Here is a 72,089-nt window from a genome sequence, read left to right on the forward strand (position 1 = left end):
TCCTGTGTTCAAACACAATTTCTGTCATCGTCTCAGAGACTGGTAGGAATAGTCCACTTGCTTGTGCTAATGACAAGCTGTTGATGGATGTGTCTATGTAATCTGTGGTGCTGTGTTGGCATGAAGGAAGGCTTAAGGCCAGTTGAGTAATTTATGAGTGTAAAATCCATGGCACTACAATGCTGGTTACTGTCAATAGCCACTCACAGGCATGCTGCTGTTTGGGTGTGATGCAAACTGAATAAACCTACCAAATGCTGTCCTGCTCATCCCCATGGTAATGTTGTATCACAAATTTCCTGTGGGCACCAAGAAAGGGGAGCCCCAGATATTCCCAGGTGTGTGTGTTGTGTAGCTTTAACACAAGCTTGTAGAAGATGAATTTTTCCTTTCAGGACAGTGTTTTCCAAGGGCACAGCATATCCTGTGGACATTTGCTGAGAGCCAGAGCCAAGTCTCAGCACTTTGTGCTGCTGTTAGATGTTGAGCTGCTCTGTTCTATTCATGCCTAAAGTCAAAGCTTTATGGAGCAGTTTAGTGTTCAAGTACCTGTGACTAGTTTGCAGTCTCACTTCATATCATTCTGCATCCAAGACAAGAATAAGTGCTTAACTCACAGCAGAATCTTGCCTCCTCCTTGGAATCCTACAGGATCTAATTTTGTTGCTCCATTATCAATAATTTTTGTCTCTCAGCTGTTACCCCAGCGCTCATTGCACTGTTTGGTCAATGAAACCTCTATCCCATTAGAGGGATAACACCGCGTGGCGAGGGGGAAGGACAAGGGAATGCAGGAATGGGACAAAAGACCACGGGAGGGAGGGGGAATGGGGGGAAGAAGGGAAAATTACAAACCCCCACAGGTCACTCTTTTGTATTAATATAAAGGAAAGGGAGTTCTGAGGTAAAAACAAATTAGCAATGTTGCAAAGAGACATCAGAAAGTGATGCACCAATCATAGTTACAATGAATGGGGCAAAATCTTTTTACATTGCAACTGAAGATAAAGGGTACAAAATTATCATAAACACATTCTGTATTGAGGATGAAAGCAGGATTCATGATGCGATGCTTGTGGTTTTCAAATTCTAGCAGAGCAGAAACAGGCAGCGAACAGCGATGCGGGTTCTCCAATTTGATTATTTGGTTGCGAAGTTGGCATAGCATTGTGAGCAGTAATTACAGAGGATGATCTTTCCTTCTATAAGATATAACTCAACAAACAGATTATTCCAAAAATAATCAAAAGCAATAAGAAGTATTTGTAGCAAAATAAAAGGGAACATTGGGTAGGGTACATTAAGGAATAGGATAGGAACATCAGACAATCACTTAATTAGTGATTGTCATGAATAATAAGGGAAATCGGTAAGAGGTGGACCAGGATGCCACCATTTTAGGGGGAAAACAAAATGATGGATTCCCGGTCCAGGGTTTCGACTCCATTTCCTCAGAAGAAGGTCCCTCCCGATCCTTCCCCCCGGAGGAAGAGCCAGAAGAAGGATTGGGGAATATCCAACGCCATCTCCCCACAACAGGGACTAGCCTCATGCAGGGATGGTGCAGGGCCCTTGGGGGAGGGATGGGGTTGGCGGGAAACCAGGGGCGGAAAAGAAGGGTCAAGGCAGGAAAATGGGTCCCGAGCAGCGTGGCCAGCGCCATCTTGGAAAGAGGTGCCGGGTACACTGCACTTGGCCTGAACTGTGTCCAGCAGGGCACTTGGGGCGGCTCGGCCACAGCAATCCCCAAGGGAGGATAGGAAAAGGTTTAGGAAAGTCCGAGGGGATGAGGGTATGGGGAGCTTCACAGAAGCCAAGGGGGAAATCTACAGGAGAGGAGCGCGACACGGCTGGAAGCCGACAAAATGCGTGGATGTGAAGGGCCTCTCTTAGGATGTTAACAATTCTCCCATAGCTGACGTGTCGCCGTTTACAATTCTGTCCCATTGGTGTCCTTTGGACCCGCCCTGCCCCCATAGCCCAGAATAGGGAGGAGAGGGTGCAAAAGGCAGCTTTCCGAGAAAGAGAAGGAGCTTTCCAGTATGAGTTACCCCAAAAAGACCGAGCAAGGTTGCGTCCTCCTCGGAAAAGAAAAAGCCTCCCGGCCGCCAGAGACATGCAAGCCTACAGTCCCCGTCTGGATACGGACAGTGGTTAAAACTCAGAAAAGAGAAAAAGGTAGCCCAGCCACCCGCCCCGGTCCCACACCCTGTTCTGACCCAACTTACCCTCCGGGCTCAGGTGGTGAAATCTCTGTCTCTCTCCTCGGTGGTGGAAAATCGCGCTGAACTGAGGACATATTCTTTCATAGTTTGGCTCTCCCAGAAGCCTGGGTGTTCCTGTTAACCAGAGCTCACCCTTGAAACCCTGGGTTCAGCCACTGTCAGCCTCTGGTCTCCATTCAGATGCCGTCCCCTGATGGGCCACTCTTTGAGCTCAGTCCATCGAGCCACTGCCAAACTCTCCTCTTTCTCCTCGGGTAAGTCTACCTGGCTCCTGGCCCCTGCAGTCCGGCTGCCCCTGCAGTGCAGCTGCTCCCAGGCGGGTAGAAAGCACGCCGGCGAGGACGAAAGAGGGTCCCGGAGCTTCGGATTTGTTTTCCGCCCAGCGTGTCAACTCCTCTTAGCGTCTGCAGAGCTCTTGTGGCGGCAGAGTTCCTTTCTCTCTCCCCCTTTCACAAATCAATGGGAATAACCATCCTCTGCTACCATTTGTTGCTGTGCGACTGACTCCGGGCGAGCGCCGGTGGGACACAGCGGGAGGGGGAGAGAGGCAGCAGCCGCTTTTCCCCTTTGTCTCTGCGAGGCTCAGTTCTAGCGCAGGCACAGACAACAGGGTGACACGGGGCTCGGGTGCAGACACGTGTTTATTGTGGAAGCATGTTCCCGAGACCCTGGGACACTGACTGGGGGTCGGTTATACCTCGTGCCGGGGGCGGGGGGAACCTGAGCCACAGCTAATGGGACGGGAGGCAGGGGACAGGGGCAGGGAAACCCTGGGGACAGCGATGGGAAAGGTGGGGGGGGCAGGGACTGGACTGTGTGTGAGGGGGAAGGCAGGGGAATGCACAAATGGGACAAAGGACTGCGGGAGGGAGGGGGAATGTGCAGGAAGGGGGGAGGGGGAATGGGGGGAAGAAGGGAAAATTACAAACCCCCGCAGGATAGATTTCTACTGCAATCTCTGGAATTCTCATTCCTGGATCATGTCCTTTTGCCAAACCCCCAAAATCCAAACTGATGTCTCTTCTCTTTGAGCAGCAGCTACATGCAGCACAGGTCTAGCATCAGATCTGGGAGCATGATAAATTCCTTCTCCTACTTTTGGAACGAAACAGCTCTTGCATGTTTGCATTTAAACTTGTTGCTGTTCTCAGATTCAGTTTGAATCTGTAAGTGGAAGTGACAATTGTCATGCTTCTCATTAACAGGTCTCTGACCACTTTAACAATGATGATTATAACACTGTTTCCACTTTGCAGTAGCAAAAACAGATGCAAAGCAAGATGACGAGGCTTTACTTCATCTTACAAATGTACCCCATGGAATCATGCTTCAGTGAATTTGGGAAAACATGGAACAGGGGCCCAGAGCAGCTGGGCAGCAGTGAACCCTCCATCCTTGGATGTAGTCACAGCTCAGCTGGACCAGCCCCAGCAATCTCTTCTGCCTTAGGCTCATGGTTAGAGCAGGCTAACTGCAACCAGTATCATGGTATGCTAGCAATTCCAGAGACAGGAATTACTCAGGTTTACAGAATTCCAGAGCTTTGTTTGGCATCTACCATATCATGCAAGGTAAATGGTGTATTCTCCATGAGAGAGTGAAAAACTAAACTCCTTTTGGCACATTTTATTGCTTGGAATGATATTACAGAGTCACAGTTTCAGCTAGCTCAGTGCCAATCCTTTTTTTGGGAGTCACGGCAGAGCTGGTGTGGTCAGAGAAGTCAGAGTGGAAGCAGTGTCACCACTGAGCAGAGCAAGAGTTCATTGAGGCATCTCCATGCAGGCAGAGCAAACACCAACTACCTCCTGCATCTGTGAAATCCAATTGTATCACATTTTATAGACACACAGCTGACATAATTGAGTAATTCTGTGTATACAGAAGTCATTCCTACAGCAGTTTGCTCATCCAGGGATCTAATGTCTCTAGTAACCATGGCACCATGCTCTGTGCATTTATCAGCCTCCTCACGCTTCATTTTGTGCTGGTCTATAAAAATAAAACCAGAATCAGATCTGTATCTTGGTCTCTCTGAAGGCTGAGGGGTACATGTAGCAATTGGTTTTGCATCAAGAAGTGTTTGTGATGGAGGCAGAGGTTCTTTGATGATCAGCCCAAGTGCTGCCCAACACAGCAAAGCTCCTGCTGTGTCCTCGGGGCATGGAGCTCTGCTGGGAGCTGGGGGAGCTCCTACAGGCCCTGTGTGTGTGCTGTGCCACCTGGCAGGAAACATTGACTTCTCAGTGCCATCTCCAGGGACCAGTTTATTTTATCCAGCCATGGCTTTCTATAAAAGACACATAAATCCTTCTCCTAGGAGAATGCCCTGATCACTGGGTTAGCAAGTTTTACATATTCTCTGCTCTTCATAGATTCTGAGGATGCTGTGTTTGGTTTTTACAGGGTGGAATGGAATTCTCAGCTCTGAGTTCCCCTTTCCCCTTTTCTTATGCAGATGCCATTCAGGCATTTTCCTTAGAGGTGAAAAAATGGAGTTGAAACATTTTAGATGGGTTAGGGAGTTGCAAAATCTTTCATGTCTTCGTGTCAGCCTCATGGCAGATTTATCACAGAGCTGTCATGTAACAAGGGAGGTGCTGGTGGCTGTGTTTGAAATAAATGCTTAGTTCCAAAAAAGAGGGGGGAAAGGGTGTAAGGGAGGCTCTGACAGACCTGACTGTAACAGTGTGCAAGGGGGGAGACAGCTCTGCCCAGCCCCAGGGAATGTGCAAACTGCTGAATGGCAACAGAGGTTCCTGCACTTCCTTGAGTTTTCCAGTGTGGATGCGTTCCCAGGGCCCCTGCTCTGCTTGGCCTCAAGTGACACCCTGTGCATCCCAGGGACCATCTCAGAGCCATCCTGGCACTGTGCAAAATTCTCCTCAGGCTTCTTTGGTTGGTGCCTAGGTGAGAGCTGTGGGCTTTGCTGTGCTGCCCACCCACTTGAAAATAGGAGATGGCATAAAATCAGGCCAGCCTTACCATTAATGAAACGAGAAGGGTTTTTTGGGGAAAAAATAATTGGCAGTGACCAATTACAGGGTCAGATGCAAGTTTTCCATTCTGTTTCTCAGTGAAGAGCTTTAATGAAGATTAGTTGTTAGTGTTGCTCCTCCAGTAGAGACATTCTGTTTTGTTGTTGAAGTGAGATGTCTGTCAGGAATATGAATTTTTCACAGGTGACTGGTGAAGGCCTGGTTTAAGGCTGAAACTCAATAGATTTTTAGCTGAAAACTCCAGCAGCTTTTAACTGAACAGAGGCCAGGGGGTTTAGCAGAAAGAAAGCAAATAGCACATGGAAGGAGCCCTTTGAGGACTTGCAGTGAGATAAGAAGGTGTTCATTTCTCTTTCTGGTTTTTTTTTCTGGTTTTTTTTTTTTCTGGGTCTTTTTTATGGTTTTGCTCAAGTTTATTTTGCACCTCAATACATCTCCACTTGCATTTTTTAATGAAACTGAATTGCTACAGCAAAATAAAATATAAAGCCACAGTCTAATGCTTGCAAAAATGCTTTGATTTTTGTTAAAGAGCAGCTGTTTTCTCTGAGCCTGTATTCCTGCCAATGGCTGACAGAAATCAGATTTTCCCTGAGAATTTCCTTAATTAAGTTGAACATTTGACCTAACAAGAAATAATTAATTATATTGGTGGATGGTGTTATGCTGAAAAATAGAGCTTTTTGTCATTTAATAATAAAAATATTTCCTCAAGCTTTGCCTTAATCTAAATAAGTATAAATGAGTCAAAAACCTCTGGAAGACAGACAGTGGTGTGGAATGGGACAGATTTTTGGAAACCTTTAGCTATGCCATCCTGAATCCTGGAGTGCAGTACATTTCTGATGGAATTACACATGCTTCTCCTCTAAGAGTACCAGAAATATTTCTGGTAACTATGGCCTTTCAGTGAATAAGAAGTGAATTAATAGTGATTAAATTGCATTACAGAAATAGAACATTTTCATAGCACTGGAAGCTGCTTTGCCAACAATGCTGTGGTGGGTACTGGGAACTGTTTCAAGTGACTTAGCATTAATGAATGGGGATTACTAAGTATAAACATTTTAATTTTTTTTTTTTTTATTTAAGAGGATGGTTCTGCCAGTCTTGCTGATGCTGAGCTACAACAAGGTATGTATGAGCAATTTTGATGTTAATTATATAACATCACATTTCTCATTTGTTCCCCCCTCACTTTTTTTTTTTTTTTTTTTTTTTTTTTTTTTTTTTTTAAGCATTTTACTCATCTTTAAGTTAATGAGTTGTGGAATTCCACAGTGATGGATACCTGTTTAGGCTCATAATTCAGCATGACTACCATGTGAGATCACTTGGTATGAGGTAAAGGAGAATTGTGCTTGTTCTTAGCTGGTACGAAGAATGCAGAAAGGTTCATGTAACATTGACCAGTGACAGTAATAAATAATTTTCATATCTCTGTTTATATAGAACATTTTCTTGGCTTGCACTGTAAAACATGGATATCAAAAGTATTTATGTTATAACTACACCTGAAGTCATATAACTGACATGAGGTAACTTAACTTTTTTAGCATAACTAAGTCCTACAATAGGGAGTTACCACTAAAATATTTATTACTGTTATATTAAAAAGGTATTCTACATTTCACCCACTGCACATTGTTGTGAGAGACTGGAAATAAGAGGTTTTCTACAAAAGTCCTGAAGTAGAAGAATATACACATCAGACTGTGTTCTTTCTCTTTTAAATACCCTGTGTTTTAAGGACTAAGAAATTAGGAAGAATAGTATACTTTCAGGATTAGTGTGTAATACTGACAATTATTTCCATTGGAAACAGTCTCAGAGAAGCTTGAAATAATCAGAAGGAAAGGATGAACATGTAGCTGGAGTGAATGAGGTGTGCTGGTGTGGGGACATTATTGTGCCTAGAGGGTTTAAGTCAGAGATGGACACGGGCACGTATTGGAGAGTCAGCATGAATCAGGCAGTGCAGCTGGGCAGTTCTGTCAGCCTTGGCAGATCCTTTGTGAGAAGAGTGTGGGGCTGGAGCCATTAGCTCCCAATATCCTCTGAGCCTGAGGAGTGTGAGGGAAGCTCCCAATGTTTGCACCTGAGCCATGGATCAATAACCTCACTTACAATTTGTGACAGCAGCAGATGTTTCCTTAGCATAGGTGGAAGTCTTGAATCAGATGAAAACACCAATATCATTAATATCTGGTGTTCCACTGGCAGCTATTCTAGTATCCAAAACAGCAGGTAACTTCTGACCTTTGTTTTCTCCAAACTGTCAGAAGTGAAAGGAATCACATTTACTGCAGAACTTTGTAACCTGCTGGAGGCTGACACCCAAACACATCATTCAAACTTGTTTCCTCCCAGTCTTGTTCCCACATCACCGAGCTTTCATCTCACAATGGCTGTGTCCATCAATTTCTGTGCCTGCTCTACCCATCTTTGTATATTCCATCAGTTTGGAGCAAGAAAAATGAAACTTCACACAAAACCTCAGAGTTCATTCAGGTGACCTGAAGTCATCCACAGATTTGAAAAACAACCTTAGGGTAAAACAAATGTGTTTTCTGTAGATTGTGGATTGGCAGCAAGAGCATTATTCTTCAGGGAGAGAACTGGCAGGATGGAAAATCTCCCAGACTCTCGTGGTTCCAAGGATGTTTTCAGACCAAATTCACAAACCAAAAATTTCCAGATGCTGTGGTTTGATAGGTTTGCTTGAGGGTGTGTGGGCACTCTGAAGGTGACCTCTGGCATTGCCTGCCAGGGTACCCTTGGGGATCTCCTCATTCTCCCAGGAACTCCAGAACTTTGCTTTCCTTCCCTGGCAGCACAGCAACACTAACAAGCACATTTGCATCTTGATTCATGTGCAGGATTTTTGGTCTTTATTGCCCCAAAGAATCCACATCAAATTTCCCTGGAAGGAAAAAGCAGAACAGGGCAAAGAAGAGATGGATTTCTCCTTCCTTTTGCTCATCTCAGTCTCCTGTCTGTAATTACTGTGCATCACCTCTTGCTACTTTGTAGCAACATACAGAAAGAAATCTTTTCCTTTTGATGACACACCAACAAATCCACAAGACGGCACAGCACATAAAGAGCAGCTGACAGTCCTTTTATATTCCTATACAGACACACAAACAGGGCCATGAATCTTCATAAGAATGGCTGCAAGGTTTTCACAATATAAATCATTTGAGAACAGAACTAAACTCATGCTACTGAGGCTTCACTAATTATATTAAAAATAATAATTTAATTATCAACAAAAATTAATGAGTGGAACAACCTAGTGCCACCTGCCATGTGAAATTAGTTTCAGGAGGGCTCAGGCATTCAGAAAAATGCTGCTCAGGAGATTGAGAGTGGTATTTTCTGTGTGTCCTGAGCTTCCAGTGTTGTACTGCTGACCTGTAGCTGAAGTGGAGGAGAGGACAGAAAGCTGCAGGGTTTGCAGTTTGGTACTGAACACTATGAATTAATTATTTACTTACTCTGCACTGGTTAAAGTGCAGATTTCTGGTGAAAGTAGCATCAGATTTCAAAATGAAGTTATTCCACTTTGCATGTTTTATAATGACTTCACCAACTCCTAAACTCACTACTTTTAGGGAAAATGTAGTTTTTATTTTTGTATGGATGTTTGGAGTGAAAAAGAAATCCCACAGGAGGTAATGAAGCAAGTAGGAAAGAAAGGAAAGGAAAAGGTGCAAGAAGAAAGCAAAAACGTTGCATAGAGAGCAAATGCCTGCGTTTGGGGCAGCACTGAATGTACAGCAAACAGCCTTCCTGGATCTTTTCCTCCTTGATTGCCCGTGTCCCATGGAAAAGCTCCAGCTCTGCCACCACTAGAGGACACCCTCGCATTTAACATATGGATCTTGCCTTACATCATCCCAGCCAGAGTAAAACAGGTGCTCTTTAGGGAGGGCTGAGAGAGCCGTGTCCAAAAGGGACTCAAAACACACGAGGAATATTTTAAAAAGTGGATTCGTACTTAAAGCTGAAGCCAATTACTAGGAAAACTTCACAACATGTCGGGGCCTCACATAAATGAAGTCTTCCTTATCCTAATCCAAGTAGTTGGTAGGGGTTTTCTGTTGATTTTTAGAGGGTTGGGATTTTTTTTCCCTTCAAAATATTAATCACTGTATGAAATATTTCTTGTTTACTCAAGGGTTACACAATGAAATTGTTTGGAAATAACTCTATATCCAGTTATACTTGTTGTAGGGATAATGAAGAAAATCCAGGGAGGTTTTCCAAATGTTGAGCATTGGCCTGCTGCTGCAGCAGCTGGTCAACTCCTGAGGAGGAGCAGAGCTGAGCACCACTAATTGCAAAATCATCCTCTCTCTCCCTCCTCCCCTGGTGCTGAACCAAGAGCAATTCAAGTCAGTGCTTGCATTCCTGCAGAATAAAAATGTTAACACATGGTTACAGGGAATTTGTTACTGTAGCCCAGCATTTGTAGAAAGGAAAATGTAAAGGTTTGCAGAGGGTACCAGGCACCAATAAACATGACTGATTCAGATATTATGTGATGGGCAGAATAATAGCTAGAGAGCAAGAACACTTCTTGAGTTAGGAAAGGTGGGGGTGCAGCCAAAGACAGGTGAGGAAGACAAGTGCCCAGCTGGGCAGGAAGGCCCTGGGCAGGTGCCACAGGGAAGGTGGTGGGAATTGTTAGTGGGTCTGCAGCCAGAGCTGTTAACAGATCATAGAGAGCTGGGCACAAAGGTTCACTGAAATACAGTAGGAATTGCCAAAGTGAGAAATTAAGTACTCTGTGAAGGAGTTCAGAGGATAATTGGATGCTGTCAAGTGAACAAAGGGACTGGCAAATTATGTCTGTGTAAATACACAGCTTGATAAAATAGCAGTTTATAAAGACAAACTCTCCAAATGCTTATTGCTGAGAAATAAAAATATGGAGGATAAATTTGTATAAGAAGCACCCTATCAAAGATGACAGTGCTTATCGTCTACTTTTGAGTAAGAAAAATACCATTTCCTGGAGGGACTGTACAGCAGATTTCCAATGGACTTCACTGGGATAGGGATCTTTCTGTACCTTTTTAAGGAAAATAACAATGTAATGCATGTTTGTGGTTCATTAGATAAAATGTCTGAAACAAGCAACAGGTCGTGGGTCAGAAGTTGTCTTTGGAGAAAAAATTCAGTTTTCTTCTTGATAGTTCATCACCCTACACAGCCAAAAATGTGTCAGATACCTGCTGTCTGGGGTACAGGGATTGACTATCAACATCTAAAACTCTGGCTCTTGGAACAATCCTGCTGGTATTCCCCTTACAGAAATACAGGACAAGCTGTCCAGGTATAGACAAAAAAAAAAAAAAAATTCCTACAACCTGAGCACCTTTAGCTCTTTTTTAGCTCTTTTTTCAGGACAGTGTTACATTGTCAGTGCCCAAAGTGCAGCACAGTTGCTGTTTCTTGTATGGATTGTCACGTTCCGAGATCCCTGAGTGACTGAGCTTTCTTCGGTTGAAAAATTGTGAAATGCACATTTTTGCAGACCAACTATCTGTCACTGAGAAAAGCCATGAATAATTCTGAGTGAGAAACAGACCTGAGGACTTTGCAGTCTGCTCACAAGCAGAAGTTTCTCTGAATAAATAATTGGCTGGGAATCAGCTAGTCCATTCCACTTGTTAGGAAATCCTTCTCAAAAGAGGAGTTGGCCTACAGGGAAAATACTCACAGGTATGCGGCTTAGATGGAATATTTGATTTTAAGTTCATGAAGAAAAATATTATTATTTATTGAGCAATGAACAAGAAAAAGATCCAAATACATCCCTTTGGTGAAAGACCATGAAGATGCACAGTCGTGCTATCAAAGCAGGGTATTAACAGGGAATGCTGAATGCAGATATAACTCTGGTGGCACCATTATTTCTTTTCCCTGTTCCAGAGGTATAAAGACATTGCTGCTGGCAGGAATGCCTGGCACTGCTCTATTGGCTGCTGTCTCACCACTGTGTCCAGGCTATGGCACGCCCAGGAAGGAAAAGAGGGGGCTTGAAGAACCTTTGCATTGCAGAGATTCATGGCTGGTGCCTCAGCTTTCTTCCAGCTTTTAAAGAGACTGGAGACATTCCCTGGGGCTGCTCTACAGAAGTAGAACAGAGAAGGAGAAGAGTGGCAGGATGTAATTTTTTCCTTGTATCTGAGTTTCACCAACTCTTTTAGTGTCAGGCAAAGAAGAATCTCACAAGCTACAGAAGGGCTCAGATGTGCTTTGTCCCTAATATAGAGGGGTTGGTCCTTTGCTGCAGTTCAGAGCCTTTGTAAACAGATGGGAAATCTTACCCTGGTTTCTACCAGGAATGTGCTCAGGGAAAATCATACAGACACAGGGAAATGGGGCCATGCTGTGGTCCTGCACCACAAGACAGCCCGAGAGCAAAGCTGAACCAGGATTCTTTAAAATATGATAAAGTGAGGGAGCCAATGTTTTGTGTATTAAACCCTTCAGTGAGTCTAACATGAGGAAAACAGTGGTGAATTCCCCAGGAATGCCTGTGAGGAGCTGCCTGTGGGACAGGGCTCAAACAGAGCACAGGAGATAGTACCAAAAATAAGAGATAGAGAATCCCAGAGTGTGAAAGAGTTGGAATGGCCCTTAAAGATCACCCAGTCCCAACTGCCCCTCCCACTAAACCAGGTTGCTCAAGGCCTTATCCAACTGGTTTCACAAAGCCTGAATTCCTCCTTGGAAAAGCCCTGCTCCCTCTGCAGATGTCCAAGCACCCTCTCCTAGTAGAGGGCACCTCCCAGGTCCAAGGGTAGCAGTCTCCTGAGGCTAAAGTTCTCTGTGGCTCTCCAGCAGGGTTTAAGAATCTGTGTTTTAGTTGCTATCAGAGATACAAGAGCCAGAAATATCCCAGCTTTTCTTTTAGGTGTCAAAGTGAGTTTTCAGAGCTGATGGTGGGAGAAATCACCTTTTCTTTTCCAGACCAGACATAAAAATACTTTTGTCAGCTGTGTTACTTTTCAGAGAGGAAAAAAAAAAATAAACACAAAAAACCCCAAAAAACCCAAAAACAAAAGAAAAAAAAAAAAAAAAAAAAAAAACACCTTAAAACTAGTTGTGCTACAAAAGACCTCTGTCTGTGATAGAAACTGGGGTAAGTTCTGTGCCTGCTGTGAAATGTCACAAAGGTAATGCCAGTTTGGGTGTGGCACTGTCACTCTCAAGCACCTCTGTCTGGTGAGATCACACCATTTACAAGTTTGGGCACTTACTCTTTGTAGAGGAGGATGAGTCCTGCCCACCTTTGCTCTTCACAGCAGTGGTTCAGTCAAGCAGTTGGAGCCCTGACAACCCAGTGTTTAAGTCATTTTTTCTACTTTAATCCTGCATTCTGACCAAATGACCACAGGCTGATGGCTCTGGCTTTGCCTACCAAGTTGCACTCTATTAATCTTAATTTCTAAAAGAAATGTGCTGCTGCAGCACAGGAAGATGAGGCATCCCATAACACATCCTAATTGATGCTCCATGCAGATTTTTCTAACTGAAGATAAAAAAAAAAGGTTTTGTTTTTCTAAGAAAGCAAGGAGTAAAATGATTTATGATTTATGCTTCTTGTTAGGTGCTCAGTGATAGGATCAGTTAAATAGGTTGCAGGATCCAATTATTACAGAGAACCCATTCATTTGGATCACATGTATCAAAAGATATCCAAGAGATAAAAAAACAATGTACCAATAGTCTTGAGGTCCTTTCATCTGCGGTTGGACACAGCTCCTCCAGAGCTGCTGCCAGAGACTACAGCAACAACCCAATTTTCTGTCCCTGCTGGTGCCACTGTGCCAGGCTCTGCTTCCTGCAGGTGCCACCACCTGCCAGCACCCAGATTGCCAAGGAGACAATTCCTGGAGCTGGAAGCAGAAGCCATTCTGATGTGAGAAGAGCTTGTCAGGCAGCAGTGGCTGGAGCAACAGGTAGTAACTGCACCTCCTGTGCTGGACTGATGGATGCAGACTGCCAAAGATTTCCAAAACATAAATAATTCAGCTCAATCCTTTCTGGGTGGGGGGGATGAATTGCTGAAGGCCCAGCTCCCTGGAGGAGAGGTTAACCTAGGGTGTTAACCCAGCTCCATTTGGTCTGTTTCTGTGAAATTACGGCAAAAGATGCTCTTCAGATGGCTTTATATTTGCATTTCTATTAAATATTTATTGTTCCTCTTCTCTTGTAAGGAACTATTAAGTGGCAGACATCCTATATATTTTTATATTCCCATTTTCTTCTGGCTTACATGTACTATTGCCTGAGATAAACATTATCAATTATGAAAGAAAATCTAATTTTCAAGCTTATTTGAGAATTTTCTTTCCGAAGGTTTCATACAATTAGCATTTGTTTTTTTCCAGAATATGATAATTTAATTGGAAATGAAGGAAAAGTAAAGAGAAGTAGGACAGATATTTACAAGCCAGTGCAGAAGCATGCCAGTAATAGTAATGCTGTGCCCCTAGGATGCCTTTCCTCTGAGTACCTTAAAATGCAGGACATAAGTTAACTACGAATGTACCTTCCATGGTCTCTCTGAAGTAGGTACTGCTAATTGAATTTCATAGGCAAAGTAACCACATGGCAAAGGTATACATTTCAAAATCCGTCTTCCTTAATAAGGCCCTTAATGCATTTATTAGCTGTGTCAGCAAGCACAGTTTAAAACAAGAATTTTCAAATGCAGTCTTGAGACAGGGCCCATTGCTGCCTCACTTGAGAGAAGGCAGAGCTTATCTGACACTGCTCCCATCTTTCTGTGCTGCTCCATCCATTCTCTTTCCTGGAGGGATTGAGGCCGTGAGCACTTTTAGAGTATTTTTTGTCCGGCCCTTGTTTGCTCAGCTCCGTTGCAAAGCAGAGAGAATGTTTGGCTGCACCCTTGCACACAGAGAAGCTGCAGGACGAGGCCCAGAAGCAGCCCCCAGGATCAAAAAAATGGGCATTGAAGCCACCACAAAGCAGAAAAAAAGCTAGGAGTTGATCCAGAGCTGTGATTACTGGAGATGGGTCAAAAAGGAAGAATACTATAAAAAAACAAAAGTAAGAGGGAGCTGGAGAGGGAGACAGAGCCAGGGTAGGTTTTGCACGGTTGGATTGCTGATTAAAGCTCATCCTCAGTGGGACAACTCCTGGTAATGACTCTGGTGAGCGAGAGCATTCCGGCTGTGCCAAGTACAGGAGCTTCAGGGGCTGATTTTCACTGAATGTCTACAATGACTACAAGCTGATGAAGTGCTCCTGGGTTTTCTGCATTTCCATTTTCTAATTCACATCAAAAATCAGGGGTTTGAGATTCAGTTGGGTTGCAACTTTATTGCAAATGTAATTACAAATATAAAGTAAGCAAGTATATCTCCCAGGTAATGAACTCAAAACCTGGCACTGTGTTGTCTTGATGGAATATTTCTTGCCCATATTTATCCCATGTACCATTAAATGGATCTAAGTGTTCTTTTAGAACCCATAGATTTTTTTACTGCCCTATTAAATCTAAATTAAATGCTTTTTGAGGCATTTATAGTGCTATCATTTGCTCCAGCAGGGAATATGCAAAAGAAATGCTGTAAAAGAAATCAGGATATATTCTCAGGAACTCCAAAACAAAGGCAGGGAGAAGCCAGTACCATGCTGAGTGTCACTGCAGGTGTCCTTGATGTTTGCTATCTGATTTTGGAGTTGCTGGTAAAAAGCTATGCTGAATTTGGGTGGCAGCCATGAGCAGTTCCATCCATGTGGGGTATTGAGAAATGGGATGTGGCTCTTTGGGGCATTCAGATGTGTCTCTTTGGGGCATGGATGATCTCCCAGAGCTGCTCCTGTGGGGTCACTGGTGCCACTGGCGAAGCTGCAAAGTGGCTCTGTGCCTCTGTCCCTCACCAGCTTGTGCTTCCCTTCCCTATGGTAACATTCAGACGCTGCTGTTGGCCTTGCTGCCTAATCAGAGCTTTCCACCAGAAGTACCTGAGTTCAGGGCTGCTGTGGGAAATTGTGTGGATAATGGACTTTCTCATATGTGGGCCTCTCTTCTGCATCTCCTCTTTAAGGCATGATGGTGTGGGAAATGGGTGGAGGAGGACTTATCCAATAAAGGCCTAATGCTGCTGTCACTCCGAAATAGGGATTTACTGCTGTTAAGACCTCAGTGATGAGGTGAGAAAACACAGTCAGTTCACTGAAATGCCAAGTGCACAGACTTTGCTTTCCAAAAGGATCCCATGCAGGGAGACAAGTATTACTGCGGTCTTCACCCATGCTGTTATTACCAGGTGATTTTGAAAGGTTCTCTTACAACAAATTTAGGATGGTAGGATTTAGGATCATGTCTTGGTTTGAAAAGACAAGAAGGAAGGCAGGAGCCTCCTCTGAAATGGAAAATATAAATACCCTCCCTCTGAATTGTTATCATTTTGAAATTAAGGGGCTCTCAGGCAAAGATATGGGAGCAGGAATAACAGTTCTTTATTAGGGAAAAAAATTAAAATAAAATAAATAATGCATTAATACAAAACAACACTGACAGAGTCAGAATACAACCTGATACCCTGTGGGTTAGGGTATAGGTAGCAGTTACATTAAATGGTGGCTGCAGCCATCCTGGAGTGACAGCGGTGGTTCTGTTGGAGAAGTGATCCTGTAGAAGTCTTCCTGTGAAGGTCCCATGGTGGTGTCGATGGGCCTGGTCCTCCTCTGGGAATCCAGTAGAAAAGGCTGCCTGTGGTGTTTGAAATGTCAGATTATATCCAGGTAGGAATGCTTGGCTCCTCCCCCTAGGTGGGGCATCTCTCAATGGGATGATGGAATTTTATCAGCCATGCAGTGACACTCAATGGCCCAGTAACAGCAGATATCTCCTGGAGGGAGGATCAGTTTGTGGAAGAGATAAAGAAATACTGACCAATTAATAGAAGAGAACTGCCCACCTCTAACAGATGGCAAATAGAATGCACACATCTTGCAATCTAGGACAGATGATAGCTGTGACTTGGCTGTGTCTCCTACATCCAAAATATACTCTGGATGGAGGCACAGGAAGTTTGCACTGCTGTAGATGTTTTTTCAGTGTCCTGCCAACTTGATCCTTCACAGAAACTCTCCCCAGAGGTAAACTGTGGACAAATGCTGTCCCTAGGAAATCACTCAGTGAGGGACCATTGACGTCAGTAAGGGTAGGATATCACAGGTGATGTTCTTGGCCTTTTGGCCTCTTTGCCATAACTACCTGAGTTGCTAAAAAATAGAAAAAAATAAAAGGCAGCAGCAGCACAGAATGTCACAACCTGCTTGTTTTATTGGCACCGATGCTGAATTGGTCCTTGGATGCATTTGCTTTTACAACACACCACAAATACCTTTCCCCCGCCCTTGCCATTTCAGTGCTGATGTTTCATTTCAAACCCACTTTTTATTTTTTATGAGTGGATGTACAGTTCTTCCTAATAATGTCATCAGGGTTACTATGGCTACAGCTTTTCATTGTTGAGGTCTAACATGTGGAAAAGAGAAAAAATTACTCCCAAAGTCGCTGATAAATTTAGGAATTAATATTAGGAAAAGGAGGCAGCAATGGATTCCTCCCTCACATGTCTCAGACCACTGTCTGAAATGAGTCTGTGTTCCCTTAGTCTCATGCCTTCCATTCCTCCATCAATATCTAGCTTGCTTCTCACAGTCAGGAGTCAGAAATGCAAGGTGTACATAAGATTTCTCTTGACTTGGAGCAGAGCTCAGGCTGTTGCTGCCATTGTGATTAATGTCCTGCGTTCTTCCACACCTTTTTGCCCTTTCCCTGTCTCTCTTTGGACTAAAAGGAAGATTAAGGTACAGGGAATTCAGTATCTTTGAGCTGTTATTTTCTAAGAAGTTAAAAAATATTCTGAATTTCTGAAACCAGAGTATGAGGATTAGGGTTTGTGTAATCTTTTTAAGTATTTAATATTTTCCTCTAAATTAAGGTATTTGAGGAGGGGGGAAGCACAAAACCTCCGAGTGAACATCTATATCTCACTAATTTCTAGTGATAAAATTATTCTTGTGCTTTCAAGATATTTCAAATAATATCTATAATTCCTTTGGAAAGTTCAGAGCATGGGGTGATATTTATAAATTTTAGCTTGTGATATATATTCTTATTTTGCTAGGTCATTGTGGAGGCAGGTTCTTGTGCAAATTTTGGTGATTTAGGGTTTGAGAAGAACATGCCAGCCAATAAACCAGAGATTCTGGGAAGTGAAGGCACCCACAGCAGAGGGGCCTAAAGTTCAAACAGTGTGTTGTTCACAGCTGATTTTGTGCAGGGTTGGCCAAGGTCTCACAGTACTCATGAATTATTCACTCCATAATAAATTGCACCGTCTGAACAAGGAAAATAGGATCATTTGGAAGAGAGGGTATTACTCCTATCATCCTAATTCACAATGTCTGTAATTTTATACTTTGGAAGGAATTTTCAATATTTAATAGAGGAATTTTTCAAGTTATTCAAGAGCTTAAATTGCTTGTGAAGCCCTGGCCTTAAACACTGAGATATTAATAGGTTGATTTTTTTAAAAAAGGAAAAATATATTTTTAGGTATCTCAGAAACAATTTAAATTATATTAAAAATTATTTAATAGTCAGAAAATGTTTCAGTATTTAAAGATGTTCCTTGTGATTTTTAATGTGATGCCCTGAGGAGAAATATGCTGTGGTGAGATCATTATGATAGCAGCACAATGAACCCAGGACATTCCTTCCAATTCTGCATTGCAGTGTTTGAGCAGAGAAGAAATATTCTTAAAAAGAAAAATCAGCAGTGATCAATCTGTGGAATGCCTGGCAGGTGGTGCTCCATGCTGGATGGGATGTGGAATCCTTCATAGGTGATCCATAGGTTTGCCCCCTAAAATATAGGGGCTGGAACGCCTCACCCAGCTGGATGGACAGCAGAGTCATTGAAGGTCTGTTCATGTTCAGGTGCTGAAAACAAATAGGATTATTCTCAAACGATTTGACAATAGCCCTAGGTGGCATCTAACTGTATCTTCAGTCAACTTTCAGGAGGAGTAATAGTATTTTGTAAAATATTTTGTAGGGCACAAGAGGAAGACAAGGACTGTTATCTGGTTAATGTTTGATAGTTTTATCCAGTGTACTGGTTCTTCCTCATGGGTTCACTTACTGTGCTTGGTAAATTTAATGCTGTTTAGGTTTTGTGGCTTTTCTTGGAAGATATTTTTTCCTAGAGGCCAGAGTTAAGTCATCACTCTGGAGGATGCTCTAATTCTCTGGGCAAAACCTGCTCTGGTCTTACATGCAGAGTTGCTTAGGTTTTAAGGCAGGGACTGAGTGAGACACTAAAGTTTTGGGGAAGAAACTGTGTGTGTTGTGGAGGTAATTACTGCTCTTACTTCTCTGGCTCCTGCAGGGGCTGGACAATGAATCTGTGCTGATACTATGCTACTGGTGACCTGGCAGAAGAGGCAGGTTCCAAAAAACTTTGTTTTCATACATTCTAATCACCTTTGCTTACACAATTTATTATAAATGGGATTTCAGTGATCATTATTTAGATGCAGCTTTGCAAAAGTTTGTTCATAAACCCCATCAATTTAGAATAATTAATAAAAGGCAAAAATAATTTAATTTTTGTCTTAGAATCCAGATTAGTTTTGTAGGGAAGTTTTAGGATGTATCTGATGTGGAAGTGATAGGAATTTCCACTGAGGAGTGATGTGTAGGATTGTACAATAGTGCAGTCTATATTGAGAGCTGTATTTGGTGCTGGAGCACTTGTACTTGGATTCCTGAGATGCCTTTAAAACCTGCCCTTTTATAAATACAATGCATAGAATACATCTCATTTTGTGAAAGAGACTGGTGTATTTCCCCATTAGGAACATTTCTTACTTGCAGCCTGGACAATGGCTTTGAATTGTAGGGGGTTGTTCAGTCAGTTGAGAAGAAGATGCTGGTGAACACTTTGTCTGTTTTGCATCATGTTGGGGATGTTTACCTGAGTGATAAAAGTAAATCTGTGATGTGAGAAATTCTAGTGTGCACAGCTCTGTGGATGTAAAAATGTCTTGATTAAATATGTCCATCAAAGCAAGATCACTCACAGGCAAGAAACTTCTTGTGTATACAGTTATGTATCTATATTCCTTCAAAAACTAATGCATAATGTTCTTGGGGAAATAGCACAGGCAAATGCCTAATGAATTGTCAAATATAAGGGAAATGCAAAACATGAAATATAGTGTTAGGTGATCAGCAGCTGCAAACATGAAATTTTAATGACTGAGAAAGGCAGCCACCTCAGCTTTGATTAATAAAGCATTACATTCAACATTATCATCTATCAGGCAGATGTAATAATATCAGAAGAGAAAAGCACAATTGTTTTGTTTCCAGTAGGTTTATCATGTTTGTGCATTAGTTGAATCATGCCAGAGTGTGTTTGCTTGGTGATAGAAAAGGGAGGACCTCTGTTCAGATAGAAACACTTTGATGCGTGCACAGCTGACATTTTTCCACTTTGCTTTCATTCTTGGAGTTTCTGGTGAAGGAATGTGTTATAAATGGAGAAATAAAGCTCATATTCCTTTTTGCGTGTTGGCCAAGCTTCCTGAAGAGGTTTGGGGCAGGTGTCAATACAAGGTCTAACTCACCATAGGACCAAAGAGCATCAAAGTGCACAATTTTTCTAAGCCTTGCCCTGGCACTTTCATTTCAAAAGGAAATTCTGGGGGTTTTGAGGGTCCTGACTCATACTAGCTGGCTGGGAGGCCAAGGTGAAAGAAGGCCCAATTTCTGAATCCTGGCATACTCTTCTTGGAAGCAACTGTGACTGCTGAGGCACTTCTGGAACAGCTCCAACCCAGAGGGGGAAGTGCTTGACCAGAGCACCTGACCTTGTATCAGCAGCAGGCACTGGTACCTGACTCTGCCTGGTTCTCCTCCTGAGGCAGTGCTGCCTGTGGTCACATATTCTCATCTCAGGCAGCTCTTGAACACTTCCCTGGCTGTGCTTGACTGACTGCACAGGAGAGAATTGCATTGCATTTGATGTTATTGTAATAAATTCTGTGACTATTTCAATATTATGATGTATGATTTGCATATCCAGAGTGATACAGCTATCAACAAAGAGAACTAGTTACTAAATTCACTGTTGCTCAAGCGTCAGGTGTTACATGAGAAGTGTATAAAGCAGGCTGACAGAGGAAGAAACAAGAACATTTAATCTCTTAGGTTTACTTACAGAAATAAACATTTGCTTTAGTTGCTTTGCTGAAGCTGTTCATTGTGATTGTTGCAGTTCACAGGTTTTAGTTGCTTCTTCTTCCAGCTTTCTGCTCCTCCCAGATTCAGTTCTGTAGCAAGATAGTCAGTGGGATGTGGTGAGAGCATGTGCAAACTGACAGGGTCAGGTGCTCCTCTGAAAGGAGTAGTCTCCAGCTTGGTTTTAACATGTTATTTGTCTTCATTGCCAAAAGCCAGCCATGATTCATTTCTTCAAAGTCTTCTCTCTTGACAGTGCTTTGTTGACTTGGGCACTTGTCTTCTTTCTTCTGTTCTTCTCTCCTGACACTTTCAGTTGCCAACTTCTGCTTTGAAATCTGGGCTTCTCTGTCAGTCAGGAGCTATGGGCAAACCCAGGACAATGGGGGACAGAAATTCAGCTTTACTGCATGTGGCAGTTCCAAGTTTGGTGTCTTAAGGAAGGAGGTTCTGCACAACTGATTTTTCTGTGCCTTGGTGTTTTCCCCCCTCATCTTCTCTGTGGATGTCTTGGGCTGTTGGACATTTTAAACTGGATATCACAGTGGGATTAAATAATCAGGATAAAAAACCTCCTAGTTCTGGGGTTTACCTTTTCCTCAGAATTGGCATCTAAATTTGAAGATTTATGAATCTAAACCACAGCAGCTACCAGTGTCTCTCTCAGTCTATTTTTTTTCCCTGTGGCACTCCTGGAGTCTCCCATCTCTTCATCTCCTATTCATTTAACTGTACTCCACACTCTATAACTGCTCAATTAACCACTCCAACATTGCAGTGCAGCTGTAATGGGATTAGAGCAGCACAGGGATGAATGGATACCATGGGTATCTTCTCTGGCATTTCTAATCTTTGGAAGCAGCAGAATATGTTCATGTGGGGTGTAAAACTGTAGAATTTTGTGAGTCAGGAGTTCATTTGTAATATTTTGTGGACAGGTCCTTGGGTAGTACAGGTGTCACAGCTCCATCCACATACATTGAACTCCTCTGTGATAGGGAAGCTCCACAGATGAATGGGATCTGCTCTCTGTGGTTACTTGGAAAATGCTTCCTTTTTGCTTAGATGCTGTGCCTAGTAAATCTAACTAAGTAGGATAAATTCACATGATTTTATAGGTTTGTTTTTTTAAAAGGAGTTGAATACTTTGAAGGGATGTTTTGCCTAAAGCCTCTCAGCCATTGATAGAAAATTCTTGTGCACACAATTAGGTCATTTTGCAAAGGAACTCACAAACAGTTTTGCTATGATAGGATTATAACCGTGGATTGTACTCTTTTTTGGATACTTTGCAGGAGATTATGCATGTAGCTAATGGGCATTACTTAGTAAAGAAAATTATTACTAACTGCAGAGCTAAAGAAAAGGCAAAAGGAAGCCACTGAACAATTCTATTGTATCTTGGAAATAACCCTTGGGATTTAAAAATGTCAAAATAATTTCACAACTCCAATGGAGCACAAAGAATTCAGAGTATTCTTTGTAATGATAAAACAATCATTGTAATTCCTGTAATTTAACCCTGGGATTTATGAATACTAAAATGCTGAAGTGTATGAATTTTTTAGCAAAAGTCAAATAACGACAAATGAGTCTGGAATATCAGTTTATCATTTACACTGTAGAGACAGCAGGCAATCTGGCAGCTAGAACCAAAATCAAGCAGAGAACAAAGTAGGAGAAACAAGTGATTAAAGGGCCATGAATAATTTATATTAACTCAAAATTCTGCTCAACACAGCATAAGATAGGGAGGTAAAATCCCCTTGAAAGAGTCCTCCTGGGCACTTCGTGCAAGAGGCCTCAGCAATCAGCTCCCTGCAGGGCCATTTCTCCATCCCAGGGAGGCTGTGGCCACTTAAACAATTTGCATTCCATCACTGCAGTTGAATTAGGTGCTTTTCTTAGTGACACATGACAAATGTACTTCATGCCTTTCTTCCAAAAGGGAAGAGTGTCAAACATTTGTATTTCCCTAAGCTTCAAACCTCACCTGTAATCTCCAGGGTATGCTGAGGGAGAGCACAAACTCCTCATGGTTATTCTCTCTGCATCTCCATCCTCCACCTCATCCTATTTTTCATTCTTCTAAATGAAAACAGGGCATTATCTGCAGCACAGGTACAGCTCTCCTGACTGAAGTGGGAATGGAAATAGGACTCAGGTAGATAAGGTGTGATGGAGTGGTATTAGGCTCTCCTGTAGACAGATGAAAGATTAGTAGATGGTATCAAGGATAATGAATGATGGCATCTCTTGAGGTCTAAAATTCCAGATTTCCAGCAGTAAACTCAGTACAGGGCCTAACGATAAGCAAATTGCTAAAATGAGAAGCAGGGCTGTGCACAGAAGAGAGATGGAATAGTTTAACCCCAGGGAGTAAGAGCTGAATAAATGAATCAACAACAGGAATTCTGTTTACCTTGCCTTAGTTAAAGAAACTTCTCTCTCAGCTAACCAGGTTGGGCTTGCACCATGCAGCTACATTTTTGCATTTGGAAATAGAAAATGCACATCTAAAGTTTTGAGTTTTCCAAACATTTTTCAAAGGAGAGGAAAATCATATTTCTTTTACTTATGTTTGGCTTTTCTTTTTTTCTCCCAGGCTGTAGTCAGAAATTGTACTTTCACCTACATATTCTTGTGAAGTTCAGTCCGCAAAGATGTGAATACCTTCAGTGAGGTCTTTGGGTCAGTACTTGCCTGAGCACTGCCCTGGGCTTCTGGCTGAACCCAGCAGAGGAGAACCAGGTGGTCTCTTGCTCACCTTTCCTGACTTCTCAGAACTTGAGAGGGGCACTGGGCTCACAGGGACACCTTTCTTGAGTGCCAGAAGTGAATCTCTTTCATGTAATACCTCTGACTGTCCTGCTCAGACAGCAGCAGAGAAGAGAGCATATGGCTGCAAAGCTCCAGAGGTCTAGAAGCTCCTGCAGCATTGTGATCATCACACTTTTCTATGTTTTCTGGCTTAAAGTCCCAGTGTTACTGAGAGCACACAGCCCAATAGGCATTAATCCCAGAATCCCATTTAGGCAGGGGAAATATTTCAATGTGATTAAACTTGGCTGGAGATGTCTTCCCTAACTGAAGCTGTAAGAAAAACATCAAACACATCTTACTCCATTCCCAGTGCTTATCTTTCAGGATAACTTTCCTGGGCAAATGAATTGTGGAAATGTTCTTGCTTTGTTCCAGAGAAGACTTGCTAGGCAGCAGACCTGGGCTAAATGACATTTAATAGAAATTACTGTGCCCCAGCCCTTCTCCTGGTGGATTTATCCAAGTCTATATTTGCCTCACCCATACTATGAGACCTGGGAGAAACTGAACTGGATGTTTCATCATTTTCTTAGTGTGATACAATCAGCTTTTTGCCAGAATTAACAAAAACCTAACAAAAGCCAACATTAATTGTTTTTTTTTTTTTCAGTTTTTTGGGGACCTTTACAGTAACATCTCAGCCACTAAAAGGTGAAACAAGAGAGAAATATTTATCTTACACAAGGCAATTATTAGATACAACCAAAATGGGCATTTGAAATGAAGCTCTGTCAGTTGCAGGTAAGCAGAACATACCCTTTTAAGGTGCTGGTTGATTTGTTTGTGTTGGTTTTAATTTGGCAACCAGACTGACTATTCGCACTCACTCCTGGTTCTGCACCAGCTGCTGCTCTGGTCTGATTCATTATTCAGAAGATCATTAGTGCTGTTTGGGGGAATTTACCTCGGAAGGGCTCATCCTTCTTAAACCCAGCTTGTTTTGGGTATTTCTTTGGAGTGGAATCTCAATTACCCTTTGGCCTGAAACACCCAGGTGGAGGTTTCCCTGGGAATGTGTAGTGGTGGCATTGCCCAGTTAACAGATGGCTGTAAAATTGTCTGGGTAAAGATATTTGTCACCAGGGAAAAGAGCAGCAGCCAAGGCATGGCCTGACACATGCACTGTGCTGGCAGGTGCTGCCTTGATGGCAAGGGCTGAGGTGCCAAGTCCAGGATTCCTGCTTGTTGTGATCCTTCTTTTCCTGTTCCTTCAGTCACTGAAAGCCCAGGAAGCGAATCGGAATGGCTTCCCTTAGTAACAACAGCAAAATGGGAATTTTCACTGAGGGACATTAAAAGAACAAAAGTATTGAACCTTTTCTCCTTAATGGCTTACAAATTAATTTTGATTCCTTTAAAAATCTTAGTTCATTTGACCAGACTTGAAGAAGCATCTCTTTGATATCTCTTTGTCTTGGTGGTATTGAAACAGCTCTAACACCCTTTTCATGCTTTGCTCTGAAAAGAAGCAGCACCACACAGAGTTTTCATCTGATGGTTCCTTTTCTCATCTGTTTGGCAAAGGGATAACTTCATCTTTATCAGCAGCAGTTGCAGATGTTGGGAGATTGAGATTGTTCCTATTCTTTGGGTATGACTGGCCTGAACCTTGCTCAGACTATCAGATATTCTGCTGAGCCTTCATCCTTTTATTTCTCTTGAGACAGTCAGCTTCATGATATCATTCAGATCTGTAGTCAACAGGACAACAGATGACTTGTAGATGTTTTGGAAAATGGGGCAGTGAATTCTGTGGGGTTTTGTGTTCTTGTTTCCCCACCTCCAATACTGCCTGTTGACCAAATCCCAAACAGGAATGGAGGAAACAGCAACTACCTTAATGTCTTCCTTTTCCCAAGAAATATGAATATGTGATATATCCAGTTTCTTCTTAGTAGGCTGTTGTTTCTCAAGGCACCAGCTAGGCAAAATCCACTCCTGTGATGGTCTTTGGTGAAAAGTCACCCCAGAAGTCTCAGACCTTTTCTTTTCCTTTCTCCATCTGTTGCTGTGTTGAGTGCCTTGCAGAAACTCAGGGGCCCAGTGTGAAGAACTCACACATCATAAGAAATGGGAAGCAGGAAGTCACTTGTGCTTCCCCTGGGTGTAATCAAGCCAGTGTTTTAAAAAGAGAATTCTTTCTGTGGAGCTCTTCCAAGGTCAATTCTCTGTGCTCGCATATTTTCCCCATTTTACATGTAATTGTATAGATGACATTTTGTATGCTACATTAAATCACTTCAGGTTTTGGAAAGGCAATTCTGGCATCATGCTCTTCATAGCATGAGATGGGAAAGGATTGGATCAGGGAGGGAGAGGCAGCATTCCATTGTGGTGGATTCCCCCAGCGAGAGGAACTGGCCCAGGCACTGCTGTTAATAGGCAGTCAGGCAAAAAACAGGAGTGGGAATCAAAGAGCAAAAATCTGAGCCAAAATGCAACGTCATAAGCCTGCAAGTACAGCTGAGCTGTGCACAGCCATCATCTTGTATCTATTCCCATCTAACCAGGGGACAAAAAGTGAATTTCAAAATATTTATTCCATCAGTGTCTATCAAAGTGAAAAGTTTGACAGAAGAGTGTTTCTACATGCAAAACAATGGGCAAAAGTATCTTTCAAATAGCATTGCCAGAATCCCATTAAATATCAATTAGATCTATTTCTTATTAATAAGACATTACCTGAAAGGTAAATGCTCATGATAAGCAGGATCCACAGATGATTCTGCTCTGCTTAAAGGTATTTTAAAAATAATTATTCCAGTTAATTATTTTTTCTTGTCAATTAATGCCTGTAACTGCTCCTGTGTCAAAAGGCAGGCAGAGAGCTATGTATGGGTTTGGGCTTCAGGTATTTAAAGATGTTTGCGGAAGCCTGACTGCTGCGTGGGCACCAGTCTCAGTGCAGCCAGGCAAAAGGCCATCCTGGAATGATAAATGAAGCAGCAAAACTAAAGCTGTTGTTGTGCATTAGTCTGGGAATTCATATGGGCTGTGAAAGCCTCTCCACAATCTCTTGTAGAGGAGAGAGTAACCATTAGGTGCTGGTTTCTGTGGGCAGGATATTTTCCTCTGCAGGGCTGTTGTAGTCCAGTCAAGGGGAACTGGTTTTCTGTGCTGTTACATTTCCAAGGCACAGTGAGTAAAGGATAGTGCAGTCTGGGGAGAAAACTCTGTCCTCCACAGCTGCAGATGTACACAGTTTACAGCAGTAAGTACCAAAGGATATTTCTTGTCTGTATTTGTGGCACTGCTGCCAAAGTTTATTGATTAGGAAGTAGCAGAGTCATAGAATCCTAGAACAGTTTGGGTGGGATGGGACCTTGAAGATAACCCAGTTCCAACCTGGCCTTAGACACTTCCAGGGATCCAGGGGCAGCCACATCTTCTCTGGGCAACCTGTGCCAGGGCCTCCCCAACCTCACAGGAAAGAATTTTTCCTAAAATCTGCTCTAAACCTACTCTCTTTCAATATGAACCTATTCTCCCTTTTTCTGTCACTCAAGCTGTTGAAAATATCTTTCCCCATCTTTCCCCTAAATTCCTTTCAGGTTCTTGAAGGGGCAATTAGATCACCCCAAAGCTTCTCTTCTCCAGGCTGAACAATCCCAGTTCTCTCAGACTTTCCTCACAGCAGAAGTGCTTCATTCCTCTGATCAACTTCGTGGTCTCTCCTGGATCCAGTCTAACAGCTCTGCGTCTCTGTAGTACACAGGACTCAGTTTTGGTAACATGCCTGTTTTCAAATTTCCAGAAGATGTGCTTTGCTCTATGGAATAATTGTGGCAGTCAGCTGTGGAAAGGGTCAGGAACCACCTGAAAGCACAGTGTGGCCATTTAGCATTCAAGCCAGCTCTCCTCATTAGTGCCAGAAGGATTATACCTGGAGTGCAGCATATTAGAGCCCATTTTCATGGAAACTGAAACCACTGAATTTTTATCAGTGCCTCATTAATCCAAATGTTCTGTAAAACTCACTTTTATTGATTGAGTTTAAGGCATTATGGTTGGGAATTTCACTGAGGCAGGTAAGGCTTTCACTCAGCAATGGAGGGATGATTATCAGCAAAGAAAGACAAAATTAGGAAAGGGAAGAAATGAAGTTACAGTGGAAATGGAAAATATATTCAAATCTTTTAAAGGAATGTATAAAGATGTGTGTAAGATTAAAATCATACATTTCTCTCTTCTGTGGTTTTTGACTGGTCGTTAACAGGCAGCCACTAAATGACTACAGAGCCTTCGCTTATTCTGCTAGTGCTCATAGATAGGATTTGAGCCTGTTGTGGTTTTCAATGATAGTATTGTGATTTCCATTGTTAGATTTACAATTTTCATGTCAATTTAGTTTGCATATTAAAAAAAAAAAGGTTGGTTACTATGATCTGACAGTGCCAAACTACAGATCAGCTTTGAACCCTCTGTGTCCCCATGAAACCAGTCAGTATTCAAGTCTGCTCAGTCCCAAATTGCTCAGAAATACAGATTTTGTCTCATTTTCCTGCTTCTCACAGGCATAGGAACTGCATTCCTTTTAGAGGTGGGATTGCACCAACCCTCCTATGAGCTTCCAAGCAAATTTTTTTTAGTATCCACAGGGAACTAAATTTTTTTTTTTTTTTTTTTTGCAAGGAAGTGTAACCTGGCTGAGTTAGAGGATTAATGGAAATGTTACCTGTCCTGTTTAACATGTCCATTTTGGACTCTGGCCTTAGAACAGGGGAAAAACTGAGTGGATCTCTGCGTCACAGAACTCATGAAAGGTTAATCCATGGGCTTAAGGGTGGCATGAAAGCAAGAAATGGAATTCCATTCAGCATCTGAATGGCTTTCCCTGACTGCTTTACATTGATATTGAAAAATGTCATCCCAGCCCCCTGATTTGTGGTCAAGGGGTCTTTTTCCAAGTTGTATTGGAACTCTTTTCAACTCTTGATTTAAAGTTAGGCTTAGACCATAACAATACAAAGTTGTTTCAATTCCAAGCACATTTCAGTGGAAAGAAAAATAAAAAATGTAGCTAATTGGTGTAATGTTATCTCATCAAATAATTAGGGTAAATGTGCAATCCAATTTCTGCTGTACCACAGCTTACTCCTCATGTACAGCAATGTATTTATGCGTAATGATGTTATTAAGTTGTTGTGCACATCGAGTGGAAATTGAAGAGTGTTCACATCTTAAAAATATCTACATTTAAAAGTTTAATAGACTGACTGCTTTTAGTTAAAATGCCTAAACATGAGTCAATAAAATATTATAGATTAGCAACTGCCAGTGTAGGTGACAACACTCAGTTCCCACAGCACAGTCACAGTGATCCATCATAACTTGGATACAATTCCCTTGACTGCAATTAATCAGAAATCAACTCCCACCATTCTGGTTAAGTTAACCAAGGTATTTTAGTGATATTTTCAAGACCACATGTCTTCATATAGCAAATATTGCCACTTTTCCCATCTGCCCACTTGGGCAGCCAGGGAGGATGAGGGTGAAACAACTGCCAAGGGGCTCTTACTGATATCAGATTATCTGGAAATAAAAACAAAATATAAATGGGGCGTGACACAAAATATTTAAAAGATCTGTTAAACAGACAAAAACGGTAGAAATCAGTCCTTTATGCTGAAATAATATCTACTTACCTATTTGTATAAAGCATGTATTGCCATGTTACTGGAGCCCTTTAAATTATGCAGGGCTTTTTTTCTCACTGACTTTTCTCTTTCAATGTGATAAACATTTATTTCATTAACCCAATTTTCTCTGAAGTTAGTGGCAAATACTGCAGAGAAACATAGATAGAAACCATTAGTCTGAAGACTTAAAGAGACATTAAAGTACACAGAACTGCACTAATAAATAGATAGCAGATCAGTCTTTAGTGTAAACCACAAGAAAATACATAGTGCAGGCTCCATTTTAAAATTAATGGGGTTTTCCTTGCTTTGTGAAAAAGCAATTAATGACCTGACTTTTATCAATTTTCTATAGACATAAAATGAACTGGCACTAAAGGAGAGGTATAAAATCAGAACTTTTGTTGGTGAGCTCCAGATTCTCTAAGGATGAAAAATGAGCCAAATGTGAAATCATGGTCACTCTGAATTTAATGGTAAAATTCACTTTGCATTCAGGGGAGCAGAGTTTAACAGCATGGCAATGTTGGTAAACATGTCGTTCCATAGAGCCCTGTTATAAAGAGTATATGACAATCTTTTTCACTTAAATCCAACACAGAAAATCTAGATTTGTGTGTATGCAAGGAGAAATTATTGCTTTGCAATAACCATCCTATTCAAGTCTACTTGCACAGAGCCATTCAAGTCTTAGCCCTTACTTTCGTGGATTGTAATGCGCTGCTGCTTTTGCTAAACTGATCTAAACCTCTGATGCCTACAAATCCAGACTAGGAATTATCAGCAGCCAATCTGTGGGATTCCCATGCTTTGTACTTCCATACAGTGTGCAGACAGCTGGGCTGGTGGATTGCTGGGATGGAAACTGTAAAGTCCTGAGCACAGCAGCTCTGCTTGGCTTGGTTTTATTTTTGGAGGCTTTGTTTTTTTCAAAGCATGTGCCAGGGGTGCTGTAATTATTCCTTAATCTCCCTGATTCTCCATAAAACCTGGACTTCCACACAGGTAATAAAAGGTATTTATTTGAGCACCACAAGCAGGCAGTTATTTCTTAGGCAAAGGTACTTGTAGACATATTTAGTGATTCTACTGATAAACACTCAGAAGGAGCAAGCCAGGGGTGCCTTTGATTGACAGTGCTCTCCTTTCTCTCATCCTGATGAGGCGAGGCCAGTGAGGAGTCTGACCAACAGGTCAAATATGAATTAGGGGTAAAAATTGATAAAGAATATGGTGGGAAAAGTGATTTTCCATCTGTGTGCAGCCATTTTCAGCACCCTGGGTGGATTGTGATATGTGTGCAATGGAATAACTGGGGACAGCAGGGCTGGGAAAACAAGATCAGGTTCACTGTGGTGCTAAAACACTGACACTGTATTGAAGAGGGGAAGTTGCCTTCTTGGTTATTTTATTGCTTTGGTTTGCTTCATTTTGTTTTAATTTTGGCCAGAAAAATACCTGGTGCAGTCTGAGCATTTCTGAGTCTGACTGAGCTCTCTGTCTTCCTTCCTCCATTAATAATTTGTGGAATCCTCCTGGAGACTCCGTCCACAGCCTAAACACAGCATCTCCTTACCTGCAGAGGTGATGAACCCATGGCTTAAAATCAGTTTCTAGAAACAGGGTTTCTTTTCATTCACTGCTGTTTGCTGCTCCTTTCTGAGTGATTTTGCTGCAGGAGAAGATGTGATAAACGAGTAACACCAGTACACTTCAGGATCTGTTTCTTGGAGCATTGCAACCCTTCTCCTGAGGCACGGCTGAGGGATTCTGACTTTATGTTGAGAAAGTATCCAACATATGCCTCTATAGATGAACATATGGCCCCACTGTGCTATCCCCTGGGAATCCTGATGCTGCTGGAACATAAAGCAGTCTTCTGTAGAAGTGTTTTGTCAAGTCTGTTTGACTTTTCCTGTGCAGGTTCCCAAACATGGGTGTTGAGAGGGTCTGAAGTACAACTGCACAGCTCCACCTCAACTCTAGTCTTCTCCTGCTGTCAGAGGCTTCACAACTGACCTGCAGAAACCATCCTGCCTCTGATGGCCTGCAGGGAGCCACATGAGGAGGGAGGGCATCACAGAGCTCTTTGAACACAAAATGCACCATTCCTCAGACAAACAGTGCGATTTCAGAGAAAGCAACAAAATCTTCCACTTTCATTCATCTCAAATAACATTGCTACATCTTGAAGTATTCCAGAAATCTCTTTCACTATATTGTAAACCTTAAAAAGTTTTTACATGTGCCACCTGCCAGCCTGTATTCTTTTTTTCCTGATAATTTGCAGATTTCTGTTTTTCTTTTATCCTCATTTTGGTTCTTTAATGTTCCTAACTCCCTGCATTTTAGGGATAAAACTTTTATATAGCTATTATTTAAGAAGAAGTCTCTCTAGTGATATTTGAGATTAGTTATAAATAAAGACTATCAGTAATGTTATTGACAACAGTCAATGGACTGAAATAGTCAAAGGAGCTCCTCATTGTTAGATGTGTGTGGGGTTTTCTTTACTTCCTGCATGAGAGTAGTTGGAATCTATTAGTAAATGGGAACACATGGATTATACTCAGGTATGATGCACCCTGGGTAACTGTTAGCCTGTTTAAAATAGAAATAGGTTTTCAAATAACAAGTGAAGAGTAAAGGATAGAGGTAGGGATAATTGAGGGAAAATAAAGATTTTGATGGAAATACAGTAAAAAAAAGGAAATACAGTAAAAAAAATCTTGTGAGAAGGGAGAGTATGAGGGGAAGTGGGTGTTTAGGTGAGAAAGCAACAGCTGCACATCACTTACTCTGACATTCTTGTTTGGCTGCAGGGAGCTGGTCTGAGCTGGTCTCACAGGTCATTCACCTGCTGCACAAGTGGAAAGTACAGTAATGTGCTCAGCAGCTGTGAGCAAATGTCTGCCTTACCCAGAGCACAAGTATTCCATCTAGCTCACTGCTATACCCACAAGTCAAATATTTCTGCTTTTCTCAGTCCACAGTGCACAGACCTAGCAGGGAAGTACCAGTGCTTAAAATGCATAGAAAGAGAAGTATCAGGTTGTTTCCCTACAGATCCCACAGGCTCCCCAGAGTTACGTGTCCTGTACTGGAATGTACTTAATGCCACAGTTTAACTTTGAGATTTGGTCATCTCAACAGGCTGCTAGAATGAGGGTCTCAATGCTCTGCCTGATGGTAGCCCCTGTGATTGTCATTTTACCTGCTTTACTGCTCTTTGCTGTGACACAGAGACACATTTGGATGGCCTGGGAATGATCCCAGGGCAGTTCTTCAATTAAATCACTCTTCAGAAGGAAATGAATGAGACTTAGGTACCAAATAATTGGAATAATGCAATTCAACTTGTATATTAGGTAATCATTTTTTCCTGTGAAAAAGAAAAGAGTGTCATTCTGTACCATTTTCCCTACCCGTTTTTGTCTTATTTCCTATTGAACAAACAACACCAGAAAAAAAAAAAAATCAAAGTTTACATTCTTTCATTTAACTGACGAAAAACTGAAATCTGACCACAGCTATCAGGCTTAGAGTGTTGTGTTATATGTGTTGCTATAAATTCCAGGTAAACAAAGTTAGAAGCCATATAAGACATTCAGCCATTGCTCTGAAAAAAATTGAATACTTCTGAAATAAGACCATGTATTTCTTCACATATTGGCACACACACACGGAAAAAAAACACAACCAAAAAACACCCCAATATGGACCTATATACATTTTTAAGCATATTTATACTTTAATAAAGCTGTCTGGAATGTGATTGATGATTTTCCATGTGACTCACAATAATGCAAATTATTTTTGTCATGAGATTAGAATCCCAGTTTTAGATAAATGTGTCCAACTCAGCAGGAGATACATTGCAGGCAGTTCAGACTGAAAGCTGGAGGTGTGTCACACCCCTCTTTCATTCAGTTCTCCTCTGTCTCCTCTGACTTTCAGAAAAGTTTAAGAAACTGAAAAAACTGAAAAATTCAATTTTTTGAGTTGGGCTTCCATTGCATGATTTTATTTCCCTTCAGACTTGTTGTTTTGACACAGTTATGGCTTTTTCTGTAGCCCTGGGCTACTTTTGGGTCTTTTCCTCCTAGGTAATACTTCTAATTTTGCCTGTGTGTTATTCACTCTTTGTAAGTGATAGCCAGAGTTCTGCCAGAGATGTTGGCTGTATTCTGAACTCCAGTTACTGACTTGCTCTGCATTGCTTTATGCTTATAGCAGTGCAAAAGAGGAAATCTTGCAAATATATTTTGAAAGTTTTAAAGGTGTTCTTGGTAACAGCAGAGTCATTAAATTAAAACATTTCTATTTATTGTATACAAGCACAGTCATGTTGTCTGTGGCCTTCATACCCAATGAGAAAGAAATCCAATGTACTTGTACTTTTAATTTTGCATCTCTGTGAGCAATGTTCTCCCTGGGGACTTACAGAGGAAACCAGAAGCATAATCTTGATTTCAGCTGCAATGCAGAAGTACAACTGCTCCTGGTGACTGTGTGTGTGACCTTCACGTACACATGGGCTTTTATTTGACTTCTGAAGACTCCTTTTGGAGCTTTTTTTGGGCTGCTGGCTACAAAACACAAGCTAGAAGGCTTAAGAATATGAAAGAAAAATCACTTTCATTAGATGAGGGGATATTCCATCCCTTTCTCAGGAGATGAGAGAAATGCCTTACTCCCAGAGATGGCTGATATTTGTGTGCCAACCTTTATTGTCACAGCAAGCAAACGGTGGTCATGCAGGATATATTGCAGGCACACCTTCTCATCCTTGTTTTCAGAATGACACAGGCAGTTTAGGAGACAGGAAAATCTTTCCTAAATGTGAAAACTGATAATGCACAAGTCTCACCACAAACCTCTGCAACATAAGTCAGCCTGAGCAGCTTCAGGAGGATATTGGTGAGCAGCCCAGAGAGGCTGGTGATGGCGATGGAATGGTGATTTTGTGTGAGCCATGGCTGCAGCTGGAGTGGGAAGTAGTGCCTGGACTGTGCAAGCAGAAAATCCAAAAGGAAAAGAGCCACCACGCTGAGATTTTTGAAGCTGTTGCTCACACCATCTCCAGCACGAGAGGAAGTCCCAAGGGAATTCCTTCTAACACTGGGATGTGCCTCACCAAGAGGCCTCTCGGGGTGTTTATGCAGCTCCACAAATCCCATGGCTGTGCTGTCACAGTGCCCAGTGACACCCTGGATGTGCTCTCCTGCCCTGTGCTCCACTGCTGAATCACCATCACCTTCCCCCACTCACGGAGGGTAAAACAAGGCAATGCTCTCAAGCTTGAGGGGAGGTAATTTAATAACTTCTTAAGGTGGAGGCTGAAAGAGAGCTCTTTCTTTCATGCTCATACATTTCCAATCCTTATTTTTTTCTTTTCTTTTTGCCAATCTTTCTTTTTCTTTCTTTTTAATTAGACAACACCTTTACTGATTTCATCACTATTAATTTGTGTCTATCAAACCCTGCCAATACTCAACACCTAATTCCTTTTCTTATTATTGAACTCTTTAAACCCCAGAGGATGAGATCAGGTAATTCTTTAGGGGACAGCCAGAATCTGTAGTGAATGAAAAACTCATGTATTTCATTTGTCAATGAAGTTAATCAGATGTTGATCCAAAGACTTCTGGGAGTGTGACAAACTAGGATATGTGAGGACAAAGATATCGGAGTGGGGTTGGTGTAGGATGACTTTGCACAGATTAAAAATGGCTTTGATATTTGGTGCTCACTTAAGTTGTGATTGTGCTGCTGCTGTGCGCTTAAGCCTGAACAGAGGCATGTGACCAGTCCCATGGATTTCAGTGAATTGATTGCTATGGCATAAGTCAAGTACATATATTTGGAAGGATCCAGAGCTTTATTTAGGATTCTCTTGGAAAACAAGCAGGCAAGCAAAGTGTTAGTAGTCATCTGCTGCAATATTTCCAGCACAATTTATTTGGGTGCAGAGAGAGTAAGTATTTTGCTCATAATACTCCAGGCTCAGATGTGCAAACACAGCCATCCTGTTGAGTTATGCTTTTAGGGCTGTACACATAAATAATAACAATTCAGCCAAGGTTTCAAAGCTCTTCACAAAGGCAGGGAAGTATTATCTTAATTTAGAGATGCAAAAGGCTTTAGATGAGGTGCCTGAGGTCACAAAATAACTATCCGTTTTGAAACCTGAGCTTACTGTCAACCTGAATTGAAATGTAATTGTCTCTGTTCAATTGTAACTTGATTTTCATCTGTAGATTAATGTTTGGATTTAATGGGTAGGAAGGTCAAATCTTTCTAACAGAAATATTTTTAGTCAAATTCACCATCTTTATTTGAGCCTCATTTTTAATCACTTATAATTTATAGCTCCACTTATTGTAACTAATTACACCACTGTGCTGTTAAGGTAACTTAATTTCTTTACAGTTTTGGATGTTCATGGTTTCCAGCTTTATTGCTGTAAATTGAAGCCCTGTTTGGACAAAAACAACAGTGTGGTGAGGATCTCAAATATTCCCTGTCCCCAGGAAACCTCTGGGATCTCAGGAATTGCATCCTAGGACAGAGTGACTCTGTACTTTATAATGCCGTGATGTATTTAAAAATGCTGCATCAAGTGTCATTTTTTAATTGTCATCTTTCAATCTTTCAGCATCTCTTGCTTCCTTGGAGCCCCATGAACTCATTTTGAGCAGTAGCAAACACAACACTGACTTCAAAGCCCACGTGGGGCTGGAAGGAGGATAATTTCATTTGATTACATTAATATTTTATTGGAAGCAGAGTGACAAAGTGAAGACTGATTGCAAACAGCAGACAATCACTGGAGAGAATCCTGGCACTCCACTGGCACTTCAGATTCTTTAAGGATCTATTCCAAATCTTCAGGAAAATGGCTGAAACATTTTAATTCTGTAATTTAAAATGCATCACTCACTTAACCAGCTATTTTGATTGTGATTATGAAAACACTGTGATATGCTTAGAAAAACCATAGAAGAGCTATAGCAGTGTGTATTACTAATACACTTCTGTGTTTTCCTTATAATTTTCTCTACCAGTAATTTATTTTAAACCAATGAAAATATAACTATTTTTTTTTCAATTGCAGAGCATTTTTATCTTGACTCAATCAGATTCTTTTCCCAGAGGCACATGAGGTAAGAGATTATTAATGACTTTTTCCTTATTATCCATCCCTCTGAAATGGTTGCTTTAATTATGACATCTTGATTTAATATATGTAAAAGCATTTTGTAACAGAAACCGTCACTATTTATAGAATGACTTTCACTGTTTCCCGAGATGCTGCAGTCAGGTCTTATTAGCAAAGTACAGCCTAATCCTGCAAGCATCTATCCACAGCTGTTCCCAGATTTAGCAGCTCAAAAATGCTGAATAATAAAGATGCTGCAAATGCTCACAGAATTTTGGAGGGATTGCTTTGAGTCAGTATGATGTCTGTGGAAGTCTCAAGTGTATTGCTACTTTTACTGACTCAGAATGATGCAGAGTTGTGAAGTATGGCTTCGAGCAGAGGGACAAACCTCTGCCACTGTGCTGTGGGGATTTGGTTCAATGTGGAAGTAAAACCAACAGCTGAACCCAAAACCCCCAATCCAAGGGGACAGGTGGAGAGTCAGCAGTGCCACGTGGGGTTTGTAAGGCAGAGAGGTTTGTGTTCCAGCTCTCCCAGATCCCACAGAGGTGACAGGGACTCTGCCATGAGTATAGTGTGTGGGTGACATCCCCGAGCTCCAGTACTGCTTCAGCCCCAGCTCATGCAGATCCCTGACCTCTTCTGTCTTTCCCTGGAGATCAAAGAATGCCTCAAGGTTTGGCCAGAAGTCTGAGAAAACATTTAAAGTCCTCCAAATAAATCACTTTTACTTCCATAAGTAAATCCTTCAGAAATTTGCTGCTCTTGCTTGAATCTGCCATCGTTTAAAAATTCTTCTTATGGTGAAATTACACTTTCTGTGGTTTACAGGCTCTGTGAGAGGGAAATGTCTCCTGTCCACCAGAGTGGGAGATAGAACACAGATACAATAGGTATTTTCACTTTTTTTTATTCTTGCAAAGGAAATCCTTCTAAATTTGTGCTTCTCTCAGTAGGGTTGCTGATAACTTTTACCATACCATATTGGTGAAATTCTCCATCATTGTCTCTGTCCTCTGTTGCCTAACCCAGCAAGATTTTACTTTGTTGTTTATATCCCCTTAAATAATTTCCAAGTTTGTTGAACTGTTTGCTATGTTTTCTGTATCAGATCCTGAAAGAATTTCCTAGCAGGTCAAATCTCTAATTGATCTAATTCTTGGGCATTTAAAAAGAAATTTTGGCTGCACATACATGAAGAATAAATATGGTTGAAAATAGGTAATTACTCAAAAGATGAAAAATATATTAAAATGCAAAAGTTAGATATTTTCCTTGCAATACAGGGATAGATGATCAAAACTCTAGCAGGAGTGGAAAACTTCCACTCTTGTTGAAAGATAAAAAGGGATGAGGAAGAGGAAAAATGTTTTTTATCAGATTTGAAATTGGATTCATTCACTGGTGGGCATAAATGCTTTACTGTCATGCCGATATGAATATGTCCCCCCCCACCCCAAAAATCTGAAATTTGTTACTTACTATGGGTTTTTCTATGTGCAGAAACTAGTTCTGTTTGTTGCAAAGTTGAGCAATACTGAAGCTAAATCTATGTATTCCCCCCAGGAAATATCCAGTCATCTTAATCATGTGCTTGAATTATGCATACGAGACTGTGGAGTCTGGAGATTATTGCTCAGGGACTGACATCAATGTAAGTGTATTATTAGGATGGCTAAACTACACCCAGCAGTGCAATTACAGCATCCCAGTTTGCCAGGTTCTGCCTCATCTGCAAAGGCTGGGCTCAGGGCTTAGGGAGGCTGTAGTTACAAATTTCCCCTCATTCTTGAAGTCTGTTTTATAACAGATGTGAACAATGTGTCAGTGTAAAGCCTGAGATTGTTCCTTGTTCTTTCACAAGCTGCCCTCATCTCTTTTGTACCTAAGTGTTTATTTGTATACAGCAGGAGACAAAAGCATTGCAGCCCTACACAGAGACACACATGGAATATTTCCATGGATGATATATTTCACAAGTGTTCCTTGCAATTGCAAAAGCTCTGGGGGACAAAACATAAAGAATTATGAAGACCAGCTTTTAAATTATTATATCTACTAATAGTTTATCACATATAAAGGATCACTTGTGGACTGTTCCATTCCTTTTTGGGTTGTACTTAACCTTTGGGGTTTGGTTTTGTGGGTTTTTACTGGTTTAAGTTTTCCTGCTTTAAAAACCTTCTGGCAGTTTTGTGTCAAATTAAAGTGAGTTTTGCAGTGTTGGAAAAAAACAACACAAATAAACAAAGGGCAAACAAAAATCATTTGGGGTGAAATTGGATGAGACTCCTTGTTCTCCTCCCTGGGTGAGCTCTTAGCTCTTGGTTGCTCTCAATAGCAGTGTCTAATCAAGATCTGAGCTGAGGAACCTGCACAGGAGACCACAGGGAATTGTTTTCATGGAAATTCAGTTTCATATCCTGTCAGTTTTGTATATTATTTTAATAGAGCAGGATTTCTTCTGTAGTCACAGACTTCACAATATATTTGCAATGGTAATATTATTTGAAAGTGGCACTCCAAAAACTCATCATCGGGAAGTTAATGGGAATTGTTCCAGCCAGTTGTACTGATACAAAAGTGTGTTTGCACCAAGAATGTGGGAATACATGAGACAAATGCACTGAGATGAGAATTCTGACTGAGCCCCATGGTCAGCAGTTTGGTCACAAGAGATGTGACACTTCTTGTGCACTTCACCTTTATTTTCAACGAGTCTCTGATCAGGAAATAGAGTTCATAATATATAATTTATGTGATTGTTTACACTGTGAGGCAGCAGTAGCAGTGAATCATTTGCAAGTGGTCTATAGATAGAAACATTTTTGCATTAATTAGCGGTCAAATAAGTAGTATTTGTTTAAATCAGCTCATGAAGAATTAATAAAGAAAGACCAAGAGGCCAAATGAATCCATTTAACACCCTACTGCAAGCAGTTCCCCCATCTCTGTATTTATGATTTCTTTGCTGTGTTGTTGGTATCCTATTACATGAAAAGCCATAATACTTTTTTGTGGAATCTATGGTATTATTTCTAGGAAAAGAATCTCCACTACAAGGCTTACACATGTCTGGAGCTATTTGATTCAATTTCTCTTGGCAGAAGGCATTCCTGGTTTTTTGTGCAGGAGAAGGGAGGAATGAGGCAGTGCTGGGAATGCAACTTACTTTCAATGCTGCCTCTTTTCCTGTAGGATTGACAAAAATTGTTAATTATAGCATGATTGTGCAATAACATACTATACTGCTCTAACTTACTAATTAAGTCACACCTTATTAGATAACATGGAAACTTTTCATCCTGGTGGAGATGTTCCCATGTTGTCTAATGCTGTGCAAGGTGCCAGAGCCCTTGTTCTGCCATGGACAGGGGTGCTGGAGCATGGAGATGACTGATGTAAGCCCCTCTGCAGCCATCCCTCTCCCCTTTCCTCCTGCCAGGTGGCTTTGTGGCTCCAGGAGATGCCGGAGTGTCCCTGCCAGTGCCCAGGCAGTGCTGGGTGACCACACCTGCAGCCCCACAGGAACAGGGAGGTGCCTGGGGAAGGTGTGCAGGCCTCCACGGGCTCTGCAGGCACAAGCAGAGGCACAAGAAGGGATTCTGGATTGTCACTCCAAGTGGCTTGTGGAAAGCCACGAGTTACTGTAGAAGTCACCAGCAGCAAAGCCCTGGGGAAGGACATGAGGGAGGCAGAGCTGGTGGTGAGGCTTTGATGGGCTGCTGAGCTAATCAGCCCTTGGGCTGCTGTAAAGGTCATGTTACAGAGCTGACATAAACCTCCTCCTTCAAAGTTCTCTTGTAAGAATGCTGTCAAACCCCAATTCAACTCTATATTATTTACCACTTGTAAAAGCAGCAGATATTCTCACAGCACATTCCACAGAACTTTCTCCTCACTGCTGTATAGGATGCAGGGTCTTCCTTGCATGTTAGACTTGACACTGTTCATGAGGACACGACGCCATGTGCTGTAGGAGGGTCCCCACCGGTCAAGCACCCAAAAGAGCTCAGTTCTGCTGTCTCTCAGAGCCCCTGGAGCTGGACAGGCCCACTGGAACCAGCTGTGGGCACTGGACTCTCCTCAGAGTACCCTGCCCAGCTGATGCCCAGCGCTGGCACCCTCCACAGTCCTGTGGGCAGTCCTCAGCAGCATTGACCCTTCTCTCCACCCTGACCCCTCGCAGGGTGATGGTATCCCCACTCCAGCCTGTCCAGCCAGGCGTGGCTCTTAGGATCAATCCTTCTCCTCATGCTCCCCTGAGGCCTGAACCTGCCCTGCAGGGAGCCTGGGGCTGAGGGCAGCAGCTCCCTGAGGACCTGAGCAGGTGTTTTTCCTTCTCCTCTGCTCCCTCGCTGTGAGTACAGGCAATGCAACTGTGCTTAACCTCTCTCAGCCACAGGCTGCATGTGTCTGGGATTTTCCAGGGCTAATACCGCTCCACAAATAATATCATATAAGATAATAATCTCTAAGATAAGAGATGTTAATAACATATTCTGTGAAACTGATGTTCCTTTTCCACTCTGTTTTCAGCACACACCAAATATATCCCATTAAACCCAATGAGAACTGTAGCCAGCTGCCTTGAAAGGACACGTTAGAAATACAGCTTATTTTTCCCCTCCTCAAATACACAGAAGGTTTATTGATAATATTTTCTGTTAGCCTAAAGCATCTTTTTTAGAAACAAGTGTCTCTCTTGTGGCTCTTTATCGGTGTCACTTCAAGCTGAAATGTTTGCAGAGCAGACCAGGAGTGCTCTCTAACCCACTTTGTGTAGATTTAAATGTATATATTATGCAGGGCAATAGGGGATCAGACTCAGTGGAGGATCTTCAGGCATAATTGAAAGCAGGACTTGTTCCTGGTACTTTGTAAATAGTAGCAATGACTCTTCACATTTCACATGCTATTTGAGCTTTTAAAATTCTGCTGTGCCATTCTGTGGCCAGGAGTGAAGAGTGAAATCCCTTCAGATCTCTTGTGATTTAGCAGACAGCTTTAAGGGGTAAAATCTGAGATAAAGAGGAATAATTAACTTTTTCAGAAGTCACTGTCAGCCAGGAGAATTTTAATCTTACTTTTAACCTTTCAAATTGACCATGAACCTTGCATTCTTTCTATATTGTATAAAATTATGTGTTGCAATACTTAAGTAGGTAGAACTGCACTGTGGACAAAATGAAGTGTGGAAAGTGTTTTGGAGGAGATAGAAGCAAGTAAATGTGAAGTATATGAAAATCTAATCAATAAGATAACAATTTCAAAATAAAAACATTAGCTGCTGGAGAGTCCAATAAATCACATCAGTTGTGTGGAGCAGCACCATTGGATTAAATTACAGAGTGGTGAGAAGCAGAACACATCAAACACAAATAATCTCTCCCTCTCATTTATTTTGTTTTACAGTTGAAGGTGTAGGAATTGCTTTCCTCAGAAAGATGGGGAAAAGGAGGAAAGGAGCACGTGTAGCAATCACAGCACAGCACAGCCTGAGCCATGTCACAGGTTTACAAAATATAACACTCTGCCATGGCAAATGAGCTACTGTCACACCCTTAAACAGCTCTTTTGAGCTATCCTAATGCACGAATTATGGTTGCTGTCGTGTCTTATTACTATTATCTTGTAGAAGATTGAAATGTTTTACTCTCTGATAGCAAATTCCTAATAATTTACCTGCCTGAGACACAAAGAAAATAGGTAGAATTCCAGTTCTTTCTGGAGATGTTTAATATTCCCTCAGTGGTATTTAATACACTTTGCTGCAGGGATGCATTTTGAAAATTCAGTGTGTATAATTTCAGGACAAGCTATATGGCTTTGGTCTGATCTAAAGCCCCCATGGCACCAGAGGAACCTGCTGGAGGGGACAAACAGTGCAGCTTTTTGCCATTTAGCCAACACAGATCAACAGGAGCGCTGGGATACTTTCAGTGAGATGAGGAAGGGCTGTGCTGAGAGGAAGATGTGATATTGGATATTGTCCTGTTCAGCCAGTGGTAAAGGTGTCATGGCAAAAATGGTGACAGCAGCACAGTGTCCCTCCCTGGAGGGTGGGTCACGCCAGCAAAATAAGTTTTTGCAGCATTTTAAAACAAACCAAACACTAGTCCCTTGCTTGTTTCAATCCTTCAGCCTGTCAAAAAAACAGGAAAGATGAAAAGTAGAAATCCATAAGGTGGAGCTCAGTCAGCAGGGTGGCAGTTTCTACTTGGCTTGAAGGCAGGATATGGATGCCCACACCTGGGAGCAGTCTTTCTAGGATTATCCAAGCAAAAACGCCTTGCAGGAAACTGCTTGGTCATGTTTTCCATACATTTGGAGGAATGTGCTCTATCAATTGCATGTTTGCTTGGACATCTCCAGTAGGCAGGACACAGATGAGTGAGGCTATGCAGTGGGCTTCTCATCTCCAGGGGAAAGTCAATTCCAGGATAGGGAGTGGAAGGAAAACTACTGGACTGCTGGGAACAGTGCACAAAATCAGTCAGTGAGGAGTTTTGTCTGGGCAACTTTCTAAAGGGTATCAGAATATAAATCACACTGTCCAGAATTAATAGACTCCTCAACCATTTCAGTTCATTAATGTTCCTGGCAAGTCCACAGAAGCTGAAGTAAATTTGGTGAATTCCATCATACTTCTTAAGTGGAGAGAACACTTCCTAAGCAGTTTTATTGTCCTTTTAGTTTCTGACCCTGAGACTATTAGGGCTGCAAAATTATTTATAATGGTGTGCTAAACTGGAGGAATTTTATTAAGCCCTTTGTAAATGAAAATGAGATTTGCTGGGGTTGTGTTCTCTTTGAACACACTCCCTGTGCCTGTGCAGAACATGTGTGCAGCTCCTCAAGAAGTGAGGATGCAAACCATATGGTAGAGCCTGGGGTGCCAAAGTGCAATTCTGACCTCTTAGTGATAATTTAGATGTGTTACAGCAGTGTCTCCCAAAACACTGAGAAACTCTTATGTGCTTTTAATGTATGTTATTTCTCATAGTGAAATGATCTGTCAGTAACTGTAGTGATAAAGTTACTGTTCCTAAAGAACAGTGGTCTCACTTTATTCCCTATCCATATTTTCCTTCCTGCAACTCCCAGAGATAATTTCCTTTGGGGTGATGTTTGGTTACAATCATGTGCTTGTATTTCTAGATATTTTTCTCTGTAATTACCTATAGGACAGTCTCTTTTGACAAGATTTATACATAATCTTTTTATACATAATATTTACATAATAATAATAATTATGTATTTATACATAATATCTAAATGTGGTTTCCTTTTGATAACTCAGTTGAAGCTTTTCAGTTGTATTTTTCACAGTGTGCCAAGAAGATATGTTTAGGAATATACAGTTCTGTGGTTCTGCAGGATCTATTATTTGTACCATTCATTAACTGAATTGCAGGGTTTTTTTGGGAAAATACATGTTTTGAGTCTTGGGTCACCATCTGTGAGGTGCTGAGGTACAGAGAGTAGAGCAGATGTAGTAACAGGCACTGAACTGAGAACAGGATGTGGAGAAATCTCAGGTCAAACATTTATTGATGCCCCTTAACATAAGAACTTGGTAATGTTCACCATTGAGGACATCTCTGCCAACAGCTACTCTGAATTTAGCGCAGAATCTTCCAGAATACTTAATTCTCAAATGCAGTGTTAGTACTACTACTACGTTTGTTAGTACTACTACTGCATATGTTTCCTCTATTTTTCTTTCCTTACATTCATTTGAATACTACTTTTGGTTTTCTCCTCGGTTTTGAAATCTGACTCTCTTTCCAGACCAGTGTAATACAGGCTGTCACCAAGATAATTAACAAAGCATGAGGGAGAATGTACAGATATTTTTTCAGTTACCTTTGCAACTGTCAAAAGCCAATTCTCTTCCACTGCTTCTCCCAGTATCATATATGCTCCTCAATGTTCAATCAGTTATAATTGTACATAAAATCAAAGGATCCTCAGGATCAACAGCTTGGAAACCAAAGAAATCTACAAATCACTCAACCTGGAATGGAAGGCTCTAAAAAGAAGTAAAACACAGTGCTACATATTCACGAGGTTTTAAAGAAGTGAATATCAGAGTGATAGAAAGTATATTTGAGTGCAAAACGCCAATGTTCATTAATCTCTTTTCAAAAATTCACAGGGCAGCCCAGCAGTTTATCAGCTTTTTGGTGGCACAGTTCTAGAGAGAAGACGTACTGCGTCTGAGCTGTCCATGGTGTTATTCAGTGGCTGGGGACAGATGCTGCACAGGTAGGACTCATCAGACAAACTATTTAGAGCTCTGTCAAGTCCATGATAACTAAGAAAAAATGATAAGATTTGGGGTTTTTTCCTTCTCTCTTCTTCTCTATGAGGGATGCATGTTCTATTTTATTTCTTGTTTTAAGACTATCATCACTATGAAAAGTTTGACTTCGCCATAGAGTTTTGGACAATATAGGAGGTGGTTCCAGGAATGGAGGGTTGTCTTGTGTTTGGGAAGAAAAAAAAAAAGCAATTCCCAGCAATCTGTTGAAATGTATTAGAGTTTTTGTTATAACAAGGCCATAAGCTGCTGCTCTGGGTGCCATGGAAACAGGCATTGCTGCAAACACAGGAGGCTGCTTTCAGTCCATTCTTATTTCAGAAAAAAATTAAAGAAAGAAAATGAGGTTTTGTGGGCTGAGCCATTTAAAGGACTCTACCTGTGTCTTTAGCACTGCACATGACCACTGCCCTGGCAGAGGGACCAAGGGACTGACAGATGACTCTGACTGCTTTCAGTCTCATGGAACAAAACTGGAGCAGATCTCCACTGATCTCTCATCATAAATAAATAGGCAAATAGAGATATGGCTGCTGAGCTGCCAGCCAGAGTGGAAGGGGAGGGAATTTATTTTCTAATTCTAATTTGGACCATGATTCAGCTTGAACTGCTGGTTGGGCTTCCTGGAACTAATCTGGGTCCAAACGAGTCAATTCCTAATGATCTTCCATAGGAGAGAATGAAGGGGCAAGAGAGTACTGACATTATCATGAACTTGTGCATTTGTTTCTGTACTCAGATATGTCAAATTTTAGATCATTTTATGTGTTTCAGTGCAATATATTCTCTCTCCACATTCTTAGTAAAACATCATAACAAGTAATTTCTCATTCCAAAAATAATCTGGGGGAATCAGCATAATGGTTTTCCCATTAGAAGCACAGTAAATGCCTTGTGCAGCAGCAGGATTCAGAGAGCATCTGTTGGGTATGTTGTCATAGAGATCCCAGGATTGCTGCACTAAATGTATAAGAGTCCATTCAACAATTTTTGTGCTGAGTTTTATAGCTGTAATATATCAGCTGGAGATTTCCATCTGAAGTTTCCTCAGCTTTCCTGCTGGGTGAGAGGAGGGGTTTCCCTCAAAACTCAGAGAATGAAATCAGAGAGAATCAGAATGTAAGATTTTTGTAAGACCTTACATGTTAACAGTCATCTTAAAATATTGTGGACTTGATAATAGTCACATATTTTTATAAGATTCATGAAAAATCCAGATTTCTCTCTGAACTGCACAGGTATTGTTTGTTCTTCTTGTTATTCAGTAATACAGTAATTTATTCTGCTTAAGCTGATATTCTTTCCAATTTCTTTACATTTGACTGATTGTTTCTGTGCTTATGTGAAGATGAAGCCAACATGTCCTTGCACTCCATGCTTTATCCATTTATTTCTATTTTCCTCAATTTTCAAGGTATACTGGAAAATAATATAAATAAATCGGTGCATAGAGCTGTACTACAAATCTTGAAGAAAACCTAAATAACTTTGGCAGGTCATAGAAAAAATATTTTTACAGCTATTAACTGTCTGTCAAGTTGCCCACCACAGAGCCTTCAGCTGATTAGCTTCTTTCTGGCTCAGGGGAAATCAATTGCACTGAAAACCCTGAGAGCAAATCATTGGAATGTAACATGGAAAATCTGATCTTTTTTAGGATATGGAGAAAGCTTCTGGAGAACAATAGCATTTATTTACTGATAATTGCCAAGGTTGGCTGTTTAATTACATGTTGGCCCTGCCAAGCCTCGATGTTTGTAAGGATAAAAGTGTGGGTGAGCTGTGCTCTAATTAGGAGCCTGGCTCTGCTTGGGGTTTCTATCAAATAGATGCTGCCTCATCCAAACAATCGCAGAAGCAACATGCCAGGCTTGGCATAAAGATGTGCTTAGTGAAATACCCCTGGGGTGGAGGAAAAGCTGTGATCACTTTTGTCTGTCTGTATGCAAACGCTAAAGAGGAATAAGAGAACCTCCTGGGGCGAGGATCTGCTGGCTGTCATCTCCAGCTGGGCAGGAATTGGGCATCTATTCTGATTTCCATTAACTATCACAGAGGGACAGAGGGACAGACAGACAGGGACAGGCTCTCATCAGCCTTAGCTGGGAGGTAACAGAGTCCACCACAAGATTTTTTTTGTCCCAGGACAGGAACCCTAAAACTGCTGTCCCAGCAAAGCCTGCTCCTGCCCCTTGGTGGGTGCAGAGCTGTAGTGGGAGCTGAGGCTGGGGCCCACTATCCCTGGGCTATCCATGGGCTTTCACCACCCAGTAGCTCACTGGACAAAACCAATAAATCACAAGCTCTTGCAACTGGCAGAGCTCTCTGCTGCCTGACACAACCTGTTTGTACCCATTTTAAATGCAGGATTGAACGTTCAGGCAATAGATGAGGGGAGGCTCAGAAAGCCAAGGACTCTGGTTTCTTGTAAACACCATTACCAAAGCCAGTGGGCTTGATGCTGCATATTTGGGGTGGGAAAGAGCACGGATAGGGGACAGGGCACCCGCGGAAACAAACTGGGGATCAGTTTGTTCCGATCTCTTGGACAGCATCTGGATATCATTACTACACACCCCTTCCTGTTAGAAAGGGGCAACCCCTTCACTTGAATTTCATCTACCAGATTATGTGAATATGACATTTAAAAACTCTGGGTTTAGGGGGTGTATTTTCCTGTAAGGGGTTCTAAGAAAGTATTTCCTTTGCTATTTTTTGTCTCTCTCTTTTCACTGCCAGGGACTGGGGCCATGGTAATGGGATGGCCGGGAGGAGGAGCACAGAGTCCATCTTTTGATCCTACATCAGCTGTGCTGGAATAGCTTGGGTTGTGTTTTCCCATTCCTACAGCTCTTCTGGGCTAGCACAAAACACATAACTAAGCTCTGTCAATTATTTGAAAGGTACAATAGCAATTAGAGGGGAGAAAAAAGAAGGATGAGAAGCCTTTAGCATGTTATCACTCTTCCTGCCAGGAGACGATTAAGCAAAGTGAGCAGCAGCTGTGGGGAGCCACCAGCCATCCTTCAGCATGGAATCATTGCTCATTGCAAATGGCATCCCCTTCCTCAGCTGGGATGTTCCATGTATTTCAATTACTGGAATTGAGGAAATATTTGCTTATTCCTTTGGTTTTACATCTCTCCTGTACCTGAAGTTTCTGGTACTTGTTTCATCATTAATATTTCTTACCACAGTGTGTTTCTTCACCAGCGAAGGTCATTCCCTATCAGCTCACACACCTAGAGAGGCATTATCCTTCTTTCCAGGACAGTGTGTAGTACTCAGCCATACCTGTCTGTCTGACTCCTGTTTGTCTTGCCATCTGTCTTGTTCCCATGTGTAACATCTAATTAACACCCGTGGTAATTAATTATGCTGTGGTGTCTTTTGTATTACCTATTATTGGTGTCAGCAGGAATAAATCAGCACATTAAACACAAAGGGAATTGTGGTATTCAGTGATGGAGAACATAAAAAATGCACTTACAGATTTTAAATATTCATAAAATATAAGGCAAGGACCATAATTTTTCATGAAAGATTTTGTATAGTGAATAAAACTACATTTTCCTACTTCTTTGTAGAGAATTAACAGGGCATTGTGAAGCTGAGGTTCCCTGCCCACACAGAAGACAGTTCAGCGATCAATTCATGGCAACTGCCTTGCAGAAATAGTTGATCTGTATTGTTTTTAAGTTTAATTATTTGCAGTTTTTGTCAGTGGTGTTTGGCCTTTTCAAATTGTCAATTTGAAATGTATTGGTCTGTAAAAAATTGCAGACAAAAGGTTGAATGCAATTACTCTCTATGAATAATCTCAGAGCAAAACATTTGGCCATTGATGTCATAGAACATGGTTTCTGCCACAAACTCCTTCAATGATCACAAATGGGAGTATTTCTGGTTTAAAAATCAGATTGATTTCTGCTTTTTTTCAAAATAATTCATTTTAATGATGAAACAGACTCTTTGCTTTTGGTTCCCCCAAACACATAGGGGAGCAGTGCCCCAGTGGCACCAAAACCCATGCCCTATGTAACATCCAGGAGGGTGGAGTATTGATACCAGCTGCCAAGAGATCTGCCCCAGAACCAGAAAGAAACACAGCCAGTGGCTGGAGGAGGTATTCCCTTGCACCACCCACAGACATTGTTTTGTTATTCCACACACATTTGAGCCAGAAGCAATAAGCACTTTACTCTCTCAGTTCTAAGAGATAACACAAAAATAGTTGCCTAAACCCTCCTATTTTGTCTAGGATGCTTTAACAGAACTTCAGGAAAACCTTGCCTTTCACTAGTGCTATTAAGCTTTCCAGGAGAATACCAGAGAATGATTCCCAATTTTCAGTCTTCCAGAAGCTGAAGGTATTTTACTGATTTAATTCCTATACTGCTTACAATTTCATGCAGGATCAGGTTTTCCATTGTTGAGGCATATTTCTTTTCAGCTTAGGTTATTTCTTTACAAAAAAAAAAAAAAAAAAAAAAAAAAAAAAAAAAAAATTTCATTCTGGGAGATGTTCTATGAAAGAAAAATTACCTTTTTCACCATCAAGTTTTCCAGCTCCTATGTAAAGATGAATTAAATCTGAATCTGTCTCAATTACTTGGGGATTGTATTTCATTGTACCTAATCACATTTCATTATTTTTGTATATTAAGCATAGGGACTGGCAGTGTGACTTCAGAGCTTACTGACAGTTCTACTTATAGTTCTGAGGTTTTGAACTTGAGAGAAAAACTGAAATGATTTTTTTATTTCCTGCCCTGTGTTGCTTTGAATGCAAAATCTTGTCAGAGCAAGAGGCAGTGGATATAAATTTATTTTCAGGGAATTCCAATTGTTGATTGCTAGGGGTTTTTTGGTTGCTGGGCTTTTTTTTTTTTTTTTTTTTTTTTTCATCCAACTGGACACAGTTCTATGTAATCTGTTCTGACTGTGCTCTGAGAGGTTTTTGGACTGCAGGATTGCCAAAGATGCCTTCCTAAGTCAGCTTTTCCATGTGTCTGAATTATCATCAGGAAGAAGGTACAGAACTGCAAGTGTCTGAGCTCTGTGTTTATCACAGGTATCCCCTGCACCCACCTGATTAGCCAAAAATTATAAAAAGTAAGAGAAGTATGGGAGAAATGTTCCCAAAATTGCCATTTGCTTTCTGCCCTGATGGAGTTCAGTGTTATTTTAATGTCACAAAAAAATAATGGGTGGAATATGATGAATGAGGTACCTGTTTCAATGAGCTTACACACCCAGAAACAGATGCTGTCTATGCATTTCTTAAATGTAATTTCAAAGAATTGTATTGCTCTTCCTCAGAATTTACAATTAAGTAAGTGCAGCAAAAGCAGATAAATCAAAAAGGCAGTGATTGGGACATAACATGTCATTTACTTTTTACATTTCATGCCTGACTGTTATGTTTTTATTCCATCCTCTTTGGTCATATTAGAATGTTTAAGGTAATTTTAATCTTGGCTGCAGCTTCCTGATTATTCCCCTCTAGTTCTTTTTTATCCCCACCTTTTCCAAAGCCCATTGAAACCTCTTACTGCAGCCTTTGCCTCATGTCTTTCCAAACTTTCTTGGCTGGTGTGTTGCCTACAAGAGAAAAGGAAAATTCATGGTTCAGGGAAAATTCAATTGTTATATATACTGGCGAGTTACTTGTCCCAGAATTACTTCAATAAAGAGCAGTGATTTATTTATTTTTAGAAGAAAAATTATCTCATTTTGTTTCAGTCATATGAAAACAAAAGGAAAGACAAAATAGAAAGAGAAAGCAGTACTTCTTTTTGCTGATAATGCATTTGATGGATGTCTCTCTGAGGACCTGACTGAACTCAGTGTTATACACCCCGCAAATGAAGATAAATCATTGGTGAAGGGTTTGTGGAGTACATGCCCAAAATCAATTATCCTTACATGGAGATCTATTAATCTATTTCTTCCTGTTCAATCTACCCAGCCTCTTTTAAATGGTTTTTTATCATTCCAAACACAGGTTACCTTTTTTAAGTGGTTGTACAGTTCTGGTGGTTTGCATTAAAATCAGAATTGAGCCTTATATGTGAGGAGCCCTTTCACCCCTTCCCTGTGCTCAGCCCAATTACCTTAACTCAGTTTAAACCATTTCTCCCAAAAAAAATATTTGAGTCAAAGGGACACTGACCCTTGCTACAGAGGCTTGGTGGGGTTTGTCACCTTCCTTGTTGATAACACAGCAGTCTGGCAAAGAATCACGTATGAAAAAACAAAGTTATGTACAGTTGGAAACACTGCAATAAAAAAGAGATATCCAAGAAATTCTCTCTACTGCATGGCATATCAGGGAAATCCAGTGGGGTTCAGAGTCAGAATGTATCAGATGCTCTCTCCATTCCCAGGGAAAGACAATCTGATCACAGTCCACGCCTCCCATCAAGGAAGATGAAGGGGGCAGAGCAAGCATTGAAGGGAAGCTAAATATCAGGTGGCAATTTAAAATTTTAAGATTTTATTAGGTTTTAAATTATGAGTCACCTTGTGTTTCTCAACCAGAACAATGGTAAGCAGCTAACTCCAGTCTACTGCTTTCATCTAATATTTTATCATATTAACAGTGTAAAAGGCTGTTGATCAGGCAGGTAGGCAAAGCATTCTGAATGAATCCCAGGTCATAGCCCAGTTAATTTTCATTCTGTCAGTGAATGTCTGGCATTAGAATGACCCACTAGTTCTGTCTCCAGACTGAAATATTGGCAGCTAACATAAAGAAATTCTGTCAGTGAATTCCAGCAGAGGATGGAAGCACAGGTTGGATTTGATGATCCTAAGGGTATTTTTCAGCCGAAATTATTCAAAATCAATCTGTGAAATGAGTGGTGTCCACATACTAGTTTTATGAGGCCAAAAGCATTGCCATCATTTGGTGTAGGGAACAGTAGCACCCTGATGGCACAAAAAACAGTGTCTTGGGGGATTTTTGTGGCTGTACTTGTAAATTCAAGGAGCTGTGCACTAAAGCCTCTAAATCCCACATGAACATATTGTCTGGGAGAATCCCCTGAAAGACAGGAGCACTCAGGCGTCTTTGCACTCAAGATTCCATGTTTTGCACTTAAGATTCCATGTTTTGCTCCAGGACTGGATTTCCAACTTGTAGCTGGCATAACAGCTCTTCAGGGACAAAATTCTCTGTCTTTAGAAACAATGTTTATGTTGAGCAGCCCCAAAGAAGGAGAAAAATCACCTTAATTTTAGAAGATGTTGCTTTACAGCTCTGCAGGTGGGCTTCACTCAGACGTGCTCACAGACCTCTGTCTGAGACTTCTGGGGCTGTCCAATAAAGTGTTTGAAATGCTATTCTTTCTTTCTGTAGCTCTCTAGAGAATATAAAAATCAGCTAAGAAGAAGCACATAGAGAATGCATCTAGCCCTGTGGCACTCCAGAGCTGTGGTTCTTAGGAATTCTGCTGACATGTACAGTGTAGTTGCATTTGTAAAATACCCTTGTAAAATGCAACTACAGATGCCACTCCACTGCAGAACTGAATAAACATCCTGTCATAGACCCTTACCAATTATCTCAGCCCTGGACTTGAGTGCAGAGTTCCTGTCAATAAAGCCTCATAAACAAATGCAATACTTGGAGTGTTTAAAAACACTGCATCAGTTTTGTGGCTGTGAATTTCATTGACTTTCTAAGCAGAATTGGACTTTAGCTGATAATTCATTCAAAGCAAGTAGCCAGTGTATAAATCCTTAGTTCTGTGGTAAAGCCCATTCATGCAAAATTAAACTGGATGAAATCTAGAAGCCTGTGGGTGTTTTGGGTGAATTTACAGCATTTATACTCAGCCTTTCTTCTGATGGAATTAATAAATGTTTGGGATTGTTGCAGCTGCAGTCAACTCCTGTAACATACTGATTAGGAGTATATTGACAAAAATTGGTCTCTGTTACCAAGAAACAACACAGTGATTGATAGGTTACAAAAGTTATATAAAGTGTGCAGACATGTTTGGAGAAGTGACACATCCTACACAGTCAATAATGATGGAAACTGGAGCTGAATTCTCCAGCACAGCCTTGATTACTTCACAGATAGTGATCCTAGGCTTTTAGGTAAGGAATAACTTATTTTCATTCTGTTGTTGTTATTACTGTTATTATTATTGTTATTATTATTATTGTTATTATTATTAGTTGAGTTTATTTTCTAGCCCATACCCATCAGGGCTACAAAAATGATTTTCTCAGATTGTACCATCAAGACTTTCTGATTCCAGGCAAATCCAGTTTGGCAGAGCAAGCACTGAAGCTGCTGCCAGCTCTCTAATCTGGTTCAAGTCAAAATCATGTTTGATATCACTTCAATATGACATGAGAAGGAAATCTGTTTTAAATATAGGGAGATGACTTCAGAATGCATTCCATGAGCTTTATTTAGTGTCAGGATTCTTTGTTTTCCAAGGCAGTTGACACAGGAAAGGGATATTAGAGAGGCTATTTTCATGCCTCTTTCAATCAGTCAGATAAAACCACACAGGTGGTTGTTGTTGTTGTTAGACTTCTAGTTTGTTTCCTCAATTTTTGGATGCCATTCTGATTAAAAAGACCCTCTTTACAAATGTAAGAATTGAGCCCAACTATCAAACTTGTCCAGCTCCACTTCTTTTATAAATTTTTTTACTTAGTGTAGGAAGGAAGAAAAAGGCAGAACCAACAGAAAGGTGTTGGAGCTAATGAGAGAAGGAGAAATAAAGGAACACCTTTTCTTAGCTGAAACCTGGCTTCAGAGAAGCATTTACTTTCTTAGCACTGCTTGGGTCTGAAAAGATCTATTCACAGTAAATTCTGGGTCAGGAAAATGATTTTTTAAACTCATTTGGCTTTTGAGGCCTATTTTTCATTTTCCTTTTGTTCTGTGCAAATACATATTTCCAGACCTCTGTACGAAAGTTTCTCATGTTCCCTATACCATCCCCCTTTACAGTAAGTCACTGAGTGGACTTTTCTCCAAGACAGAATTATAAATGCTGCAATACAGCCTTCAGTAATGACACTTGGTATCACATTTCCAGAACCCTTACCATTTTTGCTTTCACTGAGCAATTTTTTCATGCGGGTTTTCTCCCAAATCACTGCAAATGCGGCAACCACAAGATTCCACATGAATGAGGGCAGAGAAAACCAGTCCAAGGTGGCTCAGTGAAGGCTTTAAAGTGAAGCTTCATTCTTGTGAGCCCTACTGAAGGACTGAAAATACTGTCACTGATTTAAGGAGAGTAGCTCAAGGTCTAAGGATGGTCAGTGAAGCATTTTCAAAGTAAGGATGGGAAATATTATCTGTACGCTGAAAGGGCCTGTTATATTGAAGGATAAAAGGGAACCTGCCATGCAGACAATGGGTTTGCAGCAAGAGAAACCACCAAAGCTGGCAGCCTTAATAACATAAAATGCAGTGAACACAGCCCTCACATATACATACACCTGGCCAACTCATGGCACATGGCATTGGCTACATGTGAATTTAATAAACCTACGCTTAGTTGTCTCATCTTACATGATGACAGTTCTCAGACATTTCTTTATTAGGGATTTCTTTATTAGGAAACAATCTCTTATCATAGTATTATTCATCAGTAACACTTCAACCTTCTCCTATGCTAAAGAACTTGCAAATCTGAGCTGCTATTGTTTTAAAAAATAATCAACAAAAAACCCCCAAAAGTCAGAGGTGTTAAAGTATACTCCTAGTAGCTTTTGGTAGCTTAAGATCTGTGGTTCTGTTTTTTTCCCATCCTTTCCTTTCTCTTGAGAGTTATTGTAGAGCTTTCTTTTTGTCATTTTTCTTCACATCTACTGTCTTTTTGTATCCCCTGGAGGAAAAGCCAAATGCCAAGCTGATACATAATTACAAATACACCTTGCAGTATTCCATTAAGACTGTATTTCATTTAAAAAATTCTCAAAATCCCAAAGCTATCACAGCTAATGATGTTTGACGCCTGCTGATTGAAATTATGACTGACAGAATAATAGCTGTTACATGTACTTACTTAGGCTGTTGTCTCATAGAGTCATGTCTAAAAGATGCATTTAACTCTGACCACAGAGATTCATTTCCTTGGAGATCAGCTTTCTATGGTAGTCTCATGATATTCTGGGGGAAAAAACATTTGAAACAACAATATTTTAAGATTAATTGCCCCATATCTAATTATTGATCACTAGTAGGTTGAGGAAATTGTTTCAATTTTGTCTTGCTGACCTCTTACAGCACTGAACCAGGGTGAGCTTGCAAGGACCCACCACTGCATAGGCACCTCTTACAGGGATCAAAGAACATTTTTAGTGCATGGTGGAAATGGCTGAAAGTGGGGGTTGCTGAAGAGTAGTTTCAAAGTCTGGATTTATTCTGTTTGGCAGACTGTAAGAAACAGTCAAAATGGACAATACAAAGCACTGAAGGTCAGAGGAGAAGGTTTTGCTATATCAGCATCCTTTGATGCTTTAATGAGCATTTTTTTATTATTCATCCAATTATATAATACCTTAAACTGATTTCACTTGCAAATATATTGCTTATTCCCAAGTCAAATGTGCCAGAGAACTCTGCAGTTTTTCATTTCCACAATATTTCATGACTTTTAGTGAAGTCATTATGGTAGTGGCCTTTAATTTTTACAGTAAATCCCTGTCATCAGTTATATACTTCGAAATATGAGATGTTATTTGTGACTTTGGAGATGCTAATATAGACATTTTTTTTCCCCAAAAAAAGTAACTTTTTCTGCAGTTATGAGTAGTGTCTTTCTGGGACTGAGTTAGTGAAGTCCTTGAATTTGTGCTGGGTCAGAATCTGCTCTGGTGTTGCCCATTTCTTACACAAAGGATTTAAGGTGTACAAGAGGCTTTGCTTCCATACCCCTGACTTTACTGGCAGTGAAACCAACTTGTCCCAAAAGCAAACTGGGTTCTCAGCTCACCCTGATTTCCACTGCTGCCCCCAGGACAGGCTGGAGGGCTTACACTGCTTTACCCACTGTAAAATGCTGCTCTGCAGGGTTTGGGTTTGAGCACCCACCTCGGCAATTACAGAGTCTCTAACACTTGGTCTGTAAATGTGCCTGTGTGAAGGGAGGATAAAATTGCTGCTTTTAGCTGCTGGTGGTGGTGCTCTGATTTAGCTTTATCTGGCAGCTGAAGTTTGGCCATCTCCAGGCTCTTCCTCACAAATTAATTCTGGGCTATTATCCTCTTTGGTACTTTTCCCTTTCTTGTTCATTTAAAATCCAAAATTATCCAAACCCTGGCTAACATTCTTTCCCAGGTTAGATAAATCTTAACCAGCCTGATGCTGCAGTTGTGCTAATTGTGATCAACTGCTTTGTGCCCAAACAGTGGGAGGGTTGTATTGAAGCCCTTTACCTGCAGCCCAAAATGAGTCAGTGATTAAAAGGCAGCATCCTTGGGATTAGCCTTTCTGCTCCCTGGAATTGCTGTTCCCCTTTACCATGGGAACAACAAGTCTATGGTAAATGCTGAGATGCAGGAGGCCAGGCCCTTCAGCATCAATCACACTGGTGACTCGAAACATGGACTTGCAAAAAAGTGATCTGCATAACCTTTCTTTGTGAAACCATTTCTGCCATGTTGGCTTTCTCAGATAGAAGGCCAATAGTTCTGCTTCCCCTCAGAAATTACTAGCAGATGATGGAAGAAATGAATCACAAGAGCAATTCTTGCATCAAGGCTGCTGAAGCCAGCTGTTATGGGAATTTCAGAGAATATAGGCTTCTGTAGCCTGGCTGCAAAAGCTGCTTGATCCAAATGCAGTGGCAGTTGGGAATGACAAGTACAGATTCATTAGCTCAGATTTTCAGCTGTTTGACTGGTTTATTTTCTAGCAGGCATTACCCTTTTCCAGTGAGCTGATGTAGCCATTGTTTTTCCATGTGTGGCAATCAATTTTAGGATCATGTCCTGGGGTGACTTAATGATGCTTGTATCCCCATTCATCTGTTTAACCCAGAAATAAGTTTTGCACCTTTAAGATTGGCTCCGAGAGCAAAGGGGGCAAGAGAAGAATCAAGGATGCACAACTCCCAGACTGTAGTGTGCTGCTGACAGGAGCTGCAGTATCTCTTAGCCCAAGAGCAGGAATTGTGCATGCAGAGTGAGTTCCTTTATAAATGAGAGAGTCCTGCCAAGCTGAGCTATCCTTGGGATTTAATAGATGTCCCAAAACACAGCAGATGTCTTGGACCTTGCACAGCATCATGCCATTGTTACTAAGAACAGTCTTGGGCTCTCTAAAGACCTTCCTGTAACCCTGTAGAGCAAACCTGATACTGCCAGTCCTTGGTATGGATTGTTTTCCACCCCTGGGCTCTGAGGCTGCAGCCTATAGGTTTCAAGAGTGCACCCTGCCACCATTTTCCAATTACATGTGGCACAAGCACAGACTTCCATTTATTGTATTAAAAAAAAAACCCTAAAATCTCCAAACCAGAGGAGTTAAATATTTAATAATAAGGGGTAAGAATGGTCTTCTGTGGTGGAAATCATATTCCTGCATTTCAGTGTGTTTCCTATTGGGCTGTTTGTTTGCTGCTGGTGTTCACTTTTGTCCCAGGTAAGAGCAGCTACAATCTTGAACATCATCTCTGTCATCTTTAGCTGGGAGCACGTTTTGCAGTAGAGGGAATTTCTTGTTTAAGAGCTTAAAAACAATTATTTGGGTGAGTAGTATTGATCTGAGGATTGTGTTCAAAGTACAAGTGTGTGTGTAAACTAGTGGGTTTAGAGATAGCAGCTGATACATGGCCTCAAGTAATTCACTTCAAAATGGTGCTCAAGTGTTACTGTGGATTCTGCTGAGTGTTTTGTGTCATGTTTGGAGATCTATACTTTCAGAAGAGTTGCAATGCATGGTTTATGTAGAATCAAATTATATCCAATTTGATGGTGGAAACTGCCAGAAATGAGTGACCCCTTTCCTCCAGCTGATATTAAAAATGTTCTTTGATATGATACAAATTACTCAAATACTGTGATTTTTATAAAAGCTTGAAAGTAGGTGAGATGTTCTGCTGCTGTGTGCAAGAAAATACATTATTTACCATGAGAAACTATGCCTAGTACATTAAAGAGTGTTGGTTGGCTTGAATGCATTTGAATTCTTTATCATGACAGTTTGTGCTGCTAATGAGGTGCTATTGGGAGTGAAAGCCATTTTGCAGACTTGCTTCCTCAGCCATTTTGCACGGTAATGAATCTCCTCCAAGCTTAGGGCTGCAGGATTTGTCTTTCCCTCTCTCCCGTGGAAGGGGACTCCTCACTCCAGCATAAACTGCAATTAGAGCTTTGCTGGAAGGGCCTGTGCTATCCTGTATGTGCACCTCATGGGTGTGGGGTGGGAAAAAAGCCACTTTGGGAGCAAAATGCACACACTTGCCTTCTAAAGTTACTCAGAACAGAATTTTTCAAGTACTTAAAGTATTTTATCCTGCATTTATTTCAATTATTATGAATTATACATCACTCATTTTAATCTGTACTATGCCATATTTTCTCCCAAACCTGTCCTGCTTCCAGCTTTTACTCTCCTATGGCACATCGAGGTTCTTAACCAAATAAACCTATTCCCTTCTGAGTAATGCCTTCCTCTCTCAGCTGTTTCCCTGAGGGCTGCACAACACAACATACACTTTTCTTTCATGATCCTGAAAGAAAAGCATTTCCCCTGTGCCTCCAGTCAGAACAGCAAGACATTTAATCACCTGTCAAGCCCATCTGATAGGCTGGCATATGCAAACCTTAAAAAAAATGGCTTTGGTGTTTGGTTGGGGTTTTTTTATTTCCTTTCCCCCGCTACACTAACAAACCTCAAGCTCAGGAGATGTGACAGCTCTGCTTAGCGCCAGCATGAGCAGCTCTTGGGGATGTGAAGGGACAAGATCTCTGCTGTTGGATTACAGCAGCACCATCACAGTGATCTATATTGCTCATTATCTACTTTAATATTCCCTCAGAGTGCACCAGATGTGGTGGATTTTATCATCAGCTGGGATCTTTGATTCAGCTGCATTTATTTCACCAGGTCTCTACAGAGGTCTGCAAACCAATACTTGGCCTTAGATGTTAAACAAACAATAATATGTTCAAAATATGATCCTCTGATCAAATATCCTGCTGAGGTACCTAATTTTTTTAACTTTCTATTTCCAGATTTAATTACCTTTGATCCTTACAAAATCTCACCATAAATCTCTCTCCCCTTCTGCCTTTCCATAGAGAGCAAGAGCTTTATTTTTATTTTTTTAACAGCAGCTATCACACTACCTCTGAAAAAATGATTTGATTAAAAATGTTTTTAAGAGTAGCTGTTTTCCTCTAAACAGGAAGCAGATTGAGCAACATACAAGTATTCTTCACAAACATCATTCAGCCAAAGTTAATGAATGTGAGCATGGGATGATCAATCAGCCATGTACAGGAAATTATACAGAAACACATTATGCCAAGAGCCCACCACAACTTCAGCTTAGATGCCTGAGCAAAGTCAAGCCATCATTTAACCCCCAGATCTTACCAGATGCTGGTAGAGGTAAATCTGTGCTTGAGTGGAGGCGATTTACAGCCAAAAATATGGGTTTGAGGTGGGTTGCAGGGAGGCTCCAAAAAACAAAACCCCTCAAACCTTCAGCTATTCTGGAGAAATTTTATCAATGCAATTCCAGAATATATTGGAATGGAAACCTGAAGCTTTTGAGGCCTGATTGGTTGGTTTTATCTTGTTAGAAATATCTTCAAATGTTCCTTAAATCATAGAAAAGTTGAATGCAATTTTCCATGGAAAAAGTCTAACACAGTTTTCCATGGAGTGAAGGACGCTGTGCTCACCTAGAAGTGACCTGCTTACCCCTAACCAAATGGCATTTGACTTGTGTTTTTGTATTCCAAACATTTGCTCTAAAATGAAAAGTCAGATTTGAGTTGGTGTTGGTTCGGTTTGGGTTTTTTGTTTGTTTGGGTTTTGTTGTTTGGGGTTTTTTTTGTGGTGATGGTAAAACTTTTCTTTGATCTGCTTTGTCACTTGTTTTTGCATTCCTGCTGTTCGCATTCTGTCCACATAGTTCTGGACTGGAATGAGTATGTGTCCCTCAACAACAACAATCAGGGACATTTTTATTCCTGTCTGCAAGTCACTTCATTCAGAAGTGCTTTTTAATTGCAAGGGGCTACCACTAAATGGAAAATAGCTGGGATTAATTTCTGCGTGGAGCAGGTAATTGTGTTTAATATTCAACCTTGCCTGCCATTGAACTGCCAGAACCATCAGGAACAAACACAAAGTCTTGCTGGAGCAGCTGAGCTCATCCTGGCAACCATTAGGGGAAAAAAAAATCTCAAAATTTATGGGGGGTGGCCTGTGAGAGCATGGCTTTCTCCACAGCCTCTTCCTCAAAAGCAAAGATGAAATTTTTGTCTGTGGCACAAGAACAGTGTGTAGCGTGCAACTATGGCTGTTTTTATTCTTAAATGAGGAACAGCAGAACTGCTGTCTTTTTTGCCAGTCCTGCTTGCTTTAGGCTGGAGGGTAGAGCAGCACTTGCTTGAGATGCTTTTTTAGCACGAGAACTTGGCCTTGTGTGCCTCTGAGACAGCAAAGAGGTGATTGCCATCACTGCTGTCCAATGGAAGGACATCATGGGTGAAAGAGTGTCTTTCATCCCAAACATTGAGGGCAGAGGTGGGATGTTGAGAAAAGTCATTGGCATGTTGGAATTTTACAGTTCAACTCCCAGAAGTCATAAACCACTCCTTCACACCTGAAGCTGCTAAACATCTAAGCATGAATCTCCATTACAATCTTGTGGCTTTATAAAATTAGAAATGCAGCAGATGAAAGAGTAATGGAAGTGTCTTCTTCTTGTGGGATTTTTGGGAATGTATGGATTTGGAATCAAGGGCCTTTGCAGGTGAGAAGGGAGATGGCAACATAAAGAATGGGTGGATTGGCTTGTGTTAAACCCATTGTTGATCTTAAGGTTTTCTTAAAACGCCTGGTCCTCGCATCTTACAAAACTAATGGGGCAATCTGGCCCTGGAAAATCCATTGAAACAAAAGGGAGAAGGTTTCCCATTGGTTTCAGTGAGAAATATCTGTGGTTCTGCTCTTGCAGCAAATGAAAGACTACCAGATGTGCAATGATATTAGCAATGGAAATTGAGATGCTGCTCCCATGGAAATTATTTCTTTCTGTTAGCATTATTGACAATAAGATCAGGCTCATAAAGGTAAAAAATTTCCATTCTGTTTGCAAAATGAAATGAAAATCAAAGCCAAAATTTGGATAGAACTTTCAAAGGAATGGCATTCTAGATATATATTAATGATCCGTGCAAAACTTGTAGAACTAATCCAGTCTTTATTCTCCCCCAATCCAGTTTCTGGGCAAAATACAGTCTGGGTTTTCTCCCCATTCCGATTTCTGGGCATGATCCAGTCCGGGTTTTCCCCCATTCCTATTTCTGGGCAGAATCCAGTTCGTGTTTATCGTTGTCACTCCCTGCCCTATTCCCCAGACTTTGTCTAAGAGGTACGAGGAAAAATTCAAGTTGGTTTTTGGAGGGAAGTTGGGGCAAGATTTGGAAACATCAAGCTTTGGAAGCTCAGTGAGCTTTCCCATTGGCAGCATCTGCTTCCCTCTTGCCTAAATATTTCCAACTAATTGGGCTTGTGGCAGAAATTGTGAGAATTTACAGCCAAAATTGCCTCAACAGAGGGAACAGCAAATGCAGACAAATTCAATAAAGTACTTTATCCCGCCTAACAGTGATAATTACTGGCATGGGTATCCAGGCAAGATTCTACCAAAATGTAGATGCTCTTTAGTGCACAGTATTCACGTATTACACTTCAGGATAAAACCAAATAAAAACAAACTCCTAATAGATCTGTTCAATTTCTGAATACTTATTCACCATCCCATACTAATTTTTGAGGCTACATTTGTGTTTCCCTAAACAAATTTCCATTTCAATTTTGCAGCCCCCATGTAACTTTGAAAATTCTTAGGTGGCATCTTTTTAAAGAAAATTAGAGCAAGGATGAGCATTTTACAATGCTTCAGACTCTGCCCTATGTCATCTTTTCTCCAGTAATAAGGCCAGCATCCTTTCAAGGACTATGCTTCCAAATATCCCATTTTTCTAGAGGAATTGCCAACAGAGAAACCATTCTTCATCTTTAATTATTTAGGAGAGAGACTGCCAGCAGCAAGAACCCAAGCACAGACCTATCAAATGAATGGCAGCAATTTCTGGGGCCAATATCTACAGGGGTTTGTTCACAGCAAAGAAGGCCTGTACACTCCCAATTACAGATGTGTCCAGGGGTGTCCAGGACAGCTTTTAATGGGATGGGACCCCTTCTGCCTTTGCAACAAAGCTGCTTCTCTTGGCAGAATGAAGAAAGCTGCTCTTGGAATAAGGTCTAATTTCCATTTTTCAATGGAAAATTTATTCTTGGTAGCTCTCTGTTGCATTGTGTTATTGAGTTTGTTCAGTTTGTTAAGTGGTTTAGTCATGCACCTCCATGTAAGTGGTCCTGCCCTCCCTTGCCTCCTCCCATCCCTATGTCAATCCTTCTTTCCCTCCTACCCTGAAATGTAGCCCTTCTGAGGACCTCGCCCCTGGACCCATCCATCACTCGGCAGCCCTTCCTTTCTTTCTGGAAGGTTCCACCTGGGACGTTGAGTGATAGGCCAGACAGCCAGGTCTCCTCCTACCCTCCTTCCCCATTGGTGTTCCTTCATGTTTGTCACCCTGATTTCCACACCCCTGTTTGATCTCACTGGCCCACTGTCGGGCCATCCCCTGGTTACCCCCACTGTTATAAGCCTGTGAGAGAGGCTGCACGCTGCTCTTGCAGGGTGTTACCTGCTGGGCTAGGTAATAAAGTTGGACCCTTGCCTTTGTCATCGTCGCCAAGGTGTCCCTGGGGCTCAGGAATTCCAAACCCACAGCCACTGTCCTTACCTCCCAAGGTTTGGGAAGGTGGCCTGTGCTGACCTCAGAGTCCAGCTGAGCCGGGCAAGCATTTCCAGGACAGACCGTGGCAGCTCCCTCACCTTCTTCAGTTCCAGATGAATTTCTTGGTTTCTTCCCTGTAAATTCTCTGATTCCAATGGGGTCAGAAATTTTCAGGTGTGATTTGTGTGGCTGTAGAGCTGCAGGAGATGCTTAGTCATGGCTTCTGTGGTGATTACAGACCCCGGGAAAAGGAGGTGGTTTTCAGAAAAATCATGGCAGAGTTTGTATTTGGAAAACAAGCCAGATATTTGTGATAAATACCTCTACATAGAAATTGTCAGAAAGTTTCAGACTGAAGGGGAAGAGTGTGGGTCGGAACTTTGTGGTACAAAGCAGGATCTAGTTGCTGCAGGGTTAATAGTGTCAAGATGTTATTTGCATTAGCTAGCTAATTATTTAATTCATCTGCATGTTAAATGTCTGATTTTTATGTTAATTGGACATATTTCTGGCAAAGGAAAAATAACATCTGACAGTGACATTTAATGTCATTTGAATTTGGCTAATGTTGAAGCAGTAATTTCTGTTCTGGTGTTAGGATGAAAACAGAAGTGTTCAGTGCTTTGGTAGCAATTCCCACATCCCACAGCTGCAGGGAGAGAGGGACAGAACTCCCCCTTCCCTCTCTGGCTGTGCCACCGCTGCCCTTTCATTCTCTTCTAATGATGAAAACACAAGGATGAAGTTTCTCCTTCTCTTCCCTTCTCCCTGCCCTCCATTATGCTCTCTTGTCAGCTAGAACAGAAGGAGTTGAAAAAAAGCTGTGCAATTTGCCAAGCCCCCTAACTTAATGACTGTGTCTTGTCTGGGTTACTAGGCTTGCATTTTACATCACAGTATTTTAAAGCAGTTCCTCATTGGTACAATTTTTAACTTGGTGGTGAACTGGGGGGAAAGAGCCCTTTCATATTAATAATTAAATGGCAACAAACCCATTTCTTTATCTACCACTTTGATGAGAAGGAAATAGCACAAGGTGGTTTGTGCAGAGGTTGGTTTGCTTGCAGGGGAAGACCAGGTGATCTGAGAGCCTGAGACACTCAAATGATGGATGCTTGGGTTCAGCAAGGCACTTACACATGTGACTAACCTGGAAGTCAATGCCATTGAACTCTGGTTCCTCCATCACAGGCAGTGGGTCATCCATTGCACACCTTGGTGTTCCTTGTCAAGCAGCAGCATAAATGTACCCTGTTGGAAGGTGTTATTTGTGTTGTAAATTGGTGTGTGCATGGAGAGATTTATCTCTTGGCTGTTGGGAGGGAGAGGAATTCTTGTAGTTTGTGATATCTTAGAAGCTTGCAAATATTACTCGGCAAACAGTAGGTCTGAGCCTGTGGGGCTGTAAATGAGCTTTATTTCATTGATTTCTGTGGCTCTGTGCCAGTTTACTGAAGGACAAGATAAACTTCTGAATTTTCCCCTGACTCTTTGCTGTTTGTTGTTCCCAAAAGCTGCTCAGAGCAATCTGAGGCTGAGTGTCTGTCCCATGAGCTGCTGACAGCAGAGCTCCAAGCTGAGGGCTGAGTTGTTGTGTCCAAGAGCCATGGGTTCTGAGGGATCTGCACTCCACTTCTGCTTTATCAGCCAAGGGGTGTCTCAGTCACAACAGCAAGTTGGCACCAAAGTTTAAAGACTTGGCACAGTTAGGTTTTGATAGAAGACTCATAAATGTGTTTTAAATCCAAAGGCATGGGGTGGGTCTGAAGTATGGAAATAACAGCATTCTTTCATTAGCTGAAAGAAAATCAGAAAGAGGATGTATGAAGCCTTACCTCTCTCCCAGGTAAAAGTATCTACCTCCAGCTTGGCTCAGCATTACTGGAGAGTTCCAGCCCAGAGCTATTGCTTCTTAACACCTCGTTTGTCTTCCTGGCTGTGGCCAGTTGGCTTACACTCCCTTAAAGCAGGGAACAGCATTGGCTGCTCTGATGTAGTGACCCGAATGACACACTGAGGAAGTGGGAGACTCGAAGCTTTCTCTTTTTTTGCATTTCCAGAAGTGTGGTTTAGGGGCACCATAAATCAATCACCTCTTGCCAGCACGTTGTAAAGAGGACAAGTGAGAGAGCTGAGCTAAGAATACAGGACTTTAACTTCATATTCCAATGATAAGGTACTTGCCAGAGGGGGAGACTTGCTGGATTTTGGACAGCTAGCAGTGGCCTGGGTGTGTTTAGGGAGAAGCCTGTGTTAAAACTAGAACGACAGGAGTGGAGGTGTATTAATGTTCTATCCAGAAAACCAACCTAAATGTTACATACAAAATATGCATAGTTTGAGACAGTGATTCAGACACCTAAGAAGCTTCACTTTGGAGACAGCATTTACTGGTGAGTTATTGACTGTATCTGTAGCTCACTGAACAGGGCCCCAGCTCTAATAATTTGTTTGCTATTGACAGGAGCTGAGGTTGAGGTAAATTAATTTAGTCAAGCTTATCGATTTTTCACCACTTATGAAGAAGAGAGCTAACATTATCGAGGTGCTGCAATCACAAGGCTTCTCTCAAAGGGTCATATTCTACTTCCTCTGGAGGTAATTCAAGGAAGATGATAACTGTGTGTGTGCCTGCTGCATTTTCCCAAAGAGGAGCCAGTTCTGACACTGCGCTTAAATTAAGGGTGACGTTTTCCAAAGGCTGAAACATTTTTGAAAACCAGAGAGATGTAGTCATGGTAGCTATAGAGATTCCACAATCTCAACAAAATGAACAGTAAAACACCAGGAGCAGGAATTTTACAGCTTCAGAGGGTATTTGTGTTCTGTCTCCTGTCTGGAAATACAGTGTAATCAGAACTACAAGGTGGAATTTATCTCAATGTGTCCAAGAGAAACACTGCTCATAAATTATGACTTGTGAGGCTAAAACCCTTTTCTAGTTAGGATATGCCTTGGGGCTGGGGGAGGTTGGATAAGGCACCAGGGGTCTGGAGGAGAAGGGAAATGCCTGGTGCTTCACTGAGTACCTCTTCCTGGGGGCACTTTTCCTGAATTCCAGGGATGTCATGTTCCCATCACTGTCCTCTGAGTGAGGCCACCAGACTAGCCTCCCCTCCTGCTGTTCACTCTGGTATGCCACATGAAGCGTCCTTGTGCCCTGATGGGGAAAGGCAGTTTTTTGTGTGAGGGCAGCTGAATTCTCTGAGCAGAGATCAGTGAATTGGTTCCTTGTTGTATTTATACCGTAGTGTTGTGTAGCAGTTGCTCTTAAAAAAAGACAACCTCTTTCCTTGTATCCTGAAATCCCCCTGGTCAGCCAGGCAGGCTGTTGTACTGCTAAAATTATCCATTATTTACCTATAGATATCTCAATTGTTGCTATCCTTGATTGGGCTTGTTATTTCCTTTATTGGTCTTCTGAGGGGGATTAAAATTAGCCAGATATTGAATGGCTTTGTATCAATCAAATGGAGATGCATTTATGTACAGAATGAATGCAGCTTTGCCCAAGTAATGAAATCAGTGGAACTGTGAGTATGTGTGGGCTCAGAGTGTGGTTGTGCCAAGGACTTAGGGAGACATTAGGACTGAGACTGCTAAGCCCAGGTGACTTTGATTGACATTCACTACTCATAAAGATTTCATTTCTTAACAAGATTAAACTCATCAGTATAATTTATTGAAACTGGTGGGGTCCAAAAGTATGCAAAAATTACTTGTCTCATTTGCATGGAGCTTCCTTAGGAAAAAAAAAATCACAGAACTAGAACGTGTCTAGGAAATGGTCCTGTTAATTATTTGCAAAATTATCAACATTTTATGTTGTATCTGGAATTATTAGAAAGTCTGGTGTGCTCTGCATCAGTCTCATTGATATCAAAGTGTTGAGTACTCAAAGTGGTGCTTTGTGAGCATTTATGTAGTGTCCAGTGGTTTGCATGTGCATGACTGCCATGGCATAGGTTTGTGACACTTGTTAGTCTTCATCTGTCACTGAAATGCCTCATTTAGGCAGCACGGTCACGCTTTAATCAAAGTAATGAATTGCTCAAAAAAGCCCTTTTGTGATAAGGGTGATGTAACTGCAATTACCTCTTATTTAAGTGTGGGAAAGGTGTGATAACTGCTCATTGTGTAGCTGGAGTTGAGCTGATGGTTGTTACGGTGTGCAGTGTAATTGCAAAGTAGTTAAAATGCAGGGATTTCTAATGTGAAAAGTGCTTCATCTATCAAGTGCCACTAATAGGTGGATCACTCACAGGAGCTTCCCAGTTCCATTACTCATTCAGTGTCAAAAGCCCAGAGTTTCCAGCCCTGCCAGTGTTCAGCTGCTCTGGGAGCCTACCTGTTCAAACACGGAGCTCCTGCAGAGCAAGCTCAGTGATATTTATTCATTTGAAGTGATTTGGATGCTTCTGATTAAATGGTCATGTGTGACTTTAGGAGTAAAAATACCAGATTCCTCTTTTAGAAATATCTGCCAAAGAATATGTACATTGTAAACATAATTGCTTCGCAGTTGTTTTCATCTTGGGACAAGTATTATTCTCTTCTGCAGGGAAAAACAAAACACAAAAGCCAATAGAGTCAAAGGTTTCTTCAACAATGTTGTATTTGCAGGTATAAAGACAAAACTGCTACCCATAATTTTTATGGGCGGTATTAAGTAATGATAAGGAGGTTCAAAATGCCATGTAAGTTTAACTTCTGCAGCTTGCAGACCAGTTTTCTGCAAGTGTAAAGGAAAAAATCCTATCCTTCTTTGATGCTGAACTAGAAAGGGAATTAGAAGAGTCTTTCTCTACACTGGATGGCAAGATGCACTGGGTGATTGCTTGCTCTCATTGCTGTGGGGAATCTCCACTGCCTTTGCAGGCTGCTAGCATTGCTGCTGGAGGAGGGAGGTGTGGCCACATTTATCCCAGGAGTAATCTCCTGAGGTTGAACTCGACTCCAAGTGGATCAGGATTGAAAGTCTCACCCCGAAAGCTTGCAGGGTTATGCTGTGTGTGAATGAAGGCAGAATTGTGAAGCTTGGGGCAGGGGTCTGACTGTGCACACATAATTTCCAGCTTCTGCTGTTTGTAACCATATAGGGAAATATCCCTAATTGTTTGTAACCATGTAGAAGCACCTCCAGCCACCCTCTCTTCAGGGTTTTGGAGGCATTTTATAAACAAGGGATATTTTCCTCACTGCCAGCAGTTGTCCCGGGAGTGTTAGAGAAGTTATGCATTTATGCAAGTTGAATTTGAACATGAGGGCTCTAAATAATTAGGGAAATGAGAGCAGGAAGTGATCAGCAAGCGAATGTGAGCAATGAGATCCAAATGCTTTCTGCTCCGTGGGCAAAGAGATCGGATCGATAACGCCATTCTGCAGGAGACAAAAAGGAGTATGGATCATAAAGCAGCTGAAAACTTGCCAGACCAATTCTTCTTCCCCACTTTTTGTCTCTTTGAACAGCACAGCGCTCCCGTAGCACAGCCACTGGAATGGAAACACGGATGCAGAAAGGGAAACACCAAAATGGGAGGATGTACCAAACTGGCATCCAAACTGTGGCATCCAGGAGCTGTGTGTTGGGAGAGAGGGAACTTTGTAAGCTGTCAGGAATGACCTCTTGGCCATTTGTGGTCTCTTTTTAAATTTGTCACTGAAGATATAAAAGTAGCAATCAGAGACTGAGATTGCTCTGCAGCTGGTTGCTGTGGCTTTGTGGGCAGCACCACCACATTCCTTCCGTACCTGAGGCATGTACATCTTCCAGAGCTTAGTGGACCAGTGTGCACTAATTCAGTAGTTGCTGAAAGAAAGATGGAATAAGTAAAGTGAGTACTAAAGATCCCTGCTAACTGCAGATACATTCCTTTCCCTTGAAATCCCCATTAATTTCTGGATTTGTTTGGGTAAAACAGCATCTTTTGGTCTGAAAATATCAGACCTTTATATATAAAGGTGACCTTAATACATAAAACAGGCACTGTGGTAATCTTCCCCTCTATTTTTCATAGCATGTGGTCATTGCTATTCAAAGCCCTTTAAACTTATTTGAAAATTTTATAGCTTTCTTCAGAGAAAGAAATTGTTAAGAAAAGGGTTGCGCCCATAGTTTTCCTAGTTAGAGATGGGATATAAGAAGTCAACTCTTAGTTAAGGATTCCTTGATAGACTGTTCTTGGAAAAAAAAGTGGAAAGTGGCTAGCATGTATTTTTTATTCCTTTCAATTGAAATGCTACAGTATTTTTATTTTCAAATCTGCATTGTCAATTTGAAAAAAAAAGCTCATTGATGATAAAGCTCATTGATGAGCTTTATCTTCTGGGGAATATTGGAGAAGCTTTTTGTTTGTTGTTCGTATGAGTGTTGTGACCATCAAACTGCAGTGAAGTGTCAGCGCAGCCCAGAGCTGTTGGAGTCTGACTGTCCTTTTATTTTTACTGGCTACATTTTAGATTGCTGTCATTTTGTTGGGTTGTCTGATTAGCAGATGAGCCCAGTTTTTAAAAGGGTCTGATTTTTGATTTTTTTTTCAGGCTAATCATCCAAATGGAGATCACATTTATCGAGAATAACCTTAGCAGTTTAGAATATTGTAATTGGAGTTTTCTCTGCTGTTAGGTTGGAATAAAAACAAAAGCCATCTGCTTTTCAGATTTGTCAGTGGATATCCATCATCTCACTGGCAATTTTATTCACTCTGCTCCCAGGTGATGTGTTTCCTCTGACTAAATTCCCTGGAAAAGCACAGAAATGGTAAGGTTCCTTCTCTCAGAAATGGCAATGAGAGGCCCAACATAATAGAGCAAAATAAATAAATTTCAGGCAATTAAGATGGGGGGAAAAAAGTCAAAATGTATCAGGTGAAAATGAACCCATCCTGTGTTGCTGGCAGTAACCAGGTAAAGCAGCAGGGAGTGATTTTTAAATTGTTTGATTATTATATCTTTACACCTTAGGAATATTTATTACAGCAAAAATTTATGGCTAATGTATTTTAATGTACCCTAGCATTTTAATGAGTGCCTTGTAGCAATGGTTAAAGTCACAAAATTATTTCTATTAAATTTTGCTGTTTTCAAACACTCCGAACTTTCTCTGTCAGCATAGATAGTCTGGATTTGATCTATGCACATAGCAGCTTTCCTGAGGTTTGTTACGTACTTCTATGCATTATTTAAAAATGAAAAAAGCTTGGCTTCTTTTGAGTCATGGCCATCATAAAAATTGTCCTTTGTCTTAGAGTTGATAAGGTAAAAATGCAAATTTCCTCTTTTTGGATTTCAGAGAGGAACCATTGAACTCTGAACCTCAGACCTGACCCAGAGCCACATCCTGTCTGCATTTTCATGTGTTTAAGCCTCTTGTTAGTGAGGATCCTGCTAGTGGGATGAGGATTTGAAGGTCTTGCTGCAGTTAACATTTTCTATTTTATCCTCTAGGAAGAATCATTCAGCCTTGCATATTCCATGTTTTGATAGACAACCCGATGTTTTTGAACAAAGAAAGGTGACAGTCTTTTCTAAAGCCAAATGAGCTGGGATGCCTTTTGAATAGCTTCAGTGGCAGACTGAAATGACTTGTAGATTGGTTGATGCTTTTCTTTGCAGTGGCTGAAGAGCTGATTTCTCTTGCAGCTGATTCTGGCAGGTTTGATGTTGAAAAGGTTGGTTGCATGGGAATGAAAAAAAAATCTTAAATGGCATCTTTGAACTAGACAGACTGTAAAATTAAAATTCTAAATGAATTGATATGAGGCTTGAAATGTCCATTAAATAGAAGACTAGGAGCAGTCACCTCCTTTATGCAGGAATCTGTTCTTGAGGGTTGGCTTTTTTGCCTCCTTAGCTGTAATTTCAATGCAGCTATTTTATTGTCTAATTACTGCCAGTAAAAGTTATTTCTTTTGTCTTAACAGACATTTCTGAAAGTTCCATGCCCCTCCTGACCCCACAATACCCTCTTTCTTTCATTTCATTTGCCTCTCATTGTAAGCAGGCTGTATGTCTGTTCTTTGCTTCCTTTACACCTTGATCTTCATAATCAATACGGCCTAAAGTTCAGATCTAATGACTGAAATCACTTGGGAATCTCCAACATACACAGAGGTGATCAAAACTGCAGTGCTCAGAGAAGATAACGTGGGATAGAAGTGTCTGGTCCCCCCTTGCATTTCCAGCATCTGTGTGAAGTATAAATGTAACCTGCCTCAATTTACCTCTGCTTTGGGCCAGTGTTTTAGCACTGGGTCTGACAAGCAACTTTTTTCTCTTAAATTTTGTCTATAGTCTCAGTTCTAGTTAATGCATATCTTTGTCTAAGGAAAATAATGTACTTTCTGATATTTTTTTCTATGCTTTATAGTTTGGGATCATCTCTATGTTTCATCTATATTCAATTGCATTTTTTTTCCAGTTCATTATCAAAGATATAAAACTGTATCAGTCAATGTGACAGCAAACATTGCTGTATCTATTCCTTCCACTTAGAGTCTATATTCTTGGTTTCCTTTTTAATTAAAAATTTTCAGTGTTTCTCTGCATGTTGGCACATTGTTCAGGTATTGCCTTGCCAGATTCCTTTCTTTAAAATTCCATGGTTATAACCAGCTGGTAAATTTTAGTTGAATTAAAAGCATCTTTCTCCTTGCCCATCAAGCAATTTTTGCTCTTTGCTCCATCAAGCAATTTTTTTCTCATTTGTATTTTTTTTGCAAAATAAAGCAGTTTAGTTTGGGTTGTTGCCATAGTTGCTTTGAACTTTCATTTCTCAGGCCTGAGCATTGCAAACAGTTCTAGAAATACCTCCTGCTACTGATTTATTTTTATGAAAGTGTTCAGCCTGTGCCAAACACAAGAGGGACCTTAACTGGAACACAGGTTCAGAGGTGTTAGAGACAGAAGTATCCATGGAAACAAACATCTCTGCAGATGTGCAGATATCCTTCAGCCCTCCCAGGCAGAGGTGGGGTGTGCCATTGGCTGACTTGTGACAGCTCTCACCTAAACAGCTCAGCCTCAGCCCTGTTTAATGTCAGCTCTGAGCAAACCACTGGCAGGTCCCACAGCTTCCTTGCACAGCACCAATTCTGTAGTGATGAAATAAGGGATACTGTCTTTGTAGAGAAAAGAGTAACCTTTTCCTGAAGGCTTTATCCTCTCATGTGGCATCATAAGCTATTCCCTCCCATTTTGCTTTTTTAAAAGCTGTGTTCAATCCTTTCCTTAACCTTCATAATTTCCACCCTACTTGAGTCTGAGCTAATCCTAGCAAGGCTTGCAGCCAAATCTGGCTTGCCTGAGTCAACCAAGCCCTTCCAGTTAGCAATATCATAGCTGGGATTAGGTGGACAAAAACATGAGAAGGAAGCAGCATTCAGGTGCTCAGCACACATCTCATAAATGAGCCCTCAAGTAATTCTCCCTGAATTCCTAAAAGATATCGCTAAAAGATTATGAGTATTTTCCTTTTTACATTTTTTATTTCTCTAGAATGAATCTAACCTTGAGCTCAGATAAAGACTTGTCACATGGATAAAAGCTGGCAAAGGGAGATGAGAGCT

This window comes from Lonchura striata, chromosome 3 (genome assembly GCF_046129695.1).
Source record: "Lonchura striata isolate bLonStr1 chromosome 3, bLonStr1.mat, whole genome shotgun sequence".
Taxonomy (NCBI): Eukaryota; Metazoa; Chordata; class Aves; order Passeriformes; family Estrildidae; genus Lonchura; species Lonchura striata.